Source organism: Macaca mulatta, chromosome 6 (genome assembly GCF_049350105.2).
Source record: "Macaca mulatta isolate MMU2019108-1 chromosome 6, T2T-MMU8v2.0, whole genome shotgun sequence".
In the NCBI taxonomy this organism is placed as follows: domain Eukaryota; kingdom Metazoa; phylum Chordata; class Mammalia; order Primates; family Cercopithecidae; genus Macaca; species Macaca mulatta.
In genome coordinates this window covers 77139097-77211185 of record NC_133411.1, presented here as the reverse complement: position 1 = coordinate 77211185, position 72089 = coordinate 77139097, and the positions used below count along the sequence as shown (strand labels likewise).

The window sequence follows — 72089 nt, the reverse complement described above, 5'->3', positions numbered from 1 at the left end:
GAAAATACAAAAGATCAATGAAACGAAAGTTGTTTTTTTAACAGATAAAGAAAAACGAAAAACCATTAGCCAGCCTACGAAAAAAAGACAGAAGACCCAAATAAATAAAATCAGAGATGAAAAAGGAGACATTACAACCAATACTGCAGAAATTCAAAGGACCATTAGAGCAAATATATGCTGTGAGCAACTATATACCGGTAAATTGGAAAATCTAGAAGAAATGGATAAATTCCTAGACACTCATGCAACCTACCAAAATTGAACCATGAAGAAATTCAAAACCTGAAGAGACTAATAAGAAGTAACGAGATTGAAACTGTAACAAAAAGTCTCCCAGCAAAGAAAAGCCTGGGACCCGATGGCTTCACTGCTGAATTTAACCAAACATTTAAAGAAGAACTAATTCCAATTTTATTCAAACTTCTGAAAAGTAGGAAAGCAAGGAAACTTCCAAACTCATTATTTGAGGCCAGTATTACACTCATACCAAAAACAGGCAAAGACACATCAAAAAAGAAAACTATGGGCCAATATATCTGATGAACATTGATGCAAAAATCCTAAATAAAATACTAGCAAACTGAATTCAACAATACATTAAAAAGATCAATCATCATGACCAATTTATCTCAGGAATGCAAGGATGGCTCAACATATGCAAATCAAATCAATGAATGTGATACATTATATCAACAGAATGAACCACAAAAACCACATGATTATTTCTATTGATGCTGAAAAAGCATTTGATAGAATTCAACATTCTGGCCGGGCACAGTGGCTCACGCCTGTAATCCCAGCACTTTGGGAGGCCAAGGCAGGCAGAGGTCACCTGAGGTCAGGAGTTCAAGACCAGTCTGGCCAACATGGTGAAACCCCATTTCTACTAAAAATACAAAAAATTAGCCAGACGTGGTGGTACGCACCTGTGATCCCAGCTACTCAGAGGCTGAGGCAGGAGAACCGCTTGAACCCGGGAGGCCGAGGTTGCAATGAGCTGAGAGCGTGCCATTGCACTCCAGCCTAGGCAACAAGTGCGAAACTCCATATTTAAAAAAAAAAAAAAAAAAAAGCTATATATGATAGACCCACAGCTGGTATCATACTGAATGGGGAAAAACTGAAAGCCTTTCCTTAGATCTGGAACACACCAAGGATTTCCACTTTCACCACTGTTATTCAACATAGTACTGAAAGTCCTAGGCACAACAATCAGACAAGAGAAAGAAATAAAAAGCATTCAGATTGGAAAGGGAGAAGTTGAATTATTGTTGTTTGTAGATGATATGATCTTATATTTGGAAAAACCTAAAGACTCCACCAAAAAACTATTGAACTGATCAATAAATTCAGTAAAGCTGCAGGATACAAAATTATTGTATGAGGCCAGGCATGGTAGCTCACACTTGTAATCCCAGCAATTTGGGAGGCTAAGACTGGAGGATTGCATGAGTCCAGGAGTTTGAGACCAGCCTGGTCAACATGGAGAAACCCCTGTCTTTTATAAAAATTAAAAAAAAAAATTATCATACAAAAATCAGTAGGTTGTTTTTTTTGTTTGTTTGTTTGTTTGTTTTGAGACAGAGTCTCACTGTATCATTCAGGGTGGAGTGCAGTGGCATAATCTTGGCTCATTGCAACCTCTGTCTCCTGGGTTAAAGTGATTCTTGTGCCTCAGCCTCCTGAATAGCTGGGGTTACAGGTGTGTGCCACCACACCTGGCTAATTTTTGTATTTTTAGTAGAGACTGGGTTTGACCATGTTGGCCAGGCTGGTCTCAAACTCCTGACCTCAGGTAATTCTCCCACCTTGGCCTCCCAAAGTGCTGGAATTATAGGCGTGAGCCACTGAGCCCAGCCTTTTTTTTTTTTTTTTTTTTTTTGAGACAGAGTGTTGCTTTGTTCCCCAGGCTGAAGTGCAGTTTCCCAATCTCAGCTCATGGCAGCTTCTGCCTCCTGGGTTCAAAAAATTCTCCTGCCTCAGTCTCCCAAGTAGCTGGGACTACAGATAAGCATGGCCAGCTAATTGTTGTATTTTTAGTAGAGACAGGGTTTCACCATGTTGGTTAGTCTGGTCTTGAACTCCTGGCCTCATGTGATTTGCTTGCCTTGGCCTCCCAAAGTGCTAGAAGTACAGGTATGAGCCTCTGAGCCCAGCTGAAAATCAGTAGTATTTTTATATGCCAACAGCAAACTATCTGAAAAAGAAATTGAGAACATAATTCCATTCACATTAGCTACAAATGAAATTCAAAACCTAGAAATTAACCAAAGAAGTGAAAGATCTCTACAATGAAAACTATAATCATTGGTGAAAGAAATTGAAGAAGACACAAAAAAATGGAAAAATATTTCATGTTCATGGATTGGAAGAATCAATATTGTTAAAATGCCCATACAACCTAAAACAATCTACAGATTCAGTGCAATCTCTATCAATATACCAATGACATTCTTCACAGAATAGAAAAAAATGAATCCTAAAATTTATGTGGAATCACAAAACACTCAGAATAGCCAAAGCTATTGTGAGCAAAAAGAACAAAAGTGGAAGAATCACACTACCTGACTTCAAATTATACTACAGAGCTACAATAACCAAAACAGCATGGCACTGGCATAAAACAGACACATAGACCAATGAACAGAATAGAGAACCCAGAAACAAATCCATACATGTACAGTGAACTTATATTCAACAGAGGTGCCAATAACATACAATGGGGAAAGACAGTCTCTGCAATAAGTGGTGCTAGGAAAACTGGATATCCATATGCATAAGAATGAAACTAGATCCTTATCTCTTGCCATCTATGAAAATCAAATAAAAATGTATTAAGCATTTAAATCTAAGACTTCTAAACTATGAAACTACTAAAAGAACACACTGGGGAAACTCTCTAGGATCATTGGACTGGGCAGAGTTCTTGAGTAACATACCATAAACACAGGCAGCCAAAGCCAAAATGTACAAGTAGGATTATATCAAGTTAAAAAGCTTCTGCCGAGCAAAGGAAACAATCAACGTTGTAGAGAAACCCACAGAATGGGAGAAAATATTTGCAAACTATCCATTTGACAAAGGATTAATAACCAGAATATGTAAGGAGCTCAAACAACTCTATAGTAAAAAATCTAATAATCTGATTTACAAATGGGCAAAAGAGCTGAATAGACATTTCTCAAAAGACATACAAATGGCAAACACATTTATGAAGGGAGTTCAACAGCATTGAGCATCAGAGAAATGCAAATCAAAACTGCAATGAGATATCATCTCACTTCAGTTAAAATGACTTATATTGGCCAGGTTCATGCCTGTAATCCCAGCACTTGGGGAGGCTGAGGCAGGCGGATCACTTGAGTTCAGGAGATCGAGACCAGCCTGGCCAACATGTCAAAACTGTGTCTCTACTAATAATACAAAAATTAGCTGGGCATGGTTGCACGCCCCTGTAATCCCAGCTACTTGAGAGGCTGAGGTGGGAGAATTGCTGGAACCCAGGAGTCGGTGGCTGCAGTGAGCTGAGATCGTGCCACTGCACTCCAGCTTGGGTGACAGAGCGAGACTCTGTCTCAAAAAAATAAAAAAATAAATAAAATAAAAAGGCTTATAGCCAGAAGACAGGCAATAACAAACACTGGCGAGGATGTGGAGAAAAGGGAACCCTTGTCCACTGTAGATGTGAATGTAAATTAGCACAACCACTATGGAGAATAATTTGGAGGTTCATCAAAAAACTAAAAATAGAGCTCCCATATAATCCAGCAATTCCCCTGCTAGGTATATACCCAAAAGAAAGACTGTCAGTATGTTGAAGAAATATCTGCACTCTCATGTTTATTGTAGTACTATTTACAATAACCAAGATTTGGAAGCAACATAAGTGTCCATCAACAGACCCAGAGAGCAATCAGTGCAGCCTGAAGTAGAATGACAAGGACAGTAGGCTCTAAGAGGGACGTCTCCAAGCAAAAAAATAAATAAATAAAATTGGTAGCTGATGTATTGGAACAGACTGAGAAGAAATTTATAAAACTAGGCAAATGATAAAAAACAAGGCCATGGCTGGGCGCTGTGGCTCATCCCTGTAATCCTAGCACTTTGGGAGGCCCAGGCGGGCGGATCACGAGGTCAGGAGATCGAGACCATCCTGGCTAACATGGTGAAAACCCGTCTCTACTAAAAATACAAAAATTGGCCGGACGTGGTGGCACATGACTGTATTCCTAGCTACTCGGGAGGCTGAGGCAGGATAATCGCTTGAACCCAGGAGGGTGAGGTTGCAGTGAGCTGGGATCATGCCACTGCACTCCAGCCTGGCAACAGAGCGAGACTCTGTTTCAAAGAAAAAAACAAAAAAACCAAACCCGAAAACAAACAAACAAACAAAAAAGGCCATATTAAACCTGGAGCAAACTAGAAGTTAATATGGAAAATGGAAATATAATCATAATATGGTACACAGGGCATTGTGGCAATTTATAGTCATAATATTGGAAACTGAATATTGGTTTAACAAAAAGTTATGATTTACATCAGAGAAATGCAAATTAAAACCAAATGGAGATACTGTCTCACACTAGTCAGAAGGGCTATCATTAAAAAGTCAAAAAATAACAGCTGTTGGCAAGGATGCAGAGAAAATCGAATGCTTATACACTGTTGATAGGAATGTAAATTTGTTAAATCCTGTGGAAAACAGTATGGAGATTTCTCAAATAACTGAAAATAAAACTATCATTCTACCCTGGAATCCTACTACTGGGTTTCTACCCAAAGGAACAGAAGTTGTTTTATCAAAAAGATGCCTGGCTTGGCTGGGCGAGGTGGCTCACTCCTATAGTCCCAGCACTTCGGGAGGCTGAGGTGGGTGGATCACTTGAGGTCAGGAGTTCGAGACTAGCCTGGCCAACATGGTGAAACCTCGTCTCTACTAAAAATAAAAAAATTAGCTGGACGTGGTGGCTCACGCCCGTAATCCCAGCTCTTTGGGAGGCTGAGGCAGGAGAATCGCTTGAACCTGGGAGGTAGAGTTTGCAGTGAGCTGAGATTACGCCATAGCATTCCAGCCTGGGCAACAGAGCGAGACTCTGTCTCAAAAAAAAAAAAAAAAAAAAAGGTACCTGGCTCATGCCTGTAATCGCAGCCCTTTGGGAGGGCGAGGTGAGTAGATCATTTGAGGTCAGGAGTTGGAGACCAGCCTGACCAACATGGTGAAACCCCATCTCTACTAAAAATACAAAAAAAAAAAAAAAAAAAAAAAATTAGCCAGGCATGGTGGCGCATGCCTGTAATTCCAGCTACTTAGGAAGCTGAGGCAGGAGAATCTCTTTAACCTGAGAGGCAGAGGTTGCTGTGAGCTGAGATCACGCCACTGCATGACAGCCTGCACGACAGAGTGAGACTCTGTCTCAAAAAAAACCAACAAACAAAAAACTTTAAAAAAGAAGACACCTGGTGATCCGGCCACTGCACTCCAACCTGGGCGACAGAGCGAGACTCCGTCTCAAAAAAAAAAAAAAAAAAAAAAAAGAAGACACCTGAACTCATATGTTTCTCACAGCACTGTTTACTATAGCAAAGTCATGGAATCAATCTAGGTGCCCATCAACGGTGGATTGAATAAAGAAAATGTGGTCGGCCGGGCGCGGTGGCTCAAGCCTGTAATTCCAGCACTTTGGGAGGCCGAGACGGGCGGATCACGAGGTCAGGAGATCGAGACCATCCTTGCTAACCCGGTGAAACCCCGTCTCTACTAAAAAATACAAAAAAACTAGCCGGGCGAGGTGGCGGGCGCCTGTAGTCCCAGCTGCTCGGGAGGCTGAGGCAGGAAAATGGCGTGAACCCGGGAGGCGGAGCTTGCAGTGAGCTGAGATCTGGCCACTGCACTCCAGCCTGGGCGACAGAGCGAGACTCCGTCTCAAAAAAAAAAAAAAAAAAAAAAAAGAAAATGTGGTACATATATACCATTAAATACCATGCAACCATAAAAAAGAAGAATAATATTCTTTGCAGCAACATGGATGGAGTTGAAGGCCATTATCTTAAGTGATCTAATGCAAGAATAGAAAACAAAATACTGCATGTCCTCACTTCTAAGTGGGAGCTAAACAATGAATACATGTAAATGTAAAGAAAAACAGACACCGGGGATCATTAGATGGGGAGGGAGTGGGATGTGGGCTGAAGAACCACCTGTTGGGCACTATCCTTACTGCCTGAGTGATGGGATAGTTGGGACCCCAAGCCTCAGCATCACACAATTTACCCATGTAACCAACCTGCACATGTACTCTTTAATCTATTATAAAAGTTGAAAGTTTTAAAAATTCAGGTTTTAGATGCTGTCTGTAATGATCAGGGAGGTTATACAATAAAAAGTCCTCCCCCACAAAGGAAAACATATTAAAAGTTACAGTGGCTTATGCCTATAATCCCACACTTTAGGAGGCTGAGGTAGGAGGATGGCTTGAGGCCAGGAGTTCCAGACCAGCCTGGGCAACATAGTGAGACCCTGTCTCTGTTTTAATCAAAAAAAGAAAAAAGTTTCTCCAGTATCATTTAAGAATATTCTGTGGGCTGGAAGCAGTGGCCCATGCCTGTAATCCTAGCACTTTGGGAGGCCAAGGTAGGGGGATCACTCGAGCTCAGGAGTTCAAGACCAGCCTGGGCAACACAGTGAAACCCGGTCTGTACTAAAAATACAAAAAATTAGCTAAGTGTAGTGGCGGGTACCTGTAATCCCAGCTACATGGGAGGCTGAGGCAGGAGAATTGCTTGAACCTGGGAGGCAGAGGTTGCAGTGAGCCAAGATCGTGCCACTACACTCCAGCCTGGGTGACAGAGCAAGACTCTGTCTTTTTTTTTTTTTTTTTTTTAAATAGAGTTGGAGATCTCAGTATGTTGCCCAGGCTGGTCTTGAACTCCTAGAAACAAGGGATCCTCCTTTCTCAGTCTTCCAAAATGTTGGGATTAAAGGCATGAGCCACCAAGTTTGGCCAAGAATCTCTAAATCTTTAAAGAAAAAAACAAGTAACAGAATATCGTATTGAGGCATGAAGTTTCAAGACACATAAGACCCTACTCCCATCCCAGTGTATGCATGTGTGTGGGCATGGAGAATGTGCAAATTGGCTTAGAGGTAAGAGTGTTTTGGAATCAGCACTTGAGAAGGTAGTGAAAACTGTTTTTGTTATATTTAGAATGTGGTCTGTAGGTATTTAAATTTTTCTTGAATTGATTCTTACGCAAAAAAGCCTCCTTTGCATGGAGGCTCTGTTTATTGTGATTAATTATAGTACTCCAGCAAGGGGAACTTGTTTCTCTTTCTACAGAGACTGCTCTGGGACATAAGTTATGTCCCTTGGGGTGAAGTATTTCACAAGTAAATATCTTACATATTTGAGAAATCTTCCATTACAAGGCTTAAGTTTAATCCTCGTAGGGCCTTCAATTTTCTTAGTTAAGTGATGGCAAGAAGATAGAGGCAGCTAAAAGGAAGTGAAGAGAGAAGGCAAATAATAAAAGAGAAAGTCTGAAAGAAAAGTGGCAGAGATTGAGGGCCTTCTACTGGACCTGGAAATTGAAGTAAGGGTTCTCTTCCACAGTCAGCTCCTAGTGTATCTGATGCTACTCTGTTTGCACAGTGAGTTGTCTTCCTGGAAGGCACGGTAGCCTGAGGTTCTAAGGCTGGGGCTGAGTAACCTGGGATTCAGTAACAGAGGAGAATTGCAAGCACAATTTATTTATTTATTTATTTATTTATTTATTTATTTATTTATTTATTTTTGAGATGGAGTCTGGCTCTGTCTCCCAGGCTGGAGTGCAGTGGCCGGATCTCGGCTCACTGCAAGCTCCGCCTCCCGGGTTTACGCCATTCTCCTGCCTCAGCCTCCCGAGTAACTGGGACTACAGGCGTCCGCCACCTCGCCCGGCTAGTTTTTTGTATTTTTTAGTAGAGACGGGGTTTCACCGTGTTAGCCAGGATGGTCTCGATCTCCTGACCTCGTGATCCGCCCGTCTCGGCCTCCCAAAGTGCTGGGATTACAGGCTTGAGCCACCGTGCCCGGCCGCAAGCACAATTTAATAGCCTTACATTGGTGCTCACCTGTGCTTTACAATCTGCTATTTGGTGGGGTCAAGGGTGGGAAGAGGTGAATGGCACCACTGATCCAAAAACTAGTGTGCATAGTTGAGGAATTTGAAGCTCTGAGTTTAAGTTGAATTGCTATGGAGCCAGGATATGGTTGAGCCAATCTTCATAATCATAGCTTAACCCATTGTTTTTCTCTGATTATCAACAGTATATGCCGTCTCCTCCATAAAGGTTTTTCTAATCTCCCAGGGAAAGGGGTTCTTGTCCTCTTCTGAACTCAAAACAATATTACTTTTGCCTTTCTTCCAGCATGCATCTCTTCATGCCCTCTATTTTTACATATTTGTATATGCTCAATAAACGGTGCTTTCCTGTGAGGGTAGAAACCATATCATACCTCTTTTGCATCATACACACTACTTTACATATATTAGGTCTTTAACACATCTGTTGACTAAATAGATACCTTTAACAAAATAGTTCCCATAGATTAATTTGGGACTATTCCCTTGATTTCATAGGACTACAAGGGATCTACCATATATTTACTGAATCCAAACGCCATGACTTAAAATGCGGGAATAAGACACTGGCAGTTAGATCACTACTATGGCGGGGAGGCTTTTTCCTAGGCCAGCCCATCCCACTGTATCAATTTGCAGTCTTTCATATTAGGCAAACCTATCCTGTTCTTAAGGAAAATCCAGGCAAACAACGACAGGAAAGTCTGCTTGAAGTCAGGCATTTGTAAAGTGTAAGTTAGTATAATTTACCTGATCCTTTTTTACAGGGTTAGACAACTAACCCCCTTATGGTTACCTAACATGTGTATGGTAAAGTTAACTCGTAACAAACAATAAAGAGAGGAAAAGTAATAGATCTATTTTATTGGCCGGGCGTGGTGGCTCAAGCCTGTAATCCCAGCACTTTGGGAGGCCGAGACGGGCGGATCATGAGGTCAGGAGATCAAGACCATCCTGGCTAACACGGTGAAACCCCGTCTCTACTAAAAAATACAAAAAAACTAGCCGGGCGAGGTGGCGGGCGCCTGTAGTCCCAGCTACTCGGGAGGCTGAGGCAGGAGAATGGCGTAAACCCGCGAGGTGGAGCTTGCAGTGAGCTGAGATCCAGCCACGGCACTCCAGCCTGGGCGGCATAGCGAGACTTCGTCTCAAAAAAAAAAAAAAAAAAAAAAAAAAAAAAAGATCTATTTTATTTTATAATTTTATTTTTATTTTATTGTATTGTATTTTATTTTATTTTATTTTTTGAGATGGAGTTTTGCTGTTTGCCCAGGCTAGAGTACAGTGGCACAATCTTGGCTTACAGCAACCTCTGTGAGAGTAATAGTTTTTTTTTTTGTTTTTTTTTTTTGAGACAGAAGTCTCTCTTCTCGGCTCACTGCAACCTCTGCCTCCCGTGTTCAAGCGATTCTCCTGCCTCAGTCCGCTGCCCCTCTTCCCCCAACCCATCCCGAGTAGCTGTCCCCTAGATCCTGTAATCCTGCCACTATATTTGGCTAATTTTTGTAGTTTTAGTAGAGACAGGGTTTCACCATGTTGGCCAGGCTCCTCTCGAACTCCTCACCTCAGGTGATTCGCATGCCTTAGCCTTCCATAGTGACGGGATTACAGGCGTGAGCTGCCGTGCTGGGCCAGAGAGTAACAGATCGTTGACCTGGTATTCAAATACCCACAAATCCCTGCTCCTAAGCTTCCTAACTGTAGACCCTATTTATTCCATATCTGTAGGCCAAGATTATGTAAAACTGAACTGCCGATGGGTTTACATGGTTCACTCCAGGTGGACTGAATCCCTTTACCATCATACTTCCAAAGCTTACCAGTCCCTTAGGTCTATCAAATGCCACTTCCTCTTTCTAGCCTTGCCCTCTTCCCTTCAGCTAAAAGTAACCTCTGCCTGACTTAATGGCTCATTCCTGTAATCCCAGCTTTTTGGGAGGCTGAGGTGGGAGGATCACTGGAGCCCGGGAGTTTGAGACCAACCTGGACCATATAGAACCTGTTTCAACAAAAAATAAAAAATCAGCTGGGCGTGGTAGCACGCACCTGCAGTCCCAGCTACTATAGGGAGGCTGAGGTGGGAGGATCACTTGAGCCCAAGAGTTCAAGGCTGCAGTGAGCCATAATCACGTCACTGCACTCCATTCTGGCAACAAAGCAACACTCAACTCATAAAATCAAAGTAACTTCCACATTCTGAAGTTTGCTATTTACTTATGGCATCAAATCTCTCTAATGTTTGAGTTACTTATATCTTCTCTTCCCTGCTGTAACAAGCATATTGAAGGCAGGGTTTGTGTCTGATTCGTCTTTTTATCTTAAAGAGCAAGCTTACAAATAAGGGGCCATGAATATGTTACTTTATTCAAGTCACCATCCTCTCTCACTTCAGCTTCAGCAAAAGCCTTCCAACTGTACCCGAGATTCTACTCTTGCTCTCCTACCCTGATACTTTCGAAACACATTGGCTCAAGTCAGTACCTTATTTGGAGCCATCCACAGACTTTCCAAGTTCTCAACATGCTGTCTAAGTTTGCTGCTATCACTGGTCTCTTGCTTTTTTTTCTTTCTTTTTTTTTTTTTTTTAAATCATGCTAAGCACCTCCTGTCTCAAATGTCCTTGCATTTCATTTGATGTTCTCTCAGTCTAGAATAGTAGTTGTTAGTAGAAGATGGTTTAGAATCCTGGAGACTGTCTGCCTCCTGACTTCACTGCAGTGCTGAAGTCTTCTTCCATAGAAATCCTCTTCAGCCACTCTCTGGCACCTCTGTAAGTCTGTCCTTGAACCCTGCTTTAGTTAAGTCTCAACCCTGAATCCAGAGTGCCTAGTTTAGAAAGCTGGCTTTCCCACTTACAACGTGTATGATTTGGGGCAGGTTAATTAACCTTTTCCTGCCTCAGTTTCCACATCAGTAAAATGGAAATAATAATTACACATATTTATTGTTTAGAACAGTGTCCATCTGGAACATGGCAAAAGTTCAGTAAGTTATTGCTTTTCTTCATAGTATTTACTACATTTTATTACATACTGGTCTTGTCTTCTACATTAGAAGGAAGCTCCATTAGGGCAGGACTTTGTATTACTGATGACTTTATCCCTAGCCCCTAGTGCAGTGTATTTAGTGTAAAGGCCTTCAGTATTTGTTATGAGTTAATTTACTGAATGTTTAAAAAGCCATAAATTGCGATAACAGAAGAAAAGAATTATAATGAAAAATAAAAGACAGTCCGGGCATGGTGGCTTATGCCTGTAATCCCAGCACTTCAGGAGGCCGAGGTGGGTGGATGGATCACAAGGTCGAGATCGAGACCATCCTGGCCAACATGGTGAAACTCCGTCTCTACTAAAAAAAAAAAAAAAAAAAAAATACAAAAATTAGCTGGGTGTGGTGGTGTGCACCTATAGTCCCAGCTACGTGGGAGGCTGAGGCAAGAGAATCATTTGAACCCAGGAAGTGGAGATTATAGTGAGCACAGATTGCACCACTGCTCTCCAGCCTGGCAACTGAGTGAGACTCTAAAAATAAATAAATAAAAACATAAATAAAACACAAAAAGCCATAAATGATTGTATTATTTTCTTAAACAGGCTTGCTGTAACTGTGTGAATATTAACACATCTATTTATTAAAGTTTGTTGCAGGGAGAAACCTTGGGTTTTAAATTCAAATAGCAAATAACCATAAAGTGGAATAATATGTACCTGAATGAGTCTAGTTGACCTTACTGCATTAGACTAACTAAAGGAAACTTTTTTTTTTGTTTTTGAGACAGGGTCTGGCTCTGTCACCCAGGCTGGAGTGCAGTGGAGTGATCTCAGCTCACTGCAACCTCCACCTCCTGGGCTCAAGCAATCCTCCCGCCTCAGCCTCTCAAGTAGCTGGGACTGCAGGCGTGAACCACCATAACTGGCTACTTTTTGTATTTTTTATAGAGACAGGGTTTTGCCATGTTGGGCAGGCTGGTCTCTAACTCCTGGCCTCAAGTGATTGGCCCGCCTTGGCCTCCCACAGTGCTGAGATTACAGGCATGAGCCACAGTGCCCGGCCTAAAGCAAACTTAATATGTGATAATATCAGTGTGCTAGAAGTAAAAAAAAAAAAAGCACAAGATGATTACATAAAGTGCTTAATACAGTGCCGAGCACAAAGTAGCTTCTAAATAATTAAAGCAAAATAAAAAATACTCAAAAAAGAAAATGCCATAATGTATAAATTATAATTTAAGACTTGACAACTGTATACACATGTGTAACCACCACCCTGATCAAGATACAGAACATTTCTATCACTCCAAAGAGATCCTTCCTGCCCCTTTCCAACAAATCTCTTATTTTCCCAAGATGACCAGAATAAGGACCTTCCAAAGATGTCCATGCCCTAATGCCTGGAACCTGTGAATATGTTACCTTACCTGGCAAATGGAACTTTGAAGACTTCGAGATGGGGAGGATATCCTGGATTACCTGGGTGGGCCCAGTGCAATCGCATGAGTCCTTAGAAGTAGAAGAGGAAAGTAGAACAGGTCAGAGAGGTGCAGTGGTGAAAGAAGAGGGAGGAGAGATCTGAAGCATGAGAACTATGTGACCCACTCTTGCTGGTTGTGAAGATGGAGGAAGGGGACCACAAGCAAGGAATGCAGGTGGCCTCTAGAAGTTGGGAACACCAGTGAAGAGACAGGGACCACGGCTTTATGTCTATAAGGACTAAATTCAGCCAAAAGCCTTAATGACCAAGGAAACAGATTCTCCTGTAGATCCTCCAGGAAGAAACACAGCCCAGCTGACACCCTGAACTTGACCCAATGAGCCTCATCCTGGACTTGTGACCCACAGAACTAAGGCAATGAATTGGTGTTTTTTTAAAAAATCTTTTACTAATCAGCCTTCTCAGGTTGAAAATGCATGTTAAGCCATTAAGTTTGTGGTAATTTGTTACAACAGCAATAGAAAACTAATACAAACCCACTTTCTGTGCTCTATCAGTATGTATTAGTCTTATCTGTTCTTGGACTTCATATACATGAATTTGAAAAAAAGTTTTTGAGACAGGATCTCACTCTGCCTCCCAGGCTGGAGTGCAGGGGTGCAATCACAGCTTACTATAGCCTCAACCTGGACTCACGTGTGATCCTCCTATCTCAGCTTCCCAAATGATGGGACCACAGGTGCATGCCACCGTGACTGGGTAATTTTTGTATTTTTTTAGAGATGGGGTCTTGCCACATGGCCCAGACTGATCTTGAACTCCTGAGCTCAAGCAATCTGCCCACCTTAGCCTCCCAAATTGCTGGGATTACAGGTGTGAGCCGCCGTGTCCTCTGGACTTCTTATAAATGAAATGAATACAGTATGAACTCTCTTATGTCTGCCTTCTTTCACTTAATATGTTTTTGAGATTCTTCTAAATGTAATGGTAATTTTATTTTTTACTGCTTATTATTCCATTATGAATACATGACAATTGACTTATCCATTCTCTTATTGATGGACATTTGGGTTGTTTCTAGTTTTTTTTGCTATTACGAATACATATTCTTGTACAAGTCTTTTTGTAAACACATGCTTCATATTGTGAAATATGAATACCTAGGAGTGAAAATGCTGGGTCACAGGATGCATGTATTACTTAATTTTAGCAGTGAGTTCCAGTTGGTCCATATCCTCACCACTTCACTGAACTGAGCACTTACGATCTGTGTAGTTTATTCTATGATTTTTGTTTGTCTTTTGAGACAGAGTATTGCTCTCTTGCCAGGCTGGAGTGCAGTGGCGCCACTTCGGCTCACTGCAACCTCTGACTCCCTGGTTCAAGTGATTCTCCTGCCCTCAGCCTCCTGAGTAGCTGGGATTATAGGCACACACCACCACGCCCAGCTAATTTTTTTCTTTTTGAGATGGAGTGTCACTCTGTTGCCCAGGCTGGAGTGCAATGGCATGATCTCGGCTCCTGCAACCTCCACCTCCCGCGTTCAAGCGGTTCTCCTGTCTCAGCCTCCTGAGTAGCTGGGATTACAGGCGCGAGCCACCAGGCCTGGCTGTTTTGTATTTTTTTTTTAAGTAGAGACGGGGTTTCATCATGTTGGTCAGGATGGTCTCGAACTCCTGACCTCATGATCCACCCACCTTGGCCTCCGAAAGTGCTGGGATTGTAGGCGTGAGCCACCGCACCCGGCCCAGCTAATTTTTTTGTATTTTTTGTAGAGACAGGGTTTCACCCTGTTGGCCAGGATGGTCTCAATCTCCTGACATCGTGATCTGTCCACCTCAGCCTCCCAAAGTGCTGGGATTACAGGCGTGAGCCACCACGCCCAGGCAATTTATTCTATGTTAAAAACACCTTAATAAAAATATCAGGAAAGAAAATATGTAACAGAACAGTGTTTCTATACACACTGCATATAACCATCTTTGAACATCTGTGTCAGAAATGTGCTATGGATACAAGGAATAAGACAGAAAAAGGGCCGGGTATGGTGGCTCACGCCTGTAATCCCAACATTTTGGGAGGCTGAGGCAGGCCGATTGCCTGAGGATAGGAGTTCCAGACCAGCCTGGCCAACACGGTGTCTCTAAAAATACAAAATTAGCTGGGCATGGTGAGCACGTGCCTGTAGTCCCAGCTACTCGGGAGACTGAGGCAGGAAAATCAGTTCAACCTGGGAGGTGGAGGTTGCAGTGAGCAGAGATCGCACCACTACACTCCAGCCTGTGTGACAGAGCAAGACTGTCAAAAAAAAAAAAAAAAAAATTGGTAATTTACCGTTTTAATTAAATTAAATAATTAATTTACCAGAAAATTTTCCTTCTGGAAAATCACTCTAAAATGAAATGAACTTTAGTGGCTTTATAACTGAGCTCAGCCATCTAAATATAATCTCCCTATATATTTAATTTGCTACTAATTTAGGCCATAAGAAATGTTTCTCTATTTCCATTTTAAGACATCTAACATTGCTGGCAGGAGGGTAAGCTGTTACAATCTCAATGGAGTAAAATTTAGTAATATTTTTCAAATTTATAAACATTCCAAACCCTTTGACTCTGCAATTCCACTTGTAGGAATTCCACATATTTATTTGCACACATGCAAAATGTCTATATAAGGCTATTCATATTAGTATTGTCTAGAATAGCAAAATATTAGAACCAATCTTAAAAAAAAAATCCATTAATGGAGTTATTAGGCAGCTAAAAAAAGAATGCTTTTTACTGTTTTAATTATGGAATAATTTCTAAGTGAAAAATAATATACACTTTTTTCTTGTGTATGCATATAATATCTGGAAAGATAGTCTAGAAACTGACAAGAATGGTCGTTTGTAGAGAAGAGAGCTGTGTATGTGAGTGAAAGAAGTGGAAGTCTTTATGCCATTTACTCTTCTGAACTTTGGACCATGTGACTATTAACTAGTAAAAACACACATCTCTGCATTACTATGGTAGACATTTTAGGGGAGAATCATAATCTGAAGTAAAACCAGGATCCTTTGGTTAGAGATATCGAATTATGTAGCTTAATTTTCTGATGAAATTAGAAAAGTTTAAAGTTTGATCAGTTATTTCTGTTTTTTTTTAGAGATGGGGATCTCGGTGTTGCTCAGGCTGGTCTCGAACTCCTGGGCTTAGGTGATCCTCCTGTCTCAGCTTCCCAAAGTGCTGGGATTATAGGTGTAAGCCACTGTGCTGGGCCTTGATCAGTTATCACGTTAAAGAAACAATAAATTTGGCCAGGCGCAGTGGCTCAAGCCTGTAATTCCAGCACTTTGGGAGGCCGAGACGGGCGGATCACGAGGTCAGATCGGGACCATCCTGGCTAACTCGGTGAAATCCCGTCTCTACTAAAAAATACAAAAAACTAGCCGGGCGAGGTGGCGGGCGTCTGTAGTCCCAGCTACTCGGGAGGCTGAGGCAGGAGAATGGCGTGAACCCGGGAGGCGGAGCTTGCAGTGAGCCGAGATCTGGCCACTGCACTCCAGCCTGGGCGACAGAGCAAGACTCTGTCTCAAAAAAAAAAAAAAAAAAAAAAAGAAACAATAAATTTATATTATAAAAGATGTAAAATTTATTCTAAGTCTACATCATGAACTCCCAAATTGGTAATAATAGAAAACAATGGTTGGGGAGAAAGGGAAGGAAGATAAATTAATAGGTGTGGTATACAACCACCATCACCTTTCTTGGGGCAAATGAACTATTAGACAGGCTTCTGGGCCAGGTGCAGTGGCTCACGCCTACAATCCTAATACTTTGGGAAGAAGAGGTGGGAGGATCACTTGAGCCGAGGAGTTCCGAGACTTGCAAGGGCAACATGTTGCAACCCTGTCTCTACAAACAAATAATAAATTAGCTGGGCGTAGTAGTGTGCACCTGCAGTCCTACCTACTGGAGAGGCTGAGGTGGTAGTATTGCTTGAGCCCAGGAGTTCAAGGTTGCAGTGAGCTATGATCATGTCATTGAACTCCAGCCTGGGCAACAGAGTGAGACCTTGTCTCTGAAAAAAAAAAAAAAAAAAAAAATTCCACACTCCTCTCTCTCAAAACAGGCTTCTATTTTGGATATTATTTTTAACTTATTTATACATTAAACATCTAATTAATCTCTTGAGATGCTGATTTATAGAAAAAAAGGACAAGTTAATGATGGCTACCTTTGAAGTCAGGCTTAAAATAGTAACAATTCTTTGACTTTATTTAGCCTTTTTCAACTTCCAGTGCATTTCCATACACATTATACTTTTTGTTCCCAAATCCTGTGCAGTAGATTTGAGCAGGTTTTATTTAGTTTATGTATGAGGAAAAAAAAAAAAAAAAGATACCTCAGAGAGGCTGATTTGCCTAAAGTTGCATGAATTTTTTTTTTTTTGAGGTAAGATCTTGCTGTGTCACCCAGGTTAGACAGCAGTGGTGCCATCATGACTCATTGCAGCCTTGGCCTCCTAGGCTCAAGCAATCCTCCTGCCTCAGCCTCCCAAGAGGTGTGTGCCACTATGTCCCAGCTAATTTTTAAAAATTTTTGTAGAGATGGAATCTTGCTATGTTGCTCAGGCTGTTCTCAAACTCCTGGGCTCAAGCTATCCTTTCACTTTAGCCTCCCAAAGTGCCATGATTTCAGGCATGAGACACTGCACCTGGCCTAGTTGCATGATTTGCATGAGCTGAAACACATTACCCTGGTGCTTTCAGTATTAGAGTTTTCATACTTTCTAATTGTACCTCCCTAACCTTCAGCCCCTGCTCTGTCTTTTACTCTAATATCTCACAATCAATTATTTTTTTGCTGTTTATATGTCTTCTAAGGGAAATGACAATTTTAACTTTGGTGTAATATTTATTGCACCTATCTACTTAAATTTTTTAATGTACAAAAATTGCATTAAAACATCAATATGCAATTATTTTCCCACCACTCAAAAATTTTAATATGTATTGAAGATTTTGGCAAAAAAATATGCAAAAGACAAGAAATATAAAAATAACTTACAACAAATTTCTAAAATCCCTCATATATTAAAATTGGTAAGACAAAAATATGATTTATAATACATGTTTGCCATTGTGTTATATATAAGAAAATAGTACTCATACTAAATTCAACCTACTTATCAAAATTCTTAATATAAGAATGAAAATATTCAAATGGTTATAAATAGACAGGTATTAAAAAGTTTCTTTTGGACAACATTCTTTGGTGCTGATAAAACTGCATGTTATTATCTATCGTAAAGTCTTTTGAGACTTTACTACATATCTAGTTACAACTGGAAATAAAAAAATATAAATTGGATATGACTATAGAAAGTAGTTATAGGGTATTTTGATTTCATGGTGCTCAAATGTTTATGGACAAGTTTTACTTATTAAATTTTGAAATAACTACCTATTCTTTGGTATTTCTTATGTATGTTCCAGAAATTAGAAAAAAGTTACCTCCATAGGCAGAGAATTCAACTGTGAGTTGACAATTATTTACGATTGTCTTAACTGGCTGTTTCACAACATTATGGAGCTAAGAAAGGATGAAAGCTTACCACTCCTTGGATACCAGCTTGATAAGCAGCTTGGAATGTCAAATATATAACAAGAAATGAAATATTCTACTTTAAAGGAACATGGTAAGTAAATGAATAACATGGACACAACTTAGTATAAGTTCTTTAACCTAATAAATTATTCATTTGCAAATATTACCAAAAGTAAAAAAAATTTATTTTATAGAGTGGTTTTTTGTAATACATCAAAAACTGTGATGTTATACACTTCCCTATTCTCACTGCTTATATCAGTGGTTGAAGTTTCTCCCAAATAATTTAGTTTACATTTAAAGTGGCAATACAGATTTTACTTAATGGACTTAAGTTATAATTAGAAACCAGTTTTATATACAGAAAATCCATAAATATAGAACTTTTATTCCTATTTTATCCTTAGGCTATGCAAAAAATGGACTAAAAATTTTTCATTTGGGTCTTTGTAATAAACATGTAAATACATATTTACAATGGAGATGCTTCCTGATAGAAAGTAAACAGAAGTAATTTTGGTCTTCACTAGAATCCATCATATCTATTTTTGAAGATGATGTAATACATCATGTTTACTCAAAATTTGATTCCTTTTATACACATAATTTAAATAATTACTCCACTTGTACCATAATGCTTCATTCTGTATTTAAATTTCCTTTAAGAAAGATTCCTTGATCCAGTAGTAGGGAACTCTGTTTCTATACAGTTAATGTGAAATTTTATCCTTCTGGCAATGTCACAAATACTGAGTCATTTAATCTTCATTGTTCAGACTCCAGAGGTAATTCTTGAGTTATCTCACATGATGTAAGTACCATCTTTGCAGTATTTCATGGACTCCATTTGTTTTGTCATAGCAAGAACATCATGAAATCCAGTACTTAGGCCAGACATATGTTGAAAGTATGCCTCCTTTTCCACTTGAATTGTTAAATTGTTTACTCCAGCATCTTTAAGTATTCCTGTAACCTGTTATAAAAATCCATACATTTTGAAGCATTTAGAGTAATGCATTTAGTACATATGTCTTAATATGCTGTACATTGTTGATATGGGTTGAGTATCTTTAATCTGAAAATATGAAATCTGAGATGCTCTAAAATCTGAAACTTTTTGAGTGCCAAGATAGTGCTAAAAGGAAATGCTCATTGGAGCATTTTGGATTTGGATTTTCAGATTAGGGATGCTCAACTGGTAAGTGTAAGGCGAGTATTAAAAAAAAAAAAATCCCAAATCGAAAACACTTCTGGTCCAAGCATTTTAGATAAGGAATATTAAACCTGTGTCACTTTTTTTTTTTTTTTTTTTTTGAGACGGAGTCTCGCTGTGTCACCCAGGCTGGAGTGCAGTGGCGCGATCTTGGCTCACTGCAAGCTCCGCCTCCCGGGTTCACACCATTCTCCTGCCTCAGCCTCCGAGTAGCTGGGACTACAGGCACCCGCCACCACCCTGGCTAGTTTTTTGTATTTTTAGTAGAGACGGGGTTTCACCATGTAAGCCAGGATGGTCTCGATCTCCTGACCTCGTGATCCACCCGCCTCGGCCTCCCAAAGTGCTGGGATTACAGGCTTGAGCCACCGTGCCCGGCCAAACCTGTGTCACATTTTTAAAATAGTCACAGGCCGGGCACAGTGACCCAGGAAGGCTGAGGCAGGAGGATCGCTTGAGCCCAGGAGTTTGAGACCAGCCTGGGCAACACAGTGAGATCTTGTCTCTAAAATGAATGAGTAAACAAACACACAAACAGTTACAGTAGTCCAAGATAAATCTTCAAAGTAATGTTCATCATTTAGTTAGTTAAAATATTAGACTCTTTTAGGTCAGTAAATTACTGATTTGACATTCACAGTAGAAAAGGAAAACAGCCACTGTTTCCAATTTGGCACATCTAGAATAGGGCTTTTAGTAACTGTTCTGACCTCTATCTCCAAACATAGCATATACCCCGCCAAGTTGATTATTACTAATTTACGAGTATATTTATAATAACTTATTTTTTGATAATCTACTGGGAACCAAGATGAACCAAATTCATAAATGAATTTTTTTACATTAACTAAAGCTTATCCTCTAAACACAAAACTTCATTAATTTTAGCAATTTTTAGATATAAAACAAATCTAGACATAAAAAGTAAGTGATATTATCATTACAGAGTTGGAAGATTAGGCTGGGAATGATGGCTCGCCTGTAAACCCAGCACTTTGGGAGGTCGAGGCGGGCGGATCACCTGAGGTCAGGAGTTTGAGACTAGACTGGCCAACATAGCAAAACCTCGTCTCTACCAAAAATACAAAAAAAAAAAAAATAGGCGGGCATGGTGACAGGTGCCTATAATCCTAGCGACTTGGGAGGCTGAGGTAGGGAGAACTGCTTGAACCCAGGAGGCGGAGGTTGCAGTGGGCCGAGATCATGCCACTGCACTCCAGCCTGGGCAACAGAGTGAGACCCTGTCTCAAAAAAGAAAAGAGTTGGAAGATTGATATTTTTGAATAGTAAATGACTATTGAGCCATATAACTTATGAGGTGTACAATTTGGGGTATGAATTACCTCAATTGAAATTACTTTAAAAACAAAATATTTTACCTGCTGTACTATTCTTTGTTCTAGCACATCAGATGTCACCTGTATATGAATCGTTCCTGCCACAATATTAGCAGAATGACGCCAAAAATGAGGGTCTCGGTATGATATTAATCCTTCAATTTTCTGTATCTGTCAAATAAAAGAGGTGATATAAATGGTCATACAGGCTACTTTACACAACACAATGGAGATACTTTCTGACAGAAAGTAAACACACAGGTTCCTTGGTCCAGGATCACTATTAAGCTCATTAAAAAAACAAAACAAACCAAACAAAAAACCAGCCATAATGAGGAGAAGTCAGAAGCAGGAAGGAATAGAAGAGGGGAAATTAGCTTAAAGTAAAGGTGCCTAAAATATTCTGATCTATTTCTGGAGGCTACAGATATGTGGGGGAAAAAAGATATCTCACCTAGGAATGATGCTAGTATGGCAGCTCTGAGTTGGAAGGCAAATGGGTCTTACAGGTATCTTTATCTTGTTTGTTTTTGTCTTTTTTTGAGACGGAGTCTTGCTCTGTTGCCAGGCTGGAGTGCAGTGGCACCATCTCGGCTCACTGCAACCTCTGCCTCCTGGGTTCAAGCAATTCTCCTGCCTCAGCCTCCCAAGTAGCTGGGACTATAGGCGCACGCCACCACGTCTGGCTATTTTTTTTTTTTTTTGGTATTTTAGTAGAGATGGGGTTTCACCATGTTGCCCAGGCTGGTCTCGAACTCGTGAGTTCAGGCAATCCGCCCATCTCGGCCTCTCAAAGTGCTAGGATTATAGGCGTGAGCCACCGTGCCCAGCTGCTACAGCTATCTTTATATCTAAAATGGGCTCTTATCAACAGCAGTACCCTTATTTTCACTGATACAGCACAACTCTGCCTATTCTAACCATTACCTAGACACATTCAATGAACTACAAGGTCTCATTTACACGGATACATTCATATGCACATTATTTGTTATAGAGAGATAACATGTTCAAAAGATATCCTCAATGTTCAACAACAGAGGATTGGTTAAATAAATTATTGACTACCCATACAATGTAATACTGCAGTCATTAACAATATATTAGAATATTAATCAACATGACATTATTAAGTGGGAAGAAAATTTATAAAACACTACAAAAGCTTTTTATAGAATGGGAAGGAAACAAAAAGTGTTTCTTTTTGTTTACTGACAAAATTCCTGGCAAAATTATGTGACTTTTTTTTCTTTTTTGCACTTTTCTGTATTTTGAAGTTTTCTGCAAAGGGCATATATATATACATTATTTATATATATGCTTATTATATATTATATATAGATATATTTTTAAGACAGTCTCACTCTGTCGCCCAGGCTGGAGTGCAGTGGTGCGATCTCCGCTCAGCGCAACCTCTGCCTCCTGGGTTCAAGCGATTCTTCTGCCTTAGCCTCCTGAATAGCTGGGACTACAGGCACGCGCCACCACACCCAGCTAATTTTTGTATTTTTTGTAGTTTTAGTAGAGATGGGGTTTCACCATATTGACCAGGCTGGTCTCAAACTCCTGACCTTGTGATCTGCCTGCTTCGGCCTCCCAAAGTGCTGGGATTACAGGTGTGAGCCACCACGCCCGGCCTGCAACAGACATATATTATTATTGAAATAAAAAATACTTTAGGCCAGGCGTGGTGGCTCATGCCCATAATCCTGCACTTTGGAAGGCCGAGGCTTGAGCTCAGGATTTCAAGACCAGCCTGGGCAACATGGAGAAACCCCAGCTCTATTTAAAAACAAAACAAAACAAACACAACTTTAAAAAACCCCATGATGTACTACTATCCACTAATTATGAGGTGAGAGAAACTTTACTAATTTCATTTATGAAAATAATGGGTTAAGATGATAGAACTTAAATATTCAAGATGCCATCTTTTCATCAGCAGATCCCAATTCTTTCATATGATGTAGTAAACCACAAGGTGAAAGATAGTCTATTTTATATTTATTTATTTCTAGGAATTGCTGGTTTATATTCTCATCTTATTTTTCTACATGACTGTTTTTTCCTTTGAGACAGTCTTGCTCTGTTGGCCAGGTTGGAGTACAGTGGTGTGATTTTTGGCTCACTGCAACCTCTGCCTCCTGGGTTCAAGCGATTATCATGCTTCAGTCACTCAGGTAGCTGGGATTACTGGTGTGTGCTACTACTACACCCAGCTAATTTTTTTTTTTTTGAGATGGAGCCTCACTCTGTTGCCCAGGCTGGAGTGCAGTGGCGCGATCTCAGCTCAATGCAAGCTCTGCCTCCCGGGTTTGTGCCATTCTCCTGCCTCAGCCTCCCGAGTAGCTGGGACTACAGGCGCCCACCACCACGCCTGGCTAATTTTTCGTATTTTTTTAGTACAGATGGGGTTTCACCGTGTTAGCCAGTATGGTCTCAATCTCCTGACCTTGTGATCTGCCTGCCTCAGCCTCTCAAAGTGCTGGGATTACAGGTGTGAGCCACCGTGCCCGACTCTAATTTTTGTATTTTTAGTAGAGATGGGCTTTCACCATGTTGGCCAGGCTGACCTTGAACTCCTGGCCTCAAGTGATCTGCCCACCTCAGCCTCCCAAAGTGCTGGATTACAGGCATGAGCCACCATGCCCAGCTAAGATTGTCTTTTTCTTGACTTAAAGTATTATGCACAGTAAGCCTTTGCCTGTTTATATGTGCTGCAAATGTTTTTTCCTGGTCTGCCTTTTGTTTTATATTTGTTAATGAAATCTTCCACCAACTGGCAATTTTCAACTGGTCAAATTTGTAAATTTTATCCTCCCTTTTCGGCTTCTGGTTTCAAGTATATTAAAAAGGCTTTCCCTATCTTTGTGATTATAAACATATTTTTCTGGCCAGGTGTGGTGGCTCACACCTCTAATCCCAGCACTTTGGGAGGCCGAGGTGGGTGGATAGCTTGAGGTCAGGAGTTCAAGTCCAGCCTCGCCAACATGGCAAAACCCCGTCTGTACTAAAATATAAAAATTAGCTGGGTGTGGTAGGCCTGTAATCCCAGCAACTTGGGAGGCTGAGGCAGGAGAATTGCTTGAACCTGGGAGGCGGAGGTTGCAGTGAGTTGGGATCGTGCCCCTCCACTCCAGCCTGGCAACAGAGCAAGACTCCGTCTCAAAAAACAAACAAAAATATTTTTCTGTTTAGTAGTTTCATAATTTTTTTGTCATTTACATATTTAATCCACTGGAAATATATTTTTATGTAATATGGCATAGAGATAATAGCTTTTTTTTCCCCACCAAGTAGAGAATTAACCGAAAGTGGGTTGTTTATGTCAACTATTTCTCCCTAGTGATCTAAAATACCATCTTTGCTATATACTGAATTCTATAAACTCCTGTGTCTGTTTCTGGACAACCTATTATTTTTATTTCTTCTTTTATGCTATATACCATAATTCTGCATTTATTTTCATTTTTTATTATTTCTTCTTTTACAGACGACCTATTATTCTTATTGTTACTTTTTTTTTTTTTTTGCACTGCCCAGGAAACAATCCCAGGTCACAAGAATGGGAACTTACTATATTTTTAAAAGTTGATTTATGTCTTTATTCTTATGCAAGGACCAAACTATTAGTTTTGTCACTTAATTATGTTGCTTTATAATTACAAAGTAGGATCCTATTAATTAATTCTGTATGTTTTCTTATTCTCAAGCACTAACTCTTCCAAGTAAGTTCCAAATAATTTTAGAACATCACAAACCATAAGCAAAAATATCCAATGAAGGCAACTAAATTGAAATCTAAATAAAATAAAATCAACATCATTATAATAGTCTTCTCATCCAAGAAAATCTCATCCATCTACTCAGTCACTGTTTTATGTCCTTTAAATAAAACTATTTTTCTCATTTATACCTTGCATATTTCTTGTTAGGTCAACTTATTAAATTTTAAATGCTACTTTATATTTCTTTTTTGGCCTCTTTTTGTTTTGTTTTATTATTTATTTGGGTGTTTATTTTATTTCCAGCAAAGACTTCAAAAATGTGATTTTCAAGGAAGAAAGTAGTGAAGAAATTACATACAGTACCTTTTCTAAAGCAATATGTAGTTCTTTTTCATATTCTGGTGGCAATCTCAGGAGTAGAACCTGGCAGGCATCTTTAATTAGTGGAACAACACTGAGAAATATTAATACAGCAATAAAAAGAGAACAGAGCGGGTCAGCGATGAACCATCCAAACTGCTCTATAAGAATTGTGGATACAATCACACCAATGCTGCCAAGTGTATCTGCCAAAACATGTAGAAATACACCTACAAATAAAATATATAAGGACATTAAAAATTAAGGCACATCTAATTTAGTTTTTTAATACATTCTACCAATATTACTGGATACCTACAGTGCACCACATACTTTGCTACTGGCTAGTACTTCAAAATGCCTAAAACATGATCACTGCCCTCAAGGAATTCAGAATACAGTGGTAAAAATATAAGGACATGGGCATTCATGACACAGCGTGCTGAATTTTATGGTGTACTTTGTCTGGAAAGGCTTCCCAAAAATCATACTTGAGGCAAGTTTTGACATTACCCAAATTACTTATATTAAGCAATCAGAATAAACAATTCATCATAATAAATGATTAGTACTTCCTCCATTTTTTTTATAGTGCAATAAAAGTTTCTAAAAAAGGAGTAAGAATTTCCTTTTTGTAATGAGGGTTCATAATAGCACACTGTATTTACCTTGCAACTAATATCTATTCAGCTGTTACTATGAAAAGGACTCTATAATTATAATCATTTAAACACTAACATTTAAGAACAAATATATTTTCATTTTCTTTTTTTTTTTTGATACAGAGTCTCACTCTGTTGCCCAGGCTGGAGTAAAGTGGTGTAATCTCGGCTCACTGCAACCTCCACCTCTCAGGTTCAAGGGATTTTCGTGCCTCAGCCTCCTGAGTAGCTAAGACTGACTACAGGCGCCTGCCACCACACCCAGCTGTTTTGTATTTTTAGTAGAGACAGGGTTTCGCCATGTTGGAGGGACAGGTCTTGAACTCCCGACCTCAGGTGATCTGCCTACCTCGGCCTCCCAAAGTGCTAGGATTACAGATGTGAGCCACTGTGCCTGGCCTCATTTTCTTTTTAAAAAATTTTCTGTGACGGCCGGGCATGGTGGCTCACACCCGTAATCCCAGCACTTTGGGAGGCTGAGATGGGGGGATCACCTGAGGTCGGGAGTTTGAGACCAGCTTGATCAACATGGAGAAAACCCATCTCTATTTAAAAAAAAAAAACAAACAAAAACCAACAACAACAACAACAACAAAATTAGCCGGGTGCGGTAGTGCATGCCTGTAATCCCAGCTACTCAGGAAGCTGAGGCAGGAGAATCACTTGAACCCAGGAGGCGGAGGTTGTGGGTGAGCCGTGATTGTGCCATTGCACTCCAGCTTTGCAACAAGAGCAAAACTCCATCTCAAAAGAAAAAAAAAAACTTTCTGTGACATCAGAATTCCTGCTATATTTTTATTTTCATTTTAAATTTTTTTCTGTGTTCTAGAGCAAGATTCATTTTCATTAAAATTTTTAAAATTTTATTGTGGTAAGAACAATTAACAAGAAAATTTTAAGTGCACAAAACATTACCAATGACTTTAGGTACAATGTTGTACAGCAGATCTCTAGAACTTGTTCGTCTTGCCATTAATACTTTATACCTGTGGGTTAGTGACCTCCATTTCCCCCTCATCCTAGCCACCATCAATCTATCCTTTGGTTCTATGAATTTCATCCCATGTAAGTGGAAGCATGCAGTATCTATCTTTCCATGACTGGCTTATTTCACTTGGCATAATGTCCTTAAAGTTCATCTATGTTGTCACATATTATAGAACTTATTTATTTATTTTTTAAAATTAGATGCCATGCTAATCTTTGCTGTACTCTTCTAATTTTAGTATATGTGTTGCCAAAAAAAGCATAAAATGTCCCTTTTTAATTTTTTTTTTTTAAATTTTTTGAGATGGAGTCTCGCTGTGTCTCCCAGGCTGGAGTGCAGTAGTGTGATCTTGGCTCACTGCAACCTCTGCCTCCTGGGTTCAAGGGATTCTCCGGCCTCGGCCTCCCGAGTAGCTGGGATTACAGGCACCCGCCACCATGCCCGGCTAATTTTTGAATTTTTAGTAGAGATAGGGTTTCACCATATTGGCCAGGCTGGTCTTAAACTCCTGTCCTCAGGTGGTATTCCTGCCTCAGCTTCCCAAATTGCTGGGATTAACAGGCGTGAACCACCGCACCCCCAACCATAATGTCCCTTTTTTTAAAGGCTGAAAAATATTTAATTTTATGTGTGTTCAGGTAAGAGTATTTTCTATAGCGATAGCTTCAGACCTTTCTTTTACTCACAGATTGCTTTTTAAAAATCTTATCATACCAGAAGCCCAAAACTTAATACAAATAAACACAGAGGGTCAATTTAGAACACAGTCGAAAAGTAGGATAATATTTTGCAAGGACTCACCCCTCATGTTAGCATTCATGCCTCCGCCTGCAGATCCGTGGCTGTGACCATGCCCATGGTCACTGTGTCCATGCATATGATGTGAATGGCTGTGATCAGATGAGTGACAGCTTCCTTGAGAAGCTCCATGGGCATGGCTATGGGCATGGCTAAAGGCACAGATACCAATAAGGTTTACTATCAGCCCTCCAACTGAGACTGGCTAGCAAAAGGGAGAAAAAAAACCCTTTAAATTAGTAATTTAAAAATAAACTTGTTATTTAAAAGTTATTATATAGCTATATATGTTTTTCTGTTTACAGTTTTGAAAGTGTTTACAGTAAAACCTTACTAGGTTTCAGTAAGTCCAAATTTTAAAAATATGAATTTTAGAACATTTTAGAAGAAACATTTTAACTTTCAAATATCAAGCAAAATTGGTAAGTAGAGGAATTTGGACTTATTTCAATTAAGAATGGTATGTACTTGGTTTATGGTTTATGTATAAATAAATGATGCCAAGTTTTGTTTATTTAAGAGTTTGAAAGTACTGTTTACTAGGGCAAGCATACACTGTACCTGAAATCTTGTTTATATTACTAGGTAAATTTGAACAGTTTATATGCAAATAATTATAATTTATTAATGAGCAGATTCCAAATATGGTCTTATTATGTCTTAAACACAGTAAATTTTTCCAAAGTAAAACAAGTATAATGAAAAAGCAAACATACAATAGTAATCTCTCATTTATTTAAACTAAAAACAAACTTTTTTCTTTGGTAGAGACAGGGTCTATGTTGCCCAGGCTGTCCTCAAACTCCTGGGCTCAAGTGATCTTCCCGCCTTGGCCTCCAAAAGTGTTGGGATTATGGGATTACAGGCACAAGCCACTATGCCTGGTCTCTCATTTTTTTCTTAACAAAGTGAATGAAATTACTTTAATTTAATGGTGCCACAATAACACTCCAAAGGATAAACAAAGTTACTTATCCTTGATTATCTGCTCTTACAAAATGATCTTGAATAGTAGTAGCTCAGGGTGTTAATTTGCCTACATCTACAATTTAAAGCAATCCATTTGTTTTATAAAAGGAAAATATAAAGTGAGAAGGACAAATACTTTTAATTACTTTTCAAAAGTAGTAAGAGATTTACTTTATTAAATGTGTAGGGAGATTATTTACTTCTTCCTGTGATTGGGACCATTTGACTCCAGATTTTAATATGTCATTAGGCTTTATAAGCTTGTAGATGGTTAATGACTTTGAATGAAACCAAGTACTACTTACAGAGACTCCATCATCTCATAAGTACTCCTTCTCCCCTACTGAAAAATACATCATCATTGTGTATTTTATCAGGAAAATAAAAATGTAGAAGATGAAAGTCTCCTATAATTCTATCACCAAGGGTTAGTCATGCTTAAAATGGTGTATTTTCCATCTATGTACTAACATACATACACATAACACCCTTTAAAACCAACAATGTAATCATAATACTCTTTTACAATTTTTTTCTTATTTTGAGACAGAGATTCGCTCTGTCGCCCAGGCTGAAGTGCAGTGGCACGATCTCAGTTTATTGCAACCTCCACCTCCCAGGTTCAAGCGATTCTCCTGCCTCAGCTACCCAAGCAGCTAGGATTACAGGCGCCCGCCACCACGCCTGGCCTGCAGTTTGTTTTGCACTAGTACATCTTGTAAATATTTTCATGCCAGTATATACAGATATATCTCATTCTTTTCAGTAGCTCCATAGTATTCTATTATATAGATAACAATTTTATTTAATTACTTTTTTCACTGGTAGACAGTGAATTGTTTCCATTTTTTCACTATTATAAATAAGGGTACAATGAATCATGTACTACTTTTTTTTTTTTTTTGACAGAGTCTCTCTGTCACCCACGCTGGAGTACAGTGGCGCAACCTGGACTCACTGAAGCCTCTGCCACCTGGCTCAAGTGATTCTCCTGCCTCAGCCTCCCAACTAGCTGGGATTACAGGTGTGTGCCACCACGTCTGGCTAATTTTTGTATTTTTAGTAGAGATGTGGTTTCACTATGTGGACCAGACTGGTCTCAAATTCCTGACCTCAGGTGATCCAACCACCTTGGCCTCCCAAAGTGCTGGGATTACAGGTGGGAGTCACCACACCCGGCCTGAATCATGTACTTCTATATGTTTGTGTGAATGTTTATGTATGATAAATATTAAATGTCAAAGGATACACGCTCTTAAAAACTCAAAAAAGTGTATTTTTCCAAACTTATTCTAGAAACATTTTACTCATGTATGCTTCCACCAGCAATACTCAGAGCTGCTTTTAGTCATTTAACAACTGATTTCCTATGACAAGCCAGGTGCTAGAACTTACGAGTTGATAATACATAAATCAGGTCCTGAAGATACTTATATATCTTAATTGTGGAAGAATGACAAATTAAATAACTGCAACTCAATGTTGCTAAAAGAAGAATGCACAAAACATAATGAGAATACTGAGAAAAGGAATCTAACAAACTTTGTGGAGATAAGAGGGGATTAAAAGAAAGTATTTACAAAAATTAGCGGGGCGTGGCGGTGGGCGCCTATAGTCCCAGCTACTCAGGAGGATGAGACAGGAGAATCGCTTGAACCCGGGAGGCGGAGTTACAGTGAGCCGAGATTGTGCTACTGCCCTCCAGCCTGGGTGACAGAGCAAGACCCTGTCTCAAAAAAAAAAAAGAAAGAAAAAAAGTATTTCACTAGAGGAGACACATAAGCAAAATCTTGACGGAGGCTGAAGGGCAGAAGTAAGGAAAGGACATGCCAACTACAAGAAACAGCACATGTAAAGCTTTGGTGGTAGAGGGAGAACATTAAAAGTTGCTACAGCTGGCCAGGCACAGTGGCTCATGCCTGTAATCCCAGCACGTTGGGATGCCAAGGCGGGAGGGCTTGAGGTCAGTAGTTCGAGACCAGCCTGGTCAACATGGCGAAACCCTGTCTCTACAAAATATACAAAAACTAGCTGGGTGTGGTGGCACATGCCTGTAATCCCAGCTACTCAGGAGGCTGAGGCATGAGAATCCCTTGAGCCTGGGAGGTGGAGGTTGCAGTGAGCTGAGATCGTGCCACTGCACTCCAGCCTAGAAAAGAGACTCTGCCTCAAAAAAAAAAAAAAAAGATTTTCTAAGAGGAAGCAGTATAAATGTAAACAGCAAGATAGGAAGTCATGTTGATATAAATAAAAATAAAATAAAATCTTAGAGCAATAACTACAAACAGTTAAACTTTAGGATAGAAAAAACTATGTAAGTATGACTAGAAATTCAAATAGGAAAATAAAAAGACTTACTGTTAACATGTGAGTGTCTAATTCTGGAGGATCAATCAATCTAGCCACTGACTCCATAAACACAAAAAATGCTATTACTATTAGAAAAAGTCCATTAATAAATCCAGACAGAATTTCTATTCGGCCGTACCTAAAAACATAGAACATTTTTCAGAAAAGAAAAATGGCAAATATTTTTAAAGTACAAACTTTATAAATGAAGAAACAAGTCCAAATTTTCATACTACTAAGTAATTAATAATATTTAAAAGTTAGCAATATTTTAAATATCATATTAATGCCTGGAAGGTCCTTCATATATCTAGATATATTTTTTATATCTAGATACATATATATATCTGTTTGTTAAAATTTTACATATTCATCAAAGTCCTTCTTTACAGTCTCTTTTTTTTTTTTTTTTTTTTTGAGACGGAGTCTCGCTCTGTCGCCCAAGCTGGAGTGCAGTGGCCGGATCTCAGCTCACTGCAAGCTCCGCCGCCCGAGTTTACGCCATTCTCCTGCCTCAGCCTCCCAAGTAGCTGGGACTACAGGCGCCTGCCACCTTGCCCGGCTAGTTTTTTGTATTTTTAGTAGAGACGGGGTTTCACCGTGTTAGCCAGGATGGTCTTGATCTCCTGACCTCGTGATCCGCCCGTCTCGGCCTCCCAAAGTGCTGGGATTACAGGCTTGAGCCACCGTGCCCGGCCTCTTTTTTTTTTTTTTGAGACGGAGTCTCGCTCTATTGCCCAGGCTGGAGTGCAGTGGCACAATCTTGGCTCACTGCAAGCTCCACTTCCCAGGTTCACACCATTCTCCTGCCTCAGCCTCCCAAGTAGCTGGGACTACAAGTACCCAGCACCATGCCCGGCTAATTTTTTTGTATTTTTAGTAGAGACGGGGTTTCACCATGTTAGCCAGGATGGTCTCATCTCCTGACCTCGTGATCCGCCCGCCTTGGCCTCCCAAAATGTTAGGATTACAGGCGTTAGCCACTGCACCCGGCCCTCTCTCTCTTTTTTTTTTTTTTTTGAGACATAGTCTCACTCTGTTGCCCAGGCTGGAGTGCAGTGGTGCGATCTTGGCTCACTGCAACCTCCGCCTTCTGGGTTCAAGCGATTCTCCTGCCTCAGCTTCCCGAGTAGCTGGGGCTACAGGTGCGTGCCACCATACCCAGCTAATTTTTGTATTTTTAGTACAGACGAGGTTTCACCATGTTGGCCAGGCTGGTCTCGAACTCCTGACCTCAGGTGATCTGCCTGCCTTGGCCTCCCAAAGTGCTAGGATTACAGGCATGAGTCACCGTGCTCGGCCAAGGGAGCATAACCTTTGAGCTTAATTCCATTCAGTATTTATCAAATGCCCAATTAATATCCCCTTATTTACTTCATATTTTTTAAAAATGAAGATTTGGAAATTATTTGTACTAAAAGTAATATAAGTAACATAATTCTGTTCCTTAACATGGAATTTGCACTTAAGATATACCACCTCAATAGTCAATGTACCTACCCATAAGAGAAAATCCGAGTGGCTTTCCACCTACTCATCAGGGCAGCAAAAAGTCCCATGACCAAAGCAGAGCAGTCAAAGAGCATGTGAAATCCATCTGAGATCAGGCCCAGACTGTTCGTCAACACGCCGTAGAATAATTCCACAAAGGTAAAAAGCTAAAAATATCACACACACACAAAAAAGGGAGGAGTATGTTGGGAACTATGTTTCAATTAGGAGGATTTTAACCCTTAATTATCCAAATTTACTTGAAGATCTGCTATAATTGTTTAGTTATTTAACTGCCACTTATATTAGAAACCCTATTTCACACAAATTGTAAAAAACCAAGATAAATCCATTTTACAAACTATTAAATTGTAAAAAACTAAGATAAATCCATTTTACAAACTATTTAAAAATGGTTTTGTTTATATGTCTATAAAAAATAATAAACTAGGTTATAAAATGTTAGCAATAGGTGATTTGTAACACTGATTGCTAATAGTGAGATCCTGTAAGTTATTAGAATTCTTTAAATGCTACTATATTTACTGATTTGAAGGAACATACTAAATCGATGCTTCTAAAATGCCTCACAAATTGTTTGCTTAAATGGCTGGGCATGGTGGCACACGACTTAAGAATTGCCTAAGTAGTCTGAATATGATCTTGTAATCTTGCTATTATACTTAGAAGAAATTTAAATTTTAGCCCATCTTATTATCAGAAATTTGGGAAGTACTAAACTTATACAAGAACTGTCAAAATTAAAATATTATGCTTTTAGGATATGCCAATTAACATTTAAAAATCTTACCAGATTCAAGCACAAGAAGTAAAAGATCTGCCTAGAGTCACTCTCCTCAAGAATTTGTTTTAGTGATTCCTTAATAAACCTAGGGATTGACTGAGAGCTATGCTGAAAAGCGTCACCCATGAAGTTATAAAGAGGTGTTCCTTCAGGAGAATATCCAATAAGGGTACCTTTTTGTCCTCTCTTAGAGGGAGATGATAAGATATTGGCAGCTACAAAGAGAAAAAAAGAATATTGTTTAAATTTTAGAAGTTTAAGCTACCAAAACCAACACAGTAACTGTCAGCACTAAATGCAAGCACTGAAGAATTTCCCAAATTAAGTAAATGATTTGACCATCAAAATCCATAAATAGAAATTTGTTAAAATAAAAACAAGGGGGAAAATGCTTACACAAAATGAAGAATATAGCACTCACTACCACTCCTCCAGACAGGACGTGTTCAGTGCTCTCCTGGTGTGCTGCTTTGTTCATAGCCCGAAGCTGGTCTGTTATTGGATGTGTCCAAAAATTTCCAAAAAGGAGAGCACTAATAAAAATGGGAAAGGATCCATAACGAGCACATTTGGAAACTTCCATTTTGACTGAACAAATGGAATCCACATAGAAATCCAGGATCATGACAAAAAAGATAACCGTTGCAAAAGGCATAATGAGAGAAAACCAAGACTCGACTTTACTCTAGAAATTAAAAAAAAGAATTGTCAAGACTATACATGTATAAAGTTCACATCTTACAAGATGTTTCTGTTAATCTTTTAATATATAAATAATCGCATGATACAATATGATTCATAATATGCCAACTTATAAAAGCTGTAAGATATTGGTACATTTTCTCAGTATTCTCCAAAGTTTTAAAAAACAAAAGCACTATTGTGTAATCATTCGATAAACACTAGGCGACACACAATCCTTAAGCCTAACACATGGTTAATTGCTGCTTCTTCAAATGATTCTTTTGGGCCATAGGAATGTGAGGGATATATAAATGTAATAGCCTTTGATTTGTATTTTCTATAAACAATAAAATTAACTCCAATTAAAAAAAAAAAAAACTACAAAGAAAAAGCAAAGACAATTTAAGCCACTTTCAACCTCAAATTAAAATACAATTTATTGAATATAGTGAACTAAAAATTTAATAGCAATTCATTTTACTAGCAATTTAATAGCAATAAATCCTTGCTCCTATCTTACCTCAGTTGTCACAGAAAGAACAATGACCCATGGGCACAAGAGAAGCACAGAAACAAGATGAGATAAAGCCTGAAGACGTTTAGCTCCACCAACGTCAATAGAGAGCTTTCTGGAAGCTGTATGAAAACCAACTTTACAACACAAAGCCAGTACTAGCAATAATACTCCACCCTGTGAGTAAAATTAGATAAGTCTCATTAGAAACACATACAGTTCAATAGTCAATCCTTAAATACATGATGTTTTTTTTTTTTCCCCCAGAGACAGGGTCTTGCTCTGTCACCCAGGCTGAAGTATAGTGGCCTGATCACAGCTCACTGCAGCCTCAAACTCCTGTGATCAAAGAGATCCTCCTGTCTCAGCCTCCCAAGTAGCTGGGACTACTGGCACACACCACCACACCAGGCTAACATAATATTTAAAGAAATGGAACTAGTATATTTTTCCCATATACTGAATTACTTAACTACTTAAATGGCAGGCAATGTTATAAATTAATGGTAATTTTTTTTTTTTTTGAGACAAAGTTTCACTTTTGTTGCCCAGGCTGAAGTGCAATGGCGTAACCTTGGCTCACTGCATCCTTGGCCTCCTGGGTTCAAGTGATTCTTCTGCCTCAGCCTCCTGAGGAGCTGGGATTATAGGCATGCGCCACCACACCTGGCTAATTTTGTATTTTTAGTAGAGACAGGGTTTTTCTATGTTGGTCAGGCTGGTCTTGAACTCCCGACCTCAGGTGATCCACCTGCCTCAGCCTCCCAAAGTGCTGGGATTTCAGGCGTAAGCCACTGGGCCCAGCTGATAATTTATTTTAAATGTACCTTTAAAGTTATAGTTGCTACAACTTTTCAGAATCTTTTGATTTTGTTAGGAACAAATAAATCATACCTTGTGATCTGCCACACCTAAGAAGGCAATGGCTGTGTAAAGCATATGAGTTAGAGCACTGTCATGATGTCCCTCAGCTAAGTGAGTTGAAGTAAAGGAAAAAAATTCCAAAAAGTCACTCTTTGACACCTGAAGTTCTCCTGAAATTTTAGTTACACTATTTTGGATTGCATATAGACTGATCTGGGGGCCCCAAACTTAATTACTTTCAATAATGTGTTTCACTTAAAAACAAAACAAAACAAAATAAAACAATCTAACATTTAATTCCAGGACCTCATTTATAAATTGGAATGCCTGTATTTATTTTGTTGTCTCCAAAACAATTATAATAGTGCTTAAGATAAACTTGCCAGATTTTAGTAGTTAACCTCTAAAAGACATATTGCATACATACTTTAAGTACAACAAAGGTACAAGAGCAAGGAATCTCCCTGGACCACTCCTGTCCAGTAGAATTAAGGTTGCCCTTTAAAACTGACTTGTAAAATGAGTCCTAAATCTGTCTTCTAAGTCAATGACCACATAAATCTTAGCAGAGTAAGTGGCAAGCAAAAGAGGGTGGGCAATAGAGGTTGTATCACAAGCAACCTGGAGCTTTTCCAAAGTCATACTCTTCTCCCTCATTGTAACAAAGAAAATTATTATTAGTTTACTAATAAGTTTTAGGGCAGTGAGTATCAGTAACAGAAGAATAAAAACTGGTGCTTGGAGTTCTGCTGGATGGAGTGGGTAAGGATGTATGAATAGAAAATAGAAAAAAGGCATGTCTGTAGAGTAAAATGAGTAGATATATTTGACTAGAGAGTTGGGTTTCTACAAGAGAAGAGTTGGGGCTGAGCTAGAGATGATAATTTAGAGCAAGACAATGAATACTGGGTAAGGGAATTTGAACTTTTTCTTTCAGGCAAGAAGATACCAAAGGTTTTTCATTTATGAGCATTTAAATTGTTAAATGATAAGGGAGCAAACATTATGTTGAGTGGCAAATCACCTTTTTTTTTTTTCCCTAACACCAGGACATTCCAAAATATTCTTTCAATGTCCCTACCTTTCTGAAAATTTAGGGTACTGTAGGTGATACAGAGACGCTATAAAATATTTAACTTATAATGAGTTTGTTCATTATTTGAATAGTGATTTAGAATATCTACATTAATCTATGAAAGTTTCATTCATCATTGATCAGTTTAATTCACTCATCCTTTCTTTTTCCATTGTTCCAGCCTTGTAGTTTTCTGCAAGACTTTAAACAACTCTGATCTATTCCAAAAGGATACGGTGTTCAGCCATTTTAGCCATGAGATCATCATTGTCAAAAAGCAATAAACAGATCACAGCAATAATGAAAAAAGCAGCTCCCCTTGTCTGAAAATAAAGAAAATAACATCAAGGATGACTTTTTCAAGGGTTGATTTTTAAGACCGTAGAAAAACATTTTCTCAAGTAAGCATTTACAAAAATGCATTAAAAAACTGAAAAAACATCTGACATTAAAGCTCTTAGATAAGCTTACAGTATTAGCAGTAAGACATCAAAGAGATATAAACTAATCATAACGTTGATTATCTCTTTGCTAACATGGCTAGACATATTACTGTGCTCAAATTGTTACTGTTTATAGAATCAACCTTCCTAAATGCTACTTTACTTTTGGTTGAAAAGCCCAAGTAGCTAAAGAATAACTAGTAGGAACTTGTTTTACTCTACAATATGCAAGGAATAAAGAATATTCTAGATACTACTCCTCTACAGAAAAATAATCCAGAGGGCATGGTAAAACCAGCAAAGTCATTTCGAAGATCTAGTAAAGTATAAAGTACTTAAAAAGCTGATAAACTTAAAATTTATGTTCTCATTCCAGGGAAAAGTTTTTTTTTTTTTTTTTTTTTTTTTTTCCCAGACAAGTCTTGCGTCGCCCAGGCTGGAGTACAGTGGCATGAACACAGCTCACTGCAGCCTACAATTCCTGGGCTCCAGTGATCCTCTTGCCTCAGCCTACCAAATAGCTGGGACCACAGGCATGTGCTACCATGCCTAGTTAATTTTTTATTTGTAGAGACCAGGTCTAGCCATGTTGTCCAGGTTGAGGAAAAAGGTTTTCATAAAAGAAAATTATTAGCTTAGTTTATGTAAATATTTCAGAAAGGTAGCTTCAAGAGCAATCTAAATAGCATCACTATACATTCCTTTTTTTTTTTTTTTGAGAAGAGTCTCACTCTGTTGCCTAGGCTGGAGTGCAGTGGCGCAATCTCAGCTCACTGCAACCTCCATCTCCCGGGTTCAAGTGATTCTCTTGCCTCAGCCTCCTGAGTAGCTGGGATTACAGGTGCACATCACCATGCTTGGCTAATTTTTGCATTTTTAGTACAGACGGGGTTTCACCATGTTGGCCAGGCTGGTCTCGATCTCTTGACCTTGTGATCCGCCCGCCTTGGTCTCCCAAAGTCCTGGGATTACAGGCATGAGCCACTGTGCCTGGCTAAATAGCATTACTATACATTCTATATTTACAAATTTACAGGTATAACATGTCTTGTATGATACATATACTTGTAGAATACCTATTATATATGGATACATAAGTGTATTATATATAACTACAATGGAAGTATAATACAATACTTCTATTAAAGTTTACAATGCAAAGTGAGGATACTATTCTATTCATTATATGATTACCACTATAATGGATAAATTCTCTGTTAGTGTGGTATTACAACAAAATTCAGTATTCTACACATAAGAAAAACCGTGTAATTTTAAATTTCTTAAGTTTTCACTGAGTTAGGATATGGCAACATCAACAACAATCAAATACAGAGAACATAACTTAATCTTTTGTTAACATCTTAAAGAAGGCAACTGAGAATTTTGTAATGCTTCAGTCTCATAATCAAGAAAAAAAAGGCCGGGCACGGTGGCTCACGCCTGTAATCCCTGCACTTTGGGAGGCTGAGGCAGGTGGATCACGAGGTCAGGAGTTCAAGACCAGCCTGACCAATATGGTGAAACCCCGTCTCTACTAAAAGTACAAAAATTAGCCAGGTGCGGTGGCACCTGTAATTCCAGCTACTCAGAAGGCTGAGGCAGGAGAATTGCTTGAACCTGGGCAGTAGAGGTTGCAGTGAGCCGAGATCGTGCCACTGCACTCCAGCCTGGGTGACAGAGTGAAACTCTGTCTCAAAAAAAAAGGCCGGGCGTGGTGGTTCACGCCTGTAATCCCAGAACTTTGGGAGGCCAAGGCGGGCAGATCACAAGGTCAGGAGTTCAAGACCAGCCTGGCCAACATAGTGAAACCTTATCTCTACTAAAAATACAAAAATTAGCTGGGTATAGTGGCATGTGTCTGTAATCTCAGCTACTAGGGAGGCTGAGGCAGAAGAATTGCTTGAACCTGGGAGGTGGAGGTTGCAGTGAGCCAAGAGGGCACCACTGCACTCCAGCCTGGGCAATCCAGTGAGACTCCATCTCAAAAAAAAAAAAAAGAAAAAAACAATCATCAAATCCTGGACTGATGCCCTGATCCATTTCTCATGCCCTGACTAATGAGAACACTCTCATTTCTAGTTACTTAAGGAGGAAAACTTTTTTTTTTAATGTTTGCAAGTCATTTTTATTTCTTTTGTGAGTTGTCATTCCCAGTTTTTTGCTGATTTCCTGCCAAGGATCTTAAACATTTTTTAAACTGAAATGGGTGATTTATACTTTGAAAGAAACGTAAAACTTATTTGTGGCAATTTTTGTTGTTGTTAGTTTTTTGTTTACATACTGATTTCTGTTATACATTAAGTTTATAATCATTATGAAGCCAAATATAGTCAGTTTTCCCTTTGTGATTTCTTCCACTGCTTTTATGCTCAGAATTTTCTCCATCTATATATTTTATTCTATGTTTTTACAAATGTCTATTTTGTAAACTCACAAAGCTCTTCAATCCGTGAAATTTATTTTGGAGTACTCTATTAGTGAGGGGAAAGGATTAAACAGTGGCCCATGCTTTAATACTAATGACCCAGTATGAAATCTGCAGGCAGAGTATTCTTTTACTCTGCTCTACTTGGCATATTACTTTGTTCACTTCATTTATCTCTCTCCACTACTTTGCTTGAAAGTCCTTTTCAGAATAGGGACTATTACACCGTATTTGTCTTTATGTATCCTTTCCTCTATGTCTAGGAAAATGCACCATGCACAGAAGTGTGGGAGATCGGTCTCGGTAGTGGGAGAAATTACAGGAATAGAAGCAAACCTTCTTGGAAGGCCAGGGGGTTTTGCAAGTTTTGAGATACTCTGACTGGAGGCAGCCAGATTCTCTTATCAGAAGCCTAAAAGCTTAAGGCTTAGATACAAAGGAATGTACAGGAGTTTATCTAAATAGCTTGTTTACTCATGTTGTCCTAAAACCGACCTTTGATCATCTGCGCTCAAGACTGCTCTCTACGTAGGGGGTCATCAATGTTATTTACCCACAAAGCATGTTGATTCAAAGCCTTTGTCATTAAATCTATACTGAATAAATGCCCACAGTGCCAGCTTGTCAGAGCCGCAGCTGCTGACTCTTTATACCACCCTCCTTGGGGTCTGTAAGTGGCCTGGTCCCCTAGCCCACTCCTTCACTAAATACCTGTGTCTGAGTGCATTTGTCGTTCAGTCAGGGTCTGCCAGTCAGACCCAGCAAGGAAGTGTTTAATTGGGTAAAACAGAAACACTGTATAGTTCTAACAGTTTGGAACTGTAGATTGGTAGCTCATTTAACAAAAAGATAATACTTGAGTCACTTAGGATGAATAGGAATACTTAGGTGGCAAAATGTTAGATAAATGTTCATCATAATTTAAATTTAACAAGTTTTTAGTTATTTTTCTTTTTTTTTTTTTTTTTTTTGAGACGGAGTCTCGCTCTGTCGCCCAGGCTGGAGTGCAGTGGCCGGATCTCAGCTCGCTGCAAGCTCCGCCTCCCAGGTTTATGCCATTCTCCTGCCTCAGCCTCCCGAGTAGCTGGGACTACAGGCGCCCGCCACCTCGCCCGGCTAGTTTTTTGTATTTTTTAGTAGAGATGGGGTTTCACCGTGCTAGCCAGGATGGTCTCGATCTCCTGACCTCGTGATCCACCCGTCTCGGCCTCCCAAAGTGCTGGGATTACAGGCTTGAGCCACCGCGCCCGGCCTAGTTATTTTTCAAAAATGATTTACGGGTTTAAGAATGAGTAGGGGGTTTGGGGGAAAGGTGCATGAGTACAACATGAAAGAGATCATTGTGGTGATGCATCAGTTGTCTATCTTGCTTGTAACGGTTACATAAATCTACACACATGACAAAATTTCATAGAACTACATGCATACATATATACATACACACACACGATTGTATGTAAAATTGGTAAAATCTGCGTAAGGTCTATGGATTGCACCAATTTTAATTTCCTTTTTTTTTTTTTTTAATTTTTGTGGGTACATAGTAGGTATACGTATTTATGGGGTACATGAGATGTTTTGATATAGGCATGCAATGTGTATAATCACATCATGTAAAACGGGGTATCCATCCCTTCGAGCATTTAGCTTTTGTGTTACAAATAATTCAGTTATACTCTTATAGTTATTTTAAATGTACAATCAAATTATTATTGATTATGGTCACCCTATTGTGATACGAAATACTAGGTCTAATTGCCCGGTTTTGATAGTGTACTTGAGTTGGTTAAGAAGTTACCTTTCGGGGAAACTAAATGAAGGGTGAGGGTCCTCTATGTACTATTTTAGCAACTTTCTGGGAATCTATAATCATTTCAAGATCATTTTCCACTGTTTTCATGTTCAGAAATTTCTTCAACTATAGATTATTTTATATTTTTACAAACATCTATTTTTGTAAACTTACAGAATTCTTCAAAACCAAAAAATATTTGTAAGAAAATGTAAAACTAGCAGAAAAAGCCCGTTTTTGTTTTTTTTGAGGCTGAGTCTCACTCTATCGCCCAGGTTGGAGCACAGTGGCATGATCTCAGCTCACTGTAACCTCCACCTCCCGGGTTCAAACAATTCTTGTGCCTCAGCCTCCAGAGTAGCTGGGATTATAGGTGCCCGTCATCATGCCCAGCTTATTTTTGCATTTTTAGTAGAGACAGGATTTCACCATGTTGGCTAGGCTGGTTTCAAGCTCCTGACCTCATGTAATTCGCTCACCTCAACCTCCCACGGTGTTGGGATTACAGGCGTGAGCCATCGTGCTCAGCCTCCCTGCATTCTTTTAAATGGTGAAAGATAAGATTTTATTCCTTTGGATAATATATGACATACATACTTTCCATTTCCAAGTAACTGATAATGGAAAATTCTACCTTTGCTGGTCCTCCTCCAGAACTGGTGAACAAAACACTGAGTAGTGAAATGACAACAATATCACTGTGTTCAAATAGCAGCAAAGTCCTACAAAAATAAAACATTATCATTCATGAAATGTAATTTATCTTTATCAAGACGCATGAATTCAACTAGAGTTAGAGAAAGAAAAACATTTCCCCTTGATTTCACAAAACATAAGAAAAATAGGTACAACCGCTTTAGAAAATAGTTTGGCATTATCTACCTTAGAAAGACTGAAGCTACAAATACCCAATCATACCCGTCATAGAATTACATCATACAGATTTCTTATTCTTGTGTAGATATGTATCAAGTAACACTTACAAGGTTGCTCATACCAGCACTGTCTGCAGTAAGCCAAAAAATACAGGCAATGTGGCTGGGTGCGGTGTTGGGTGCGGTGGCTCACGCCTATAATCCCAGCACTTTGGGAGGCTGAGGCAGTCCGATCACGAGGTCAAGAGATAGAGACCACTCTGGCCAACATGGTGAAGCCCTGTCTCTACTAAATATACAAAAAATTAGCTGGGCATGGTGGCACGCGCCTGTAATCCCAGCTACTCGGGAGGCTGAGGCAGGAGAATCACTTGAACTCGGGAGGCGGAGGTTGCAGTAAGCCAAGATCGGGCCGCTGCACTCCAGCCTGGTGACAGAGCAAGACTTTATCTCAAAAAAAAAAAAAAAAAAAATTTACAGGCAACATATAGCCATGTGCGCCATGTGCTGTATAACATCATTTTGGTCAATGATAGACCACATATATACGATGGTGTTCCCATAAGACTATAATGGAGCTGAAAAATTCCAATCACCTAGCGTTAATGCATTACTCGTGTGTTTCTGGTGATGCTGGTGTAAACAAGCCTACTGCACTGCCAGTCATATAATACAGTACATACAATTATTTACAGAACATAAGCCTGTATAATGATAATAAATGACTATGCTACTGATTTAGGTGTTTATTATACTATACTTTTAATTACTTTAGAATGTACTTTTGCTTGTTAAAAACAAAGGTAACTATATCCTTTGACTTCAAATAGTGGTTTCAAAAAAGAAAAAGTTAACTGTAAAATAGCTTCAGGCAGGTCCTTCAGGAGGTATCCCAGAAGAAAGCATTGTTATCATAGGAAATGACAATTCTTTGCATGTTACTGACCCTGAAAACTTTCTAGTGGGACAAGATGTGGAGGTGGAAGACAGTAATATTGATAATCCTGACCCTGTGTAGGTATAGGCTAATGCGTGCATGTCTTAGTTTTTAACAAAAAAGTGCCAGAAGCAGTGGCTCATGCCTGTAATCCCAGCACTTTGGGAGGGCGAGAAGGGTGGATCCTTGAGCCCAGGAGTTTGAGACCAGCCTAGGCAACATGGGGAAACCTGCTCTCTATCAAAAAAGATACAAAAGTTAGCCAGGTGTGGTGGTAGGTGCCTGTAGTCCCAGCTACTGGTGAGGCTGAGGTGGGAGGATCCCTTGAACCAAGGAGATGGAGGTTGCAGTGAGCCAATATTGTGCCATATATTCTAGCCTGAACAACAGAGCAAGATCCTGTCTCCAAAAAAACAAAAAAAGTTGAAAAAAATTAAAATCAGAAAAAAGTTATAGAGTAAGGATATAAAGAAAGAAAATATTTTTGTACAGTTGTACAATGCGTTTATGTTTTAAGGTGTTTTTACAAAAGAGTAAAGTATGCTAAGGTTAAGCTTCTACCTCCTGAGGTCAGGTGATCTCTTCCACCTCAGCCTTCTGGGTAGCTGGGATTACATGCACACAGCACCATGCCTGGCTAATTTTTTGTATTTTTTGTAGAGATGGGATTTTGCCATTTTGTCCAGGCTGGTCTTGAACTTCTGGGCTCAAGTAATCTGCCCACTTCGGCCTCCCAATATGCTGGGATTAAAGATTTTGCAATTGAGAAACTGTATGATGGTTTTAGTAGAAGAATGAGAGGGCAGTGTTGGTAGTGATAAGGTTAGGAGCTAGATGACTAAATAGGGAGCCAAGTAAAAATGTAAGTACTTCCTCTTTCCCTCCTTATTGTAACACAAAAGGACAGTAATATAGTAACACAAGAACCAAAACATAACTTCATGAATAACAAATTTAAAATACTGCAGATGATAAGCAATAGCAGCACTCAATCATATTCAATTATATTCAAGCATAAGGTGAAAAACCTCTTCCCATGCTAGGAAATTCAGCTAGCTTTCTCACCCCTCCAAGCTGCAGCTGTGGCTACAGATATGACATTTCCAATTATACCTACTCTGCATCTGACAAAGTACATAGCAAACAAGTCAAAGGGATCCCAATCCAGAAGCTATTCTACTGGCCGTGAGAGGGGAAAGGACTTTTCACAAGGCATTTCAACATTTCTCACCTTTCACTTTCCACTCTGTCTACCCCACTATTCTGAGTGGGATCCTTTAGAACAGTGGTCTCCAAATCTTTTTGGCACCAGGGTCTGGCTTCCTGGAGGATAATTTTTCCAGACAGCAGTGGTGGGGGGATGTTTCAGGATGAAACTGTTCCACCTCAGATCATCAGACATTAGATTCTCATAAGGAGCATACAACCGAGATCCCTCCCATGCACAGTTCACAATAGGGTTTGTGCTCCTATGAGAATCTAATGCCACTGCTGATCTGACAGGAGGCAGAACTCACGCAGTAATGCTTGCTCCCCCATGGCTCACCTCCTGCTCTGCGGCCTGGTTCCTATTGGGTTACGAAGCCATACTGGTCTGTAGCCAGGGAGTGGGGGATCCCTGCTTTAGGACATTCTTTTTTTTTTGAGATGGAGTCTCGCTCTGTTGCCTAGGCTGCAGTGCAGTGGCGTGATCTTGGCTCACTGCAACCTTTGCCTCCTGAGTTCAAGTGATTTCTGGCTAATTTTTGTATATTTTTAAATAAAGGCAGGATTTCGTTATGTTGGCTAGGTGGTGTCCAATTCCTAACTTCAAATGATCCACCCCTTGGCCTCCCAAAGTGCTAGCGTTATAGGCGTGAGCCACAGTGCTGGCCAAGAACATTCTTCATTTCACTCCTTACCTCTCACTCTCATGGCAAGGCATTTTTTCTTACACTTATTCACTAAGTAAAATCCTTCACAGATGGGGAAATGTTAAAAGAATGCTCATACACAGATAGGAGATGATACAACTCCTATCAAGTGGTTGCTAAGCATTTCCTCCTTAAACCAGTCCACTTGCAGAAAAAGACTAATCTATATAGATCTAGGGAAATATGAAATGGGAGTAGTTTACTTTATCCACCACGCATTTAATCTGATAACTGATATACTACTTCTGAGACGTTTATTTATGAGAGTACTTGCAAAAGTGTGCAAAAAATGAGTGCTTTTAGAGATTTTATTCTTCTTATTGGCTGATTTTATTTACCACTTCAGACCTTTTATTATAGCTTCTAAGCTGTTAACAGGGATCACGAATAAATGATTAAAAAGCCATATATGCTAAAAATTTTCTGAAACTTGGAATTCTAACTAGTAGACTATCTATGACAAATCATGAATAAATTTATTAATGGTATTCACCAAAGAACCAGTCCAGAAACTCAACAGGTTTCTTCTATTTGTTGAATTCTCTCTGATGCTATAAAAGTGCCAGACACATTTGCACAGATAAATATTTGACATAAAACACAGTGGAACAAAAACAATATTCAAAATGAAGAAATACAAACACACATTCAAAATACGCATTTTTATTTACCTTAGTGGTCCACAAAGAGTGAGGCCAAAAAACCACAAGAGTGAAATAATACACCCAGCAACTGCATGTTTAAATATTTTGATCCACTATAAATGGAAACAAAAAAATTAAAAATTTCAGTCACATATATTTTGCTGTATATTCCAATTTTAAATAAAATACAGAAAGATAATAATAACAAATATTTTAAAGGTGAAATAATTACGTATTTTGAAATTAAGTAGAACACATAAGATCCCTTGACTAAGTCTAGATTTCCAAGACAGTATTCTGGGCTGGGTGCGGTGGCTCACGCCTGTATCCTAACACTTTGTGAGGCTGAGGCAGGTGGATCACCTGAGGTCAGGAGTTCAAGACCAGACTGGCCAATATGGTGAAACCCCATCTGTACTAAAAATACAAAAATGAGCTGAGTGTGGTGGCAGATGCCTGTAATCCCAGCTACTCAGGAGGCTGAGGCAGGAGAATCGCTTGAACCTGGGAGGTGGAGGTTGCAGTGAGCCAAGATTGCGCCACCGCACTGCAGCCTGGGCGATGGAGCAAGACTCTTTCTCAAAAAAAAAAAAAAAAAAAAAAAAAAAAAGACAGTATTCTGTTTTCCATTATCTATATTCTTGTCTGCTAGTAGATTTTGAAATCTTTTTCTTCAGAGTACAATTTTATGATTTCTCAGTTTCTCACTAGTTTCCTAGGATCATTTAACTTTTTGTCTTTAAATTCTTTTCTACCAGGAATTTTTAGTGATCCAATTATCTGAAAGGAGAGAAAAAAGTTAAGATGGGGCTTAGACTGTTAATCCTATTTTAAAAAATGTTCTTGGTCTCTGAAACAGAAGTACTTAAATTTGTCTTTCTAATAAAAAAATTATGACACAGGTTTGTAAGTCATGGTATAAAGCAAACATGTAGTATGGTATAACTGCTGCCCAAAGAAGTGATGATGTGAGATGATTATGCAAAATGTAGGACAGTTCTAGTTTGAACCACAGCTGCCTAAAGAGAATAGTGACAATGATCATGAGGGTGTCACACTGTCACAATGATGAGGCATCATTCCAAAAACTTCATAAGCATTAATTCATTTTTTCCTCACAGTTCCATTAGGAAGTTACTATTATCTCCATTTTACAGGTGAGCAAATTAAGGTAGAGAGAAATCAAGTAACTTGCCCAAAGTAAAGGTCAGTAAGGAGGACAGACAGAACATGCCTTTGACTCCAGAAACCTCACTCTTAACCCCTATGCTTTGTCAGCTTTCCAGTGACATTTGTACTAGGCTCTTGGGCATGCTTTCATGTCCAATTTGTAAATCTTTCAGAATAAGAAGTGTGTACTGAAGAAAACAATTACATGAATGCTTTATAATTTTTTTTAGCCTCTTAAAACATTTCATGATCTGAGTACTTTATGGTTTAAAGTCTCCATTCAGAAAAGACAAGAGCAAGTTAACTCTAAAATTGTTCTGTGGCATATCTTAAATTATTAAGTACCCATTATCAAAACATAAGCACTGCATCCTGGCCCACTAAACAAGAAGCTGCTAGGAATAAAAGATTCTGCAAAGATCTTACCTGGTGTTTGGTAATAGTTTTCCCAGAAGAAAATGGCTTTTGAAACAAAACCATAAAAAATGCAGTCCTGTAAATATTAAAACATTAATATATTAATATTAATCAATATTAGACACAAGATACAGTTTTAAGTAAAGACACTTATTTTAAACAAATATGCCAGAACTTGAAGTGTTATCCTCGGAATAAATCATACTGGAGAATTATATTCATTTTAGTAAAACTCCTTTTCAACACTTAGAGAACTTTTTTTTTTTTTTTTGAGATAGGGTCTTGCTTTGTTGCCAGGCTGGAGTGCAGTGGCATGATCTTGGCTCACTGCAACCTCCACCTCCTGGTTCAAGCAATTCTCCTGCCTCAGCCTCCTGAGTAGCGGGGATTGCAGGCACGCGCCACCATGCCCAGCCAATTTTTTGTATTTTTAGTAGAGACGGGGTTTCAACATGTTGGCCAGGCTGGTCTCGAACTCCTGACCTCGGTTGATCTGCCTTCCTTGGCCTCCCAAGCTGCTGGGAAAACAGGCAAAAGCAACCACGCCTGGCCGAGAACTCTTATTTTCTGTCTTCAGAACCAGCTAACAAGCCACAAAAGTAAAGGAGTCACAATTTTTTTTATATCTTAAAATACCAAAGAAAATAATTCCTATTTTCTCTAAAATTCAGTAATAAATCTTGAAATAGTATAATGAAAATGAAGAAATTACTAATTATACGTCCCTACCTTTCACATTGCCAAAACAGTTGTATAAAAATGTACACAACTTGGTCAGGCATGGTGGCTCAAGCCTGTAACCCCAGCACTTTGGGCGGCTGAGGTGGGCAGATCACCTGAGGTCAGGAGTTGGAGACCAGCCTGGCCAACATGGGAAAACCCCGTGTCTACTAAAAAAAATATACAAAAATTAGCCAGCCATGGTGGGACACACCTGTAATCCTAGCTACTCAGGAGGCTGAGGCAGAATTGCTTGAACCCAGGAGGCAGAGGCTGCAGTGAGTGGATTGAGCCACTGCACTCCATCCTGGGCAACCGAGCCAGACTGTCTCAAAAAAAATAAATAAATAAAAAATAAAAAAAGCACATAACTGGTGGGTTAATATTTCTTAATCAATAATCTATTTCCCAAATTACCAAAATTATACTCCCAAGAGTGTTTTTTTAAAATGGAGTCTCGCTCTATTGCCCAGGCTGGAGTACAATGGCACAATCTCAGCTCACTGCAACCTCCGCCTCCCAGGTTCAAGCGATCCTCCTGTCTCAGACCCCCTAGTAGCTGGGACTACAGGCATGTGCCACCATGCTTGGCTAATTTTTCTATTTTTAGTAGAGATGGGGTTTTGCCACGTTGGCCAGGCTGGTTTCCAACTCCTGACCTCAGGTGATCGACCCCCGTCGGCCTCCCAAAGTGCTGGGATTACAGGTGTGAGCCACCGCACCCAGCTGACTCCCAAGAGTCTTTAATTGGTTTTTATTAACAGAGAGGGTGGTCACTATCAATCTCAAGATCCAAGAAATCTTTATTCAGAATTTCTTATATGTAGGCTGGGCGTGGTGGCTCATGCCTGTAATCCCAGCACTTTGGGAGGCTGAGGCGGGCGGATCACAAGGTCAAGAGATTGAGACCATCCTGGCCAACATGGTGAAACCCTGTCTCTGTTAAAAATACAAAAATTAGTTGGGCATGGTGGTGAGCACCTGTAGTTCCAGCGACTCGGGAGGCTGAGGCAGGAGAACTGCTTGAACCCGGGAGGCAGTGATCTTGCAGTGAGCCAAGATCACGCCACTGCACTCCAGCCTGGTGACAGAGTGAGACTGTGTCTCAAAAAAGAAAAAAAAAAAAGCATTTCTTATAAGTAGGATAATTTAATGTTCATACTGTATGAGGACTGTACTAAGAAAAGATTATGTAGTGAACACAGCCCAACCATGGTTTAACTTAGAAAATAAGGAATATTTGTTCCAAGACAGGCCTCAGATAACACCCTGTGCCTGTTTGAAGATTAGGTTGTGTCAGTCAAATAGTGTAGGAATCCCTAGTGTCCCTGAGACCCTTTCAGGAAGTCAGCAAGGTTAAAATGATTTTCAAAAAAATGCCAAGACATTATCTGCCCCTTTCACTCTTATTCTCCCAGGAGTATAGAGCGAAATTGCTAATACTGCAACAGGTTCAATACTGAGGCACTTATGAGAATCTGGCTATCCTCTATTAAGCCAGATATTAAAATCAATTTGCAAAAATCTCATCAAAGTCTGTGTTTAGGCAAGTGATTAGAGCACAACAATCCCTTTTCTTTTCAGTCTCTTTGTAGCTCTAATTTTAAGTATACTCCCAGTTAAAACAATTTATCAAATACTTGTCAGGAGGAACAAACAAAATATTGCATGTAAAGTTTCTTAAAGATACTCTGTTAAAACAGGATTTTCAAAGAAATAAAAAAATCAAGAAAAAAAAATCCACACACTCACCCAAGTTTTAATATAAAAATGAATTGAACAATGTGAACAGCTTTTAGGAGATCATATGATTCGAAAAGTCCGACAGCCTTCAAAAATTTAGTGAAACATAATAACACAATGTATTTTGTTAATCTGAAAAATAAAAGCAGAAACAATTTTTAGTATCATTGAAATTACAAGGAACTCATCAATCTGGTTTTTTAAACAAGAGGTCATTACAGAAACCATAGAAATATACATAAACAAAAAATGAAACAAAACAAAGTCCCCAAACAACTCACCATCCACATGATAATTACTGTTGACTTTTTTTTTAAAATCATAGAGACGGGGTCTCAATGTGTTGCCCAGGCTGGTCTCGAACTCCTTGGGTCAAGCAATCCTCCAGCTTTGGTCTCCCAAAGTGCTGGGATTACAGGTGTGAGCCACCGCGCCCAACCTGCTGTTAACATTTTGAGGCCAGGTGCAGTAGCTTGAGACCAGCCTGGGCAACATGGCAAAAGCCTATCTCTACAAAAAATACTAAGAATTAGCCAGGCATTATGGCGCGTGGCAGCAGTCTCAGCTCCTCGGGAGGATCACCTGAGCCTGGAAGGCTGAGGTTGCAGTGATCTGTGATTGTCACTGCACTCCAGCCTGGGCAACAGAGTGAGACCCTGTCTCAAAGTACAAACAAACAGGCTGGGTGCTCATGCCTGTAATCCCAGCACTTTGGGAGACCAAAGTGAGTGGATCACGTGAAGTCTGGAACTCAAGACCAGCCTGGCCAACATGGCGAAAACTCACCTCTACTAAAATACAAAAATTAGCTGGGCGTGGTGGCAGGTGCCTGTAATCCCAGCCATTTGGGAGGCTGAGGCAAGAGAATCGCTTGAACCCAGGAGGCAGAGGTTGCAGTGAGTCAAAACTGCACCACTGCACTTCAGCCTAGATAACAGAGTAAGACTCTGTCTCAAAACAAAAACCAACCAACCACAACATTTTGGGTTTCTTTTCAATGTATATGAATGATTATGTACAGCTACAGTCTACTTTTAACAAAAAATGCCCAACGAAAAATGAAAATTTTCTTGATCAAGTTGCTGGACTATTTTGTTATCTGCTTTCTAACTTAATAACTCCTCCAAACAAATAAGGAGAACGGAATAAAAACTAAATTCTGTTATGAAAAGACCACAATAAAGGAAGAAACGGAAGAATGGTAAATGCCTTTGGTTCGCGCCTCCTCTGCCTTGTTAAGTGACTACAGTGAGAGTTGTGGTTGAAAGGTCAATTGACTGGACCTAGAGTCCTAAAAAGGCTCAGGAATTGGAAACACCTCAGGAGGGGAATGAGAAGCTGAAAAGAAGAGGATCTCTAGGAAGTCTTCCAAGTAATCAGATTTCCAGGTTCCTGCCCAGCCGGCAGGCAACTCTCTCTCCTCAACCACTATTAGGAGTCACCAGTCATAGCCTCTGGCAAGGTCACTTAAATTTCCTAAAGTAGACAACTCTGCTGGCTTTATAAGAGAATGTCCATGTTTTTAAGAAAAACAAGTATTTAAGGATAAAGAAGCATGAAGTATGTAACTTACTTTCAAATAGTCCAGGGGAAAAAAATACCTGTGTGTGTGCATTTAGAGAGAGAGAGAGAATAAATCACACGGGACGATACATTAACAATTACAGAGTCCAGGCAAAGAATATACTACTCTTGTGACTTTTACATAAACTGGAAATTATTTTTAAATGAGTAGTTTAAAAGTGTTATTTATTCAAGAGTGTAAAGAGCGTAATGTCTCAGGTAGGGAAATGTGGTAAACAATCCTTTGCTATTTTATTTGTACTATTTACTTACCAGAGTTACCCTTCTATTATAGTTTATTGCAGAATCAATCAAATTCAACTCAGGACTGGTTGAATTTTGATGGATTCCAGGTTGCAAGAGTTTTACTTTATATAGACCAAAAATCAAATACTAGTTATAATCTGCAACAAAAACTAGTTGACAAGTCCTTTAATTGTGGGTATTTTTATGCCCAAATTTACAAATATGTATTATTTTAAACAAAGGTTTATTTTGCTTTAAGTCCTCTTTGTGGGGAAGGGCACAGGGTCACAGCTAACATTTGTTGGGCACCTGCTATGTTCCAAGTGCTTTGAATACATCATTTCATTTAATTCTTACAACAGTCCTACAAACCAAGAAGTGGTATCCCTGTTTCACAAAACTGAATTGTAGAAAAGTAAGTTGCCCAAGGTCACACAACTAATAAATGAGCTGGTAGTCTGAGTTGTTTAAAACCCCATATATAGTGCCTTCTACATAGTAGATACTTGAGTATTTATTGACTGAATTGAACTTGAATTACACACTGATTTTTTATTTTTTAGCCAGAGAACTGTTGAGCCACTGCAGTAGGCAAAGCCCAAGAGGCAGGTTTGAACCTAAATCCAAACTTCAGTAATTTCAGGTTTAGAAAACCAGGGAGTTATCTTCGATCTCAGCTCACTGCAACTTCTGCCGCTGGGTTCAAGTGATTCTCCTGCCTCAGCCTCCTGAGCAGCTGAGATTACAGGTGCCTGCCACTATGTCAGGCTAATTTTTGTATTTTTTAGTAGAGACAGGTTTTCGCTATGTTGGTTGGCCAGGCTGGTCTCGTACTTCTGACCTCAGGTGATCCACCTGCCTTGGCCTCCCAAAATGCTAGGATTACAGGTGTGAGCCCACCACGTTTAGAACCAGGGAATTTTCTTTTTTTTTTTTTTTTTTTTGAGATGGAGTCTGGCTCTGTCGCCCAGGCTGGAGTGCAGTGGCCGGATCTCAGCTCACTGCGAGCTCCGCCTCCCGGGTTTACGCCGTTCTCCTGCCTCAGCCTCCCGAGTAGCTGGGACTACAGGCGCCTGCCACCTCGCCCGGGTAGTTTTTTGTATTTTTTAGTAGAGACGGGGTTTCACCGTGTTAGCCAGGATGGTCTCGATCTCCAGACCTCGTGATCCGCCCGTCTCAGCCTCCCAAAGTGCTGGGATTACAGGCTTGAGCCACCGCACCCGGCCAGAACCAGGGAATTTTCTAAACCTTCACAGAAAAGTCCACTGATAACTTTTGACAAGACTAGTTAATGGGAAATGATGGTTTATAAATTGGGGGGTGGGGAGGATGGGCCAGGCATGGTGGCTCATGCCTGGGAAGCCTAGGCAGAAGGATTACTTGAGTCCAGGAGTTCAAGACCAACCTGGGCAATATAGCAAGACCCCGTCTCTCCAAAAAGTTTTTAAAAATTAGCCTCCCTTTCTTCTCCTCTCCCATCTTCACTTCCTGATAAATCAATGCCATTGTTTTTCCTTCATAACATGAACTAGGAATGTCTCCTTATTAATAATTTTGCTTATCAATATAGGTTACTTAGCCTGGTTTTTCATCTTTAGCCCAACAGTTCATTAACTGGAACTTTAAAAATCAAAGAATCCAGGCCAGGTATGGTAGCTCACGCCTGTAATTCCAGCACTTTGGGAGGCTGAGGTAGGAGGATTGCTTGAGCCTAGGAGCTCGAGACCAACCTGGGCAAAATAGCAAGACCTCATCTCTACTAAAAATTAAAGAATGAACTGGGCATGATGGTGCACACCTGCAATCTCACATACTGGGAAGGCTGAGATGGAAGGATTGCTTAAGCCCAGGAGTTTGAGATTGCAGTAAGTCATGATTATTTTACTGCACTCCATCCTGGGCAACAGAGGAACTGACCTTGTCAGAAAGAAAGAGAAGAGGAAGAAAGAAAGGAATGAAGGAAGGGAAGGAAAGAAAAAGGGAAGAAAGGAAGGAAAGAAAAAGGGAAGAAAGGAAGGGAAGAAACTACTAAAATCTCTAAGGGTGTTTTTTGTGTTCTATTTTTTTCTAGTACATATACATTTGCTTTATTTTGTTGTTGTTGTTGGTTTTTTGTGGGGTTTTTTTTTGGAGTTTTTTTTGGGGGGAAGGTGGGGCAGGGTTTTGCACTGTCACCCAGGCTCTAGTGCAGTAATGGGATCATAGCTCACTGCAGCCTTGACCTCCTGGGCTCAAGTGATCCTTCTGCCTTAGCCTCTCAAGTAGCTGGAACTACATGCACTGCCAATGTGCTTGGCTAATTTTTATATTTTGTAGAGATGGGGGTCTCACTATGTTACTAGGGCTGGTCTCAAACTCTAGGGCTCAACTGATCCTCCTGCTTCAGCCTACATTTACTCTATACCTAGACAACTGCTGGAGATTTGGTAAGTTTTCCAGAAGGGTCCTCCCGGAAGGTTGAAGCCTGGCTTTTGGGATATTGGAGTTAAATGAGAGAATGGGAGGCAGAGTTAAGAGGGGAAACTCCTTTTTAATCTCCACATTTTCCATCCAGGACCTCATCCTTCCTTTACTCTTGCAACCTGAAATAAAGTAGAACTCTTGCAACCTGGAATTCATCAAAATTCAACCAGTTCTGAGTTGAATTTGATTCTGCAATAAACTACAATAGAAGGGCAACTCTGCTAAGTAAATAGTACAAATAAAATAGCAAAGGATTGTTTACCACATTTCCCTACCTGAGACATTACGCTCTTTACACTCTTGAATAAATAACACTTTTAAACTACTCATTTAAAAATAATTTCCAGTTTACGTAAAAGTTACAATAGTATATCCTTTACCTGGACTCCGTAATTGTTAATGTATCATCCCATGTGATTTATTATTCTTTCTCTAAATGCACACACACAGGTTTTTCCCCTGGACTATTTGAGAGTAAGTTACATACTTCATGCTTCTTTATGCTTAAATACTTGTTTTTCCCAAGAACATGGACATTCTCTTATAAAACCAGCAGAGCTGTTTACTTCAGGAAATTTAAGTGATATGCTTTTTTTTTTTTTTTTTTGAGACGGAGTCTCGCTCTGTCACCCAGGCTGGAGTGCAGTGATGCGATCTCGGCTCACCACAACCTCTGCCTCCTGGGTTCAAGCCATTCTCCTGCCTCAGCTTCCTGAGTAGCTGGGATTACAGGCGTGTACCACGTCCAACTAATTTTTTTTTTGCTATTTTTAGTAGAGACGGGGTTTCGCCATGTTGGCCAGGCTGGTCTCGAACCCCCGACCTCAGGTGATCCGCCTGCCTCAGCCTTCCAAGGTGCTGGGATTACAGGCCTGAGCCCCTGCGCCTGGCCTGATATGATACTTTTATCTAATCTACTGTCCATAGTACAATTTTGTCAATTGACCCAGTAACGTCCTTTAAAGCACTTTTCCCCCCTACCAAATCAGACCAGAATTGCCTACTGCATTTAGTTGTCATGTCTCAATAATTAACATCTGATATGCTGTTATTTACAAAATGAGATGCTCTAAATAGATTAGAAAATTAAATGTATGCTACAAAAATGCAGTTGCTTTAAGTTCTGTCCTATGTGGTGTTCTTTCCTTTTTATAAAAAATGCTTATGTTGGGCCGGCTCGGTGGCTCATGCCTGTAATCCCAGCACTTTGGGAGGCCGAGGCAGGCGGATCACTCGAGGTAGACCAGTCACACCAACATGGAGAAACCTCGTCTCTACTAAAAATACAAAACATTAGCCAGGCGTGGTGGCCTATGTTTGTAATCCCACGTCCTCGGGAGGCTGCCGCAGGAGAATCGCTTGAACCCGGGAGGCGGAGGTTGCGGTGAGTGGACTCCAGCCTGGGCAACAAGAGTGAAACTCCGTCTCAAAAAAAAAAAAAAAAAAAAGGTTACTTTATAATGTTATTACTACAGTTCTAAAGAATTTATCACATTTATCACTTTCTTTAAATATCAAAGAAAGTATTTGTTCCAGAATGAGAAGAACTCGTTAAAATTGGAGGCAATGAACACAGTTCCAGCCAAATTGCAGGGCTATATTTTGTACATCTTTGACACTATCTCAGAATTTAGGAAGGACATACTCGAAAGTGGTCGCTGCACCTGTTGGTCCCTTACTTTTGGGGTTGGTGGGAGAATTGGAGAGAGGAAGTGGTAATTTTCACTTTTTACTCTATGAATTGCTGTGCTGTTTAGATTTTTTTTTGACAACGAAGACACATTTCTTACTTAAGAATAAAATAAAAAAAGAAAATAGGGCTGGACCCTCGATGTGCTCGGTTAATCTGAACATCCAAGTTCACGTATGTACTTTGGTTTCGTTGCCTGACGAGAGATGATGGTGACACCTTCCCCTAACTTATGCAGGGAAACGTCAGAGAGGTTAAGTAGTCACCAGACTATTTCAGGGAGAAACAGCCAAGAGAAAGGCTTCTCACAGATCAGAAAAACCTCTCACTTGATCTGGCGGGCAGTTCTAAGATTGACTGACTGCCTTGTAACCCAGAAATTCAAGCAGAAGCTTTCTGGCTTTAGCGCCTTCATTCTGCAGCGGGCACCCGAAAGGCCCGGGGAGCCCGGAGGCAGCCTGCGCGCAGGGAGAGAGGCAGAGGGAGAGTGCGCGCCGACCCCGGGACGTCCCGGGCTGTCAGCGGGGACCGGACGGAGGCCTGGGAAGGTGTATCCTGAGCGGCCCGGCCGGTCGCTGCCTTTCGGATAGGTCCCTTACCGAGCGCTGGGTACGTCCACCGGCCCAAGGCCGCCGCCGCCGCCGCCGGGGCCGGCCAGCACGTCCCCGCCGTATTTCTCCTCCATTCCGGGGCTCACGAGCCGCCGCCGCTGCCCCTGGCGCGGGGTCTCCTCATGTCTCGCCGCTGTCGCGGAACAGCGGGCACAGGCGCGTCACTCCCCCATGGCAGCTGCCTCGTCGGGTTCCCGCAGGCCGGGCCGCCGCTGCCGCTGCCGCTGCTGCTGCCGCTGCTGTCCCCGGCTCCGGCCCACTAGCACACGCGCGTCGGGACTAGGCCGCGGGCAGTTCCGGCGGCGCCAGGTTCCCGGGAGGCAGCGCCAGTAGGGACGTTGCCAAGCCACGTCATCAAGCCCAGCAACCCTCACTCCCAGGGGAGTGCCCAGCCTTGCGTCTGCGCAAGCGGAACACTTGCCTTTCCTCGCCGCTTCTTAGGCTCCTCCCGCCATGTTGTGGCGCATTGAAGCCCCGCCGCCTATCAGCCTCTCCGGTTGGCGCTCCCGGTGCACTTTCCTGTCCCTGCAGTGCCACCTATGGGCCGTCAGAAGTACAGCGGATTCCTGCAGAGCAGAGGGAGGGGGCGTCGAAAATGTACAGCCAGTGTGATTAAACAAAGCTCACCAATCTTTTCCTCTGCGTTAGGGCTTCTTCTTCTTCTTTTTTTTTTTTTTAGATGGAATTTCGCTCCTGTTGCCCAGTCTAGAGTGCAATTGCGCGATCTCGGCTCACCGCAACCTCCGCCTCCCAGGTTCAAGCGATTCTCCTGCCTCAGCCTCCCAAGTAGCTGGGATTACAGGCTTGTGCCACCACGCCTGGCTAATTTTGCATTTTTGGTAGAGACGGGGTTTGTCCATGTTGGTCAGGTTGGTCTCGAACTCCTGACCCCAGGTGATCCACCCACCTCGGCCTCTCAAAGTGCTGGGATTGCAGGCGTGAGCCACCGCACTTGGCCTAGGGATTCTTAATCCAGGTTAACATACCCTCTGCCTCTTAGGTTTTTGTGAGTATGGATCATTTTTGTGATAAGAAGGCCTCAAGTCTTAAAAGTTCAGGTGCCCTTCCCCCAACCAGAGATAACTATTTTTGAAGCTGTAGAGAATCGATTACAAATAGCGGTACAGCCATTTCTTTTGAACAATGCCTTTGATGGACTTTGAAGAAAAGAAACTAGTATTGTCCAAAATTTGCCTCCTCAGCAAACTATCCCAGGGCAATTTTCTAGGAGTGACCATGTGCGAATCTTCAGGGCCTTCTCTCCTACTCCTAAGGGAACGTAAAGGCAATTTCCAGATTTCTAAAGAAACATTCTTATCCTGGGCAACATGGCAAAACCCTGTCTCTACAAAAAATACAAAAAACAGTTAGCCAGGCGTGGCATGTACCTATGGTCCCAGCCACTCAGGAGGGAGAGGCAGGGGGATCGTGGGAGGTCAAGGTTGCAGTAAGGCATGATCATGCTACTGCACTCCAGCCTGGGCAACAGAGCAAGAAAGTCTCGGGGGCGGGCGGGGGGGCGGGGGGAAGAAAGAAAAAGAAAGGATTCTTCTTTGCCACAGGGAGCCTGGGGTCATCTATCAAATAAAATAACTGAGGAAGGTGACTGCTTTTGTGGCTTTTTGTGTGGGGCCTGGAGTACTGGTAACTGTCGTTGTTGGAGTCCCTGAAATCCAAGTCTGTAAGGACAGAACATAGGAGAAGGAAGAGGATTTTGTTAAGTGTTGCTGCAAACTGTTTTGTCTTCTTTTTTAGAATTGATTTTCTTTAAACTCTGCCTGTGAAACTGTGTAATTCAGGCACATCTGTAAAAACAGGTCAGGTAGTGTTACCTGAAAAGGGGTCCCCATCCAGACCCCAAGAGAGCTTGGATCTCGTGCAAGAAAGAATTCGGGGCAAGTCCATACAGTAAAGTGAAAGCAAGTTTATCAAGAAAGTAAAGGAATAGGCCGGGCGCGGTGGCTCAAGCCTGTAATCCCAGCACTTTGGGAGGCCGAGACGGGCGGATCACGAGGTCAAGAGATCGAGACTATCCTGGCTAACACGGTGAAACCCCGTCTCTACTAAAAAATACAAAAAAAAAAAAAAAACTAGCCGGGCGAGGTGGCGGGCGCCTGTAGTCCCAGCTACTCGGGAGGCTGAGGCAGGAGAATGGCATAAACCCAGGAGGCAGAGCTCGCAGTGAGCTGAGATCCGGCCACTGCACTCCAGCCTGGGCGACAGAGCGAGACTCCGTCTCAAAAAAAAAAAAAAAGAAAGTAAAGGAATAAAAGTACGGGTACTCCATAGGCAGAGGGCGCAGTGGCTCATGCCTGTAATCCCAGCACTTGGGAGGCTGAGGCAGGTGGATCACCTGTGCTCAGGAGCTTGAGACCAGCCTGACCAACATGGTGAAACCCTGTCTCTACTAAAAATACAAAATTAGCCAGGTGTGGTGGTGCATGCCTGTACTCCCAGCTACTCGGAAGGCTGAGGAGGAGAATCGCTTGAACCCGGGAGGTGGAGGTTGCAGTGAACTGAGATGGCACCATTGCACTCCAGACTGGGCAACAAGAGTGAAACTCCGTCTCAATAATAATAATAATAATAATAATAATAATGCCCAACCTCCTGGGAATGCAGCCAAGTAAGTCTCCGCCTTATTTTACCCAGCCCCTATTCAAGATGGAGGCACTCTGGATCAAACGCCTCTGAGGTAGGACTGGGTATTATAAAGGTTATTTTTCTGTTGCTAAAAATTTAGGAATGTGGGCTCCTGTGTCAGTCTTGGTTTGAATCCCAACTTTGCCACTTAGTAATTGTGGGTCAGTTAGTTGGCCTTTCTGTGCCACAGTTTTCTTATCTGCAAAATAGGAATAGTAGTATTTATATTGTAGGGTTGTTGGGAGGATTATACATATGTTAATATGTGAAAAGTCTCTAGAACTTGTTAGGTTTTGAAGGGAACGCGAGGGTTAGAGAAAGACACACACACACAAACACACACAGAAAGAGGGTGGCTCGACAGTAAATGCAGGCTTCATGTCCAGCATAAAACCTACAGAAGTGGGGGACCAGCCTAATGCCAGAGCCCACCACTGCTTACAGGCTGGGGGTACTTATAGGTATGGGTGGGAGGGGTCTGGGCAGGATGGCTTGCTGCCTGGCAGGATATTGATGAGATGTTCCTGTGATGAGGCAGTTCTGGCCCTTGTTCTGGCAGGTGTCATCGTGGTGTTCCTTGGAACTTTGCCCAGCAACATATGATAGGGATGTTTCTTTATTTGGGCCTTTGTCCACCTTGTGGTCGAGTGGTTAGACAGGATGTTTCTTACAGCCCCGAAACCCTGTGAAATGTTTCACTTTGACCAAGGTCTGCAAAATAGTGGGGAGCTTACAAAATGGTGCAGTTTGGACTAACAGAACTGTTGTCAGACGCGTTTGAACCAGGGCAACTCCATCTTAAATAGGAGCTGGGTAAAATAAGGCTCAGACCTACTGGGCTGTATTCCCAGACATTTAAGACATTCTAAGAGATGTCTATGGAGTAGCCATTCTTTATTCTTTATTCCTTTACTTTCCTAATAAACTTGCTTTCGCTTTATGGACTCGCCCTGATTTTTTTTTTTTTTTTTTGAAACCGAGTTTTGCTCTTGTTGCCCGGGCTGGAGTGCAATGGCATGATCTTGGCTCACTGCAACCTCCACCTCCCAGGTTCAAGTGATTCTCCTGCCTCAGCCTCCCCAGTAGCTGGGACTACAGGCATGCACCACCAACTCCAGATAATTTTGTATTTTTAGTAGAGACGGGGTTTCTCCATGTTAGTCAGGCTGGTCTCGAACTCCCGACCTCAGGTGATCCACCTGCCTCAGCCTCCCAAAGTGCTGGGATTACAGGCATGAGCCACCACGCGCGGCCCTGAATTCTTTCTTTCATGAGATCCAAGAACCCTCTCTTGAGGTCTGGATCTGGACCTCTTTCCTGTAACACTATGACTAGTATAAAATGTCACTCAATAGATGTTAAATATTATTATTACTCTGGGAAATTTGGGGATGATTTGGAGATGAAAATGGGGTTTTGACCAGTATAAATTATAATTAACTTACAATACTCTAATTTGAATACACACAAAGAGCTTTAGTAGCATAAAAAATGAGGTATCACTGTCTGCCTACTGGAACTTTATTGTTGAAATCACCTATGCAAAAATTATAACAGTGAGAAAATTACAGCAAAAGAGATCTGACCTAATCAAACCCTGTCTCGCCTTTAGCTTTCAAACTGTCCTTAATTATACCTGGGCTTGGGCCAAGCTAACTTTGGGAGACATTTATAGTTTAAATGATAATGGCCCTTCCCCCAAACTCAATCACCTTTGTAAAACTATTGAGAGAACATCAGGCTAGGAGAATGAGAGGAGCCTGAATTCTGCTAAAGTGTAGACATCAAGGAGTGCTAGCCAGTATTCCAGAGGTCACAGCTTACCTAATTACTCCTGCAGATAGCATCACTCTTGTAGAACCTAAGATTGGACTTTTGAGACATCTTTTCAGGCTTTTTTCTGTATTTTTTGGGCATGTCTGAAGACTGATGGGTCCAGGTGTATCATAGCTCCACCTCGATCCAACTACCACTTCTGTGGCCCCACCCAGAAGGACTCAGCACACAGGAGGACCATTTGCCACACCCCTATGATTGCACCCCAACCAGTTGGCAGCAACTCCCACTCTCTTCCCCCAAACTATCCTTGAAAATCTGAATTTTTGGGGAGGTTGATTTGAATAATAATAAAACTACAGTCTGCTGTTTAGCTTGCTCTATGTGTGTAAAACTTTTCACTATTGCAATTCCCCTGCCTTGATAGATTGGCTCTATCTGGGTAGCAGGCAAGAAGAACCCATTGGGTGGTTTCATTGTGGAAATATTTGGCAATTTGAGAGCAAGGCGCAGTTGGCAATATTACACATAAAAGGCACAAATACCAAGGTTTCCCAAATAAGGCATGATAAGCAGAAAAGACTCGATCTAAAACTTGGATAAGAGTTTGGATGCGAGAGGAAGGCTTTGAAGGAAGACTCATCCTGTGAGAACACAGCAGAAGGTATGACCTTTAAAGGCTAAAGATGTGTACACTTTTGTTTGAGGCAAATAAGAGTAAGAAAGATACTGCTGATAAATAGTCAAAGTCAAACTCTGTAAAATATGTGAAGAGATTTATTCTGAGCCAAACTAGTGACCAACGGCCCATGACACAGTCCCAGGAGACCTTGAGAACATGTGCCCAAGGTGACTGGGCTACAGCTTGGTTTTATACATTTCAGGAAGACATAAGACATCAATCAATACATATAAGATGTACAGTGGGGCTGGATGTGGTGGCTCATGCCTATAATCCCAATACTTTGGAACACTTTGGGAGGCTGAGGCATGTAGATCTCCTGAGGTCAGGAGTTTGAGACCAGCCTGGCCAGCATGGTGAAACCCTGTCTCTACTAAAAATACAAAAATTAGCCGGGTGTGGTGGCAGGTGCCTGTAATCCCAACTACTCGGGAGACTGAGACAGGGAGAATTGCTTGAACTCAGGAGGCAGAGGTTGCAGTGAGCTGAGATCGCACCACTGCTTTCCAGCCTGGGCAACAGAGCAAGACTCCATCTCAAAAAAAAAAAAAAAAAAAAAGTACATTGGTTGGGTCTGGACAACTGGAAGCAAGGCGGGTGTGGGGCTTCCAGGTCACAGGTAGATTCAAAGATTTTCTGATTGGCAATTGGTTGAAAGAGTTATTATCTAAAGACCTGGAATCAATAGAAAGGAATGTCTGGGTTACCATAAGTGGTTGTGAAGACCAAGGTTTTATCATGTAGATGAAGCTTCCAGGTAGCAGGCTTCAGAGAGAATAGCTTGTAAATGTTTCTTATTAGACATAAAGAGTCACCGGGAGCAGTGACTCACAGCTGTAATCCCAGCACTTTGGGAGGCTGAGGCAGGTGGATTACCCAAGGTCAGGAGTTCGAGACCATCCTGGCCAACATAGCAAAACCCCGTCTCTACTTAAAATACAAAAATAAGCTGGGCATAGTGGTGCACATCTGTAGTCCCAGGTACTAGGGAGGCTGAGACAGGAGAATCGCTTGAACCTGGGAGGCGGAGGTTGCAGTGAGTCGAGATCGTGCCATTGCACTCCAGCCTGGGTAACAGAGCAAGACTTCGTCTCAAAAAAAAAAAAAAAAGGAGACATAAAGAATCTGTTCTGCCAGTGTTAAGGTCTCTGTGTTGATGTTAAAGCTGGTCAGCTGTGCCTGAATTCCAACAGGGAGAAGGGTATAATGAGGCAGGTCTGGCTCCCCCATCTCATCATGGCCTAGCTTTTTAGGTTAACTTCGGAATGCCCTGGGCCAAGAGGAGGGGTCCATTCGGATGGTTGGGGGGCCTTTGAATTTTATTTTTGGTTTACATTACAGTACTCCATCAGCTATATTGGGATTTTAAACTCAGGATGTTTAATAGTATTATGTCTATTTACTGAATTTTTATAAAAACATCCATGTCTTTTGCCTGTATCTGATAATAATTGACTCAGAGTGGGATGGGCCAGATAAGGCCCAGAAAAGAATGATAATCTTGCTTCACTTTCTCGAAGTGACTTTTCTTTTTCTTTTTTTTGAGACAAGGTCTTACTCTGTCACCCAGACTTGAGTGCGGTGGCAGGATCATGGTTCACTGCAGCCTTAACCTGCTAGGCTTAAGCAATCTTCCCATGTCAGCCACCTGAGTAGCTGGAACTACAGGTGTGTGCCACCACACCTGGCTTTCTTTTGTAGAAATGAGGTCTCACTATGTTGCCCAGGCTGGTCTCAAACTCCTAAGCTCAAACAATCCTCTTGCCTCAGCCTCCCAAAGTGTTAGGATCACAGTTGTGAACCACTATGCCCAGCAAAGTGATTTTCTGTAGCAGTTTTTGGGTAGCAGTTTCTTCGTAAAACTGCTGTTTTCTAACTAGGATGGCAGCAGTGATAACTATTTTTCCAGAGCTAGTTTAGTTCCTTTGGAACTCAATGAACTAGGTGAAATGACATGTACGAATTGAGATGAGCTTTTATCTTAAATGGAACTTGAATATAGTTGATATTTTGATTTGGTTAGAATCACATTTTTCCATTTTTCTTTCTTCCTTTTTCTTTTCTTTTTTTTTTTTTTTTGAGACAGGGTCTCATTCTGTTGCCCAGGCTAGAGTGCAGTTGTGTGATTTTGGCTCACTGCAACCTCTGCTTCCTGGGTTCAAGCAATCTTTATACCCCAGCCTCCTGAGTAGCTGGGACTATAGGTGCATACCACCATGCCTGGCTAATATTTGTTTTTTTTTTTGTAAAGATGGGGTCTTGCAATGTTGCCTAGGCTGGTCTTGAACTTCTGGGCTCAAGCAATCCTCCTGTCTTGGCCTCCCAAAGTCCTGGGATTATAGGCATGAGCCATCGGGCCTGGTACATTTTTCTTTTTTTAAACTTTTTTTTTTTTTTTGAGATGGAGTTTTGCTCTTGTTGCCCAGGCTAGTGGGTAATGGCACAATCTCGGCTCACTACAACCTCCGCCTCCCAGGTTCAAGCGATTCTCCTGCCTCAGCCTTCCCAAGTAGTGGGATTATAGGCATGTGCCACCAAGCCTGGCTAATTTTGCATTTTTAGTAGAGACAGGGTTTCTCCATGTGGGTCAGGCTGGTCTTGAACTCCTGACCTCAGGTGATCTGCCTGCCTTGGCCTCCCAAAGTGTTGGGATTACAGGCGTGAGCCACCACGCCTGGCTGGGCCTGGTATATTTTTCTTTTAGGCCAAATGTAAGTACATTTCTTACAATTGTTTTTTGTGGTAGAAGGAAAAGTGCCTCTCTTTTCTTTCTTCCTGTTCAACTCTGAACCCATTCCAAGCTGGCTTCTATACTCCTCACTCCCCTGAAGCAGCAGGACACAGTAGTCCTCACTTACCTGTGGGGCAAATGTTCCAAGCCCCCAGTGGATGTCTGAAACCATGGATAGTACCAACCCCTATAGATACTATATTTTTTCCTATATGTACATATCAATGATAAAGTTTATAAATTAGGCACAGTAAGAAATTAACAACAATATCTAATAATAGAACAATTATAATGATATACCATTCACAATTTCACAGAGAGATTTGTTCTTACTGTAGATCTTAGCAACCTTGGGATACAATTTTTTTCTTTCCTCATTAAGTTGAGAACTTTCAACTTTTCACTTAAAGGAAGCACTTTATGGCTTCTCTTTGGCATTTCCAAATTGCCAGCACCACTACTCTTGTGCAATGGGGTCATTTTTAAGTAAAATAAGGGTGACTTGCATGTAAGCACTGCAATGCTGTGACAGTCAAACTGATAACGGACAAGGATAATAAGTGTCTCATGGGCAGGAAGCGTGTACAGCTATGCTGGACAAATGGAGAATTCATGTCCCAGCTGGGCTGGAGTGGGACAGCATTAGATTTCATCACACTACTTGGAACTGCACTGAATTTAAAACTTATGAATCACCTGGGCATGGTGGCTCATGCCTGTAATCCTAGCACTCTTGGAGGCTGAGGCAGGCAGATCGCTTGAGCCCAGGAGTTCGAGACTAGCCTGGGCAACATGGCAAAACCTTGTCTTTACAAGAAATACCAAAATTAGCCAGGGGGTGGTAGTGCGCACCTGTAGCCCCAGTTACTTAGGAGGCTGGCTGAGGTGAGAGGATCACCTGAGCCCAGGAGGCAGAGGTTGCAGCAAGCTGAGATCATGCCACTGCACTCCAGTCTGGGTGACAGAGCAAGACTCTGTCTTAAAAAAACAAAAACAAAAAACAGGCCGGGCGCATGGCTCACACCTGTAATCCCAGCACTTTGGGAGGCCGAGGCAGGTGGATCACCTGAGTTGGGAGTTTGAGACCAGCATGGCCAACATGGAGAAACCCCATCTCTACTAAAAATACAAAAAAATTGGCCGGGCCTGGTGGCTCATGCCTGAATCCCAGCACTTTGGGAGGCCAAGGCAGGTGGATCACCTGAGTTGAGAGTTCGAGACCAGCCTGACCAACATGGAGAAACCCCGTCTCTACTAGAAATACAAAATTAGCCGGGCATGGTGGTGCATGCCTGTAATCCCAGCTACTTGGCAGGCTGAGGCAGGAGAATTGCTTGCACCTGGGAGGCAGAGGTTGTGGTGAGCTGAGATTGTGCCATTGTACTCCAGCCTGGATAACAAGAGCACAACTCCATCTCAAAAAAAAAAAAAAAATTAGCCAGGTGTGGTGGCAAGCACCTGTAATCCCAGCTACTTGGGAGGCTGAGGCAGGAGAATTGCTTGAACTCTGGAGGTGGAGGTTGCAGTGAGCCGAGATCATGCCATCGCACTCCATCCTGGGTGACAGAGTGAGACTCTGTCTCAAAAACAAACAAAAAACAAAAAAAACCCTTATTAATTGTTTATTTCTGGAATTTTTCATTTAATATTTTCAGACTGTGGTTGATCACAGGTAACTGAAATTGTGGAAAGCAAAACCATAAGGGGCCTACATACTTTCAGCTGTATATTATCTCATTTCTGTACAGCTTTCAATATAATTGATCTCTCTGTCCTTCTTGAAACATTCTCTTTCCTTGGCTTCCAGAATACTGCATTTGATTGTCTCAAAGGAAATTCGAGTTCTTTGTGTCCTAAAATAAACTTACACTCTTTCCCCCAAACCTAATCCTCTTCTATCTCATTGGATGGCGCCATTTATCCAGTTTAGCAAATCAAAAACTTAGTTATCATCCTTAACACCTCCCCTTTCTTGTAATCTATTACCAGGTTGCATCATTTTTTACCTTGTAAGTGTTTCTCAAATCAATCCAAAAATTTTCATCTCCATCACTATCAAGTCTACGCTGCCATCATCTTTACCACTACAGTCATCTCCTAGCTAAGCCTTCCAAGTTTACACTTTCCTTTATCCAATCTATTTTCCACATTCTGTCGTGGTACTATTTTCCAAATGCAAATCTTACAATGCATTGCCTGCCGCATAACACTCCACCCCCGCTTTCCAGTGGCTTTCCATTATCCTTATGACAAACTCAAATCATTACCAATGGCCAATAACATCCTACATGGTTTTGCCCCAATTTACCTTTTCAGCTTCATTTCACATTAAGCTGTTTCCTGCTCTCTGGGTTCCACTAGCCCCTTTTGTACCTTCCTCAATAGCGCTGTTTTGTCTTCCAATACAAGACATTGCTCAGATAATTTTCCATGCCCTAGAACACTCCTGTTAAATCAAGTTTAGCCTAAAGCTGCCTCCTTACATATTTTAACTTCAGTCTAAAAGTTTCTCTGTACATCATGAACTATTACCCAAATAGAGTTGTAAACAGATTGTAGCCTACTCTTGTGCTAAGTTTTGACCAAAGGTGGCCAACTGTTCAAACTGTGTTCAAGTAAGGCAAACACCGAGCTGTAACCAATTTGACCTTTTCTGTACCTCACTTCCATTTTCTGTATGCCAATTTCCACTTTCTGTCCATAAATCTTCTTCCACCACATGGCTGTGCTGGAGTCTCTGAGCCTACTCTGGTTCGGGAGGCAGCACAATTCATGAATCATTCGTTGCTCAATTCAACTCTTCTACATTTAATTTGGCTAAAGCCTTTCTTTTAACACTCCCTACCTTAACATTTTCTCATTAACACCCTCCTTATCCTTTTTCTTGCAGGTTGAGTTCTCCAGAAGCAGACTCACATGGAGTTTAGTGTGGAAAAGGGTGTTTTTGGGACAACAGCTGGGAAAGAGAGGGAAAGAAAGCATACTTTGGAAGAGGGAGAAGTCAAGAAGTAGTACAGTCCAACAAAAGCCTCATGGAGAACTTTTGAGCTAAAATGAACTTTCAGGTATCTTACATTCAGTTGAAGTGACTGGGTCTTTATACTCCCACTTCAATCATTCATGAGATGTACATCAATCTTGGAAGGATGATTCTTTGCATGTAAGGAATCCCTAAAGGTACCTATAGCTAAAGATCATCTGCTGACCACATTCCCCATAGGGCAAGAGATCTTTCTTTGAAGGAGGATTTGGGTTGTGCACAGTAGTGTTGCAGCACCTCCTTCTTAGTTCAGCTAAAAACAAGATCTTTGTCACATGACCATGAAAGATTAGGCTTGCAGACACTTTGAAGGGTGAGAAAAGTAGAATTTATTGGTCACAAAGGGAAAAAAAAAAGGGAAACAGGGACTCTCAGCAGAGGGAGAGTCCTGCTAGTATACAGGCTTCCCACCTTACAGATTGAATCAAAGGTTCCACCCAGGAAGAGAAGGGCCAGGCTCCTCCTGCTGTAAAGGCTGTGAACTTCTGGCTGGGCGTGGTGGCTCAAGCCTGTAATCCCAGCACTTTGGGAGGCCGAGACAGGTGGATCATGAGGTCAGGAGATCGAGACCATCCTGGCTAACACAGTGAAACCCCGTCTCTACTAAAAAAAATACAAAAAAACTAGCCGGGCGAGGTGGCGGGCGCCTGTAGTCCCAGCTACTCGGGAGGCTGAGGCAGGAGAATGGCCTGAACCTGGGAGGCGGAGCTTGCAGTGAGCTGAGATCCGGCCACTGCACTCCAGCAAGGGGGACAGAGTGAGACTCCGTCTCAAAAAAAAAAAAAAAAAAAAGGCTGTGAACTTCTGTGGCTCTACCCCAGTGTGCACAGGCTGGTCAGAGTTTCTCTGGGAGACTCTTTACACTTGGCTATCTCAGTAGTATGTTGGTACATGTTTAACAACCAGCTCTTTGGGAGAAAAAGCCCCATTTTATAGTGTTTGCCAATTTCCATGGTGTACATACCCCCACCATGGCCAGTTTCAAGCTATCAATTGTGATATCAGTGAATGTGGAACTGGGAAAAGATACACAACAGATAACCTCAAAAGCACAGATAATAGTAAAATGTAGCAAAAAATAATTAGGAAGTGATGCGTTTTGAGTATTATTGATTTGTGTTTTTAATATAGTTATAAGTTTACATAATATTTAATAATGGCTGTTTAAAACCTGTCTCAAAATTCCTAACAGTTCAACCGTTGGCTCCCATGAGGCAGTATGATCTGACTCCAGTACCACTGCTGGTCACACATCACAGCATCCACCACACTTCTGACCCAGCTCAGTAATCACTTTCTCAGGAAGCCTTTCTAAAACCCTCAATGAAGATAAAATATTACTATTATATGTTATTAAGCTACTGTGTACTTCTTTATCACAGGGTAGTTTTTTATTTATTTTACTGATAGATTAGTTGATTATGCTCCACGAGAGTAGAGACAGAGACTATTTTACTTCTTCCCTCTATCTCCTGTATCAAAAATTGCTGGGCGTGATGGCTCACGCTTGTAATCTCAGCACTTTGAGAGGCTGAGGAGGGCAGATCCCTGGAGGTCAGGAGTTTGAGACCAGGCTGGCCAACATGGTGAAACCCCATCTCTACTAAAAATACAAAATTAGCACGGTATGATGGTGCAGGCCTCTAATCCCAGCTACTTGGAAGGCTGAGGCTGGAGAATCACTTGAACCTGGGAGGTGGAGGTTGCAGTGAGCTGAAGTCACACCACTATCCTCCAGCCTGGGCAACAGAGTGAGACTCCATCTCAAAAAAAAAAAAAAAAAAAAATTGCAGATACAATACTTGTTGAAAGAGTAAATGAATGATGAAAACAGAAAGTGTGTATATCTTTATATATTCCAGAAATCTGTTCCTTCTAAAAAAGAGGTTTTCTTCTATTATAAATGAATTATGTACAAAGGAGTCTCATCACATACAAATTTACCATATGCAAACTCAACCATATTAACTCAACCCCATGAAAATAAGAGAGGGAGAAAGTGGCAAAGTAAATGGTGCATGATTCTACCTAACATTCCGCTCAGTGAACCGTAGGCTGAGCATGAGATGGGATGTGCAAATCTGCTTTCCCTTGGTCCCTAGTTTGTTGGTCCTAGTTCCTGGGTGCCCCTGATAACATCATCTTACCGGAGTTAAGTGTTATTCTAAAAAGAAATACATGTAGATAGTTGCTTTTCTGTTGTTCCATCTGGTGCTCAATCAAACAAATAGCAACAATTCCAATGATAGGGGGAAAAAATAGGCCATGTTGCAAAATTACCCTAAACAGTTACTAAATCACTATTGGACTTTCTGAGAGATGGCTCAATATTTTTTTTTTTTTTTTTTTTGAGATGGAGTCTGGCTCTGTCCCTCAGGCTGGAGTGTAATAGTGCGATCTGGGCTCAATACAACCTCCGTCTCCTAGGTTCAAGCGATTCTCCTGCCTCAGCCTCCTGAGTAGCTGGGACTACAGGCCTGCACCACCGGCTAATTTTGTGTTTTTAGTAGAGATGGGGTTTCACCATTTTGTCCAGGCTGGTCTAGAACCCCTGACCTCAGGTGATCTGCCCGCCTTGGCCTCCCAAAGTGCTGGGATTATAGGCATGAGCCACCGTGGCTGACTGAGATGGCCCAATTTAAGGGATGTTTGGGGTAATATTGCATACATGATTTTTGGTTTTTGTATTAGCTTGGCACTGAATCTCCATGGAATATGAAACTGCATTGTTTTATTTATTTATTTATTTATTTTTTGAGACGGAGTCTTGCTTTGTCGCCCAGGCTGGAGTGCAGAGCCACCATCTCGGCTCACTGCAAGCTCCGCCTCCTGGGTTCACGCCATTCTCCTGCCTCAGCCTCTGAGTAGGTGGGACTACAGGTACGCACCACCACGCCCGGCTAATTTTTTGTCTTTTTAGTAGAGACGGGGTTTCACCGTGTTAGCCAGGATAGTCTCGATCTCCTGACCTCGTGATCTGCCCGCCTTGGCCTCCCAAAGTGCTGGGATTACAGGCGTGAGCCACCGCACCCGGCAAAACTGCATTGTTTTATAAAAGAACTGAAAATATAGAAAATTGGAAGAAAGTATACACACTTAAAGCCGTAAAATAAGAAATCTATCTCTAAAATGCTCATGCAATAATAGCATATTTCCTTTTAGTCTCTTTTCTAAGGATAGTGTTTTGGAATTTTAGTTTGTATATTGTGGTACATGTATAATTTTGTATTCTTTTTTCTCATACTATAACTGAGAGAGAAAAAACATCTTTTAATCTGAGAAAGGCAAGCATCTTTAAATTATCCAGGCCCAGAGAGGTATTTAAACTGCAACAGCAGTCACTCCCCTCTTGAAGCCACTTGCAACGCGGGGCACTAGACTATAGTTCAACAATGGATAGCCAATGGCTAACCAATGTTGTTTCTGTAAGCCAAGGAGACTTCCTGACAAGCAACTTTAGTAATTGCACCCTCCTGACATGTGGGTTTGAGCCTCTCCTTTGCTTCCCAGAGCACTCTAAAAAGCAAGCTGGAAGTATGTCCCATGCTACAGTCCTCAACCTTGGCCCAAATTAACTCTCTATATTTAAAGTTTGCCTCAGTTTTGCCCTTTTAGGTTAACAGAACACAGAAATTTCTGTATTATAGTAAATTCAGTATAAATGTATATCTTGAATTTTCTGAAAAATGTGCTAGACATGCATTTTCCTCATTATGTTCTTTTTTCTTTTTTCTTTTTCTTTTCTTTTTTTTTTTTAGACAGTCTCTCTCTCTGAAGCCCAGGCTGGAATGCAATGGCACGATCTCGGCTCATTGCAACCTCCGCCTGCTGGGTTCATGCGATCCTCCTACCTCAGCCTCCCAAGTAGCTGGGATTACAGGCATGCGCCACCATGCATGGCTAATTTTTGTATTTTTAGTAAAGATGGGGTTTCACCATGTTGGCCAGGCTGGTCTCGAACTCTTGACCTCAGGTGATCCGCTCACCTCGGCCTCTCAAAGTGCTGGGATTACAGGCGTGAGCCACGGTGCCCAGCCTTTCCTCATTATGTTCTAAAAATGATGGTTTAGTAACTATAACTACGTAAGTGTTAAGTAAGGTTTATAGCAGGCCATTGTTTTGGGATAACCTCCTGCCCTAGGCCCCAGCAGCCCAAACCAGAATGGAGTCACTTATGCTAAGTGCCACGTAATCAAACAGAACTTTGAAATGGGCCAGTTTTCCAAAACACAGGAGATTCCAGTCAACCTGAGACAGCATAATAAGGAAGTCCCCTCTGTTTTTGTTTGTTTGTTTGTTTGATTTTGAGACTGAGTCTCGCTCTATTGCCCAGGCTGGAGTGCAGGGGCAGCAGTGGCATGATCTCAGCTCATTGCAACCTCCACCTCCCGCGTTCAAGCGATTCTCCTGCCTCAGCCTCCTGAGTAGCTGGGACTATAGGCGTGCGCCACCATGTCCAGCTAATTTTTGTATTTTTAGTAGAGATGGGGTTTCACCATGTTGGCCAGGTTGGTCTCGATCTCCTGATCTTGTGATCCACCCGCCTTGGCCTCCCAAAGTGCTGGGATTACAGGCGTGAGCCACCGCGCCCGGCCAGTCCCCTCTGTTTTTAACCCTAGAAGGAAAGTAACTATGAAATGGCCAATTTACCTTTTGGTCTCTGTTTCCATTTTCTTCAGCCCTTTTTGGCCTACAAAGCCAACCTCCTCTGCTCTGTCTACCAGAACACCCGTTCTATTTCATACAGTGAGGCGTTGCCTGATTCTAGAATCACAAATAAAAGCCAAGTGGATTTTTAAACTAAATTTGTTGTAATTTTGTCTTTTTTTTTTTGTTTGTTTTGAGATGGAATTTCACTCTGTAACCCAGGCTGGAGTGAAGTGGTGCGATCTCGGCTCACTCTAACCTCTGCCCCTGCCAGGTTCAAGCAATTCTCCTGCCTCAGCCTTCCAAGTAGCTAGGAATATAGGCACCAGCCACCACACTCAGCTAATTTTTGTATTTTTAGTGGAGACAGGGTTTCACCATGTTGGCCAGCCTGGTATCAAACTGACTTCAGGTTATCCACCTGCCTCGGCATCCCAAAGTGCTAGGATTACAGGTGTGAGCCACCGTGCCCAGCCTGTAATTTTGTCTTTTGAAATAAATTAAAGTCAAACATCCTAATAGCAAATAGGCCAAGAAATGAACAGATAAGAGACAGTATAATTTAGCCTGAGTGGCTACAGCTGTATAAAAAGATGCTTGACCCCGTTAGTAACAGGGAACTTCAAATGGAGACCACAGTGAAATACAATTCCATATGCTTTGGATTGGCAAAACTTTTGAAGTGTTATGACATCATCAAATGTAGTGTGGACCTTGCCCACTGCCTAGACAGAGCCGATTTCTCAAGACAGGGCAACTGCAATAGAGAAAGAGTAATTCAGGCAGAACTGGTTGTGCGAGAGACTAGAGTTTTGTTATTGATTCAAATCTGTCTTCCTGAGCATTTGAGGAGCAGAGTGTTTAAGGACAACTTGGTGGGGGAGGCAGTGGGCCAGGAGTGCTGATTGGTCAGGGATGAAATCATAAGG

General features: G+C 41.0%; 1 protein-coding gene across 2 annotated transcripts; it reads right to left on the bottom strand.

Moving 5' to 3' along the window:
• Nucleotides 1–18543: 18543 nt before the first annotated feature.
• Nucleotides 18544–55981, bottom strand: SLC30A5 (solute carrier family 30 member 5). Of its 2 annotated transcripts, NM_001266785.1 has the most exon segments (16): nt 18544–19122; nt 20742–20870; nt 24791–25017; nt 27239–27440; nt 30563–30692; nt 32054–32211; nt 32856–33064; nt 33246–33534; nt 34054–34224; nt 34942–35018; nt 36222–36309; nt 41284–41371; nt 45046–45131; nt 46615–46681; nt 49078–49200; nt 55630–55838. In NM_001266785.1, coding segments are annotated over 16 exon segments (2301 nt in total). In that variant the 5' UTR covers nt 55716–55838; the 3' UTR covers nt 18544–18951.
• Between the last annotated feature and the right edge of the window lie 16108 nt (nt 55982–72089).

Coding starts and splice junctions, on each gene's coding strand:
- SLC30A5 (XM_015140170.3), bottom strand. CDS start 55,715: ATGGAGGAGAAATACGGCGGGGACGTGCTGGCCGGCCCCGGCGGCGGC. Junction 46,682..49,077: donor ATTTTTATATTAAAACTTGG/GTGAGTGTGTGG, acceptor TAATATTTACAG/GACTGCATTTTTTATGGTTT. Junction 45,799..46,614: donor AAACTATTACCAAACACCAG/GTAAGATCTTTG, acceptor CTCTCCTTTCAG/ATAATTGGATCACTAAAAAT.